General features: G+C 41.6%; 3 protein-coding genes across 4 annotated transcripts; 1 reads left to right on the top strand and 2 right to left on the bottom strand.

Annotated features, from left to right (window-relative positions):
* Positions 1 to 2,666: 2,666 nt before the first annotated feature.
* On the bottom strand, positions 2,667 to 18,769 carry HEATR3 (HEAT repeat containing 3). Its single transcript, XM_081922821.1, has 15 exons — positions 18,539 to 18,769; positions 17,058 to 17,230; positions 15,768 to 15,855; positions 15,080 to 15,192; positions 14,419 to 14,528; positions 13,391 to 13,531; positions 12,487 to 12,767; positions 10,985 to 11,075; positions 10,636 to 10,787; positions 9,369 to 9,451; positions 8,228 to 8,364; positions 6,985 to 7,073; positions 6,517 to 6,660; positions 6,235 to 6,411; positions 2,667 to 3,518 (listed from the first exon to the last, which is right to left on the bottom strand). The coding sequence occupies exons 1-15, from the start codon at positions 18,653 to 18,655 to the stop codon at positions 3,405 to 3,407; spliced, it is 2,010 nt and encodes a 669-aa protein (XP_081778947.1). The 5' UTR covers positions 18,656 to 18,769; the 3' UTR covers positions 2,667 to 3,404.
* Positions 18,770 to 22,051: 3,282 nt separating this feature from the next.
* CNEP1R1 (CTD nuclear envelope phosphatase 1 regulatory subunit 1) lies at positions 22,052 to 29,462 on the bottom strand. Its single transcript, XM_081924145.1, has 6 exons — positions 29,307 to 29,462; positions 27,170 to 27,241; positions 25,877 to 25,950; positions 25,105 to 25,214; positions 24,549 to 24,603; positions 22,052 to 23,869 (listed from the first exon to the last, which is right to left on the bottom strand). The coding sequence occupies exons 1-6, from the start codon at positions 29,329 to 29,331 to the stop codon at positions 23,828 to 23,830; spliced, it is 378 nt and encodes a 125-aa protein (XP_081780271.1). The 5' UTR covers positions 29,332 to 29,462; the 3' UTR covers positions 22,052 to 23,827.
* Positions 29,463 to 29,536: 74 nt separating this feature from the next.
* On the top strand, positions 29,537 to 48,667 carry LOC309377117 (uncharacterized protein). Of its 2 annotated transcripts, none has more exons than XM_081924077.1 (11): positions 29,537 to 29,615; positions 33,705 to 33,771; positions 36,741 to 36,773; positions 37,329 to 37,409; positions 38,665 to 38,747; positions 38,992 to 39,118; positions 42,456 to 42,655; positions 43,316 to 43,591; positions 44,588 to 44,809; positions 45,605 to 45,742; positions 48,339 to 48,667. In XM_081924077.1, the coding sequence occupies exons 1-11, from the start codon at positions 29,552 to 29,554 to the stop codon at positions 48,386 to 48,388; spliced, it is 1,341 nt and encodes a 446-aa protein (XP_081780203.1). In that variant the 5' UTR covers positions 29,537 to 29,551; the 3' UTR covers positions 48,389 to 48,667. The 2 variants fall into 2 exon arrangements, with proteins under 2 accessions (XP_081780203.1, XP_081780204.1); XM_081924078.1 differs by lacking the exon at positions 29,537 to 29,615 and adding an exon at positions 30,955 to 31,257.
* Positions 48,668 to 62,421: the final 13,754 nt, after the last annotated feature.

Here is a 62,421-nt window from a genome sequence, read left to right as displayed (position 1 = left end):
CAAAAGGTAGTGAAGCAATAAACACAGGTCTCAATTAACTGGGTAAGGGAGATTGCTTTGTTTTCATTCAGGTTTCCTCATTCCGATTGTATATAAAAAAAGGTTTTAATTGTTTCGCTTACCAAAGGCTCACAGAGATTTTCCATCTCTGAATGCATGATTAAAATTGCTTTGAGCAGATGGTGTGTAAAAATGTACTAAGTGGAAGCTTGATTTCTAAATGTGTAGCACCTCCCACCGAAACAATGCAGGAAATTAGCCAGCAGCAGGTACTGTTTATATTGTGTTTGTATTTAGCAACATGAAAGTGCTATCAGCCTGAACAATATGAAGAGACAGAGGCATGGCCTCTGTAAATCCTCAGCATGAGATTCTCTTACCCCAGAAAAGTTGATGCTGAGATTTTCAGAGCAAGAAGTTCCAGGTGGCGCCTTCACGCTACCTACAGCTCTGTCTGATATTGTCAACAGACACCGCTTGCAATTTCTCCTCCTTTCTCACACCATGGCAAAACCCAAAAGGTTTAAGAGAAGGAAAGCAGAGAAAGCAAACACTTAACAATCACCGCCAAGAATTTTCTCTCTGATTCCTGCCACCCTCATGCAGAACTAGCAATGTGTTTGTGGAGAGAAAATGTCCCTATGAAAGCGGGGCTAAGGTGGTCAGTTTATCGTGTCTTTAGAGGTACGGTTTATTTCCTAGATCTGGAGTCGTGTGATTATTGTCGTCAGCCAGGGATATAAGCACAAATCAGAAATTCCCCATTATTACAGGGCTTCAGTATTTCCAGTATTTTACGTATTTTGTGTGATTGCAATTCATGTCATGCCCTTCCACCCCCACAACTTAAGACAAATACTTAACAAACTGAATCACTTTTCAAATAAAATACTATTCAGTTAAAACTTGACTTACTAAACAGAATCCTTCCAACTTTCCAACTTGTAATCTCCACAATATATATTTTAGTAGAACTGCAAATACTTTAAACATATTTATTTATATGCATCCAAGTTTAGTGCAAAAACACTAAACTATGTGTGAACCACTATGAGCCACTATGATGTGGCTCATTTACCTGCCCATTTGAAACATCACCAGATTCTATGCAAGGTGGGGAGGAGACACTGATCAAATAGCCTTTTTTCTCTATCCAACAATACACAATTTAAAAAAAAGAAAAAACCTCATAGATTTTTAGGCAGGGCAGATATTAAGAAACAAAATGTAGCGTATTTTCTTGGCTTCCGTATATTACCCTAGTATACCGTATTTTTCCATGTCTAAGACTAGGTTCCCCCTTAAAAAATAATGTCCGAAATTTGGGGGCGTCTTATACACGGGGGCCATCTCCCCCCATTTTCTTAAATCAGAGTCCCCCAAAATAGGGGTTGTCTTATACATGGGGGCATCTTATACGGTATATAACAGTTTCAAGGTGATATGACAACAGTCTATGCTACAAATGGTAAAAGAATAATATGCTGAGGATTCCTCTGCTGTGTTGCTCAGGAAGCCTTCTGCAAGTTGACGCCTTAGAAGACCATATGTACAATCCTTTGCTGTATGGAGGGTGCAGTGCTGAGGATCCAGGTGACTGATACACCAGGGCACGGCCACCCAAAACCTCAATTCACCTGACCACATGTGGCATCCTGCTTGCAGACATCCCCATGGAACCTGGTTGGACATTGTACGAACAGGATCCTGGAGCAGATGGGCCTTTGGTCTGACCCAGCAGGGCTCTCCGGATGTTCACACATGCATGCTGCACACCTGTCAGGAGCCAGCAGAACTGAGTCACAGAATGAGACCTGTGCTAGTTGACGCCTTGGTAGAAGAGGCAGCTTTAAAGCTGGGCACCCTGTGAGCTGGGTAAGGCAGGAAGAATGCCAGCACAGGATATTCTCTTTCCTGGAGCTTCCATGCCCTCCCGTCCACAAACGGAGGCCAGAATTATATTCCAACTAATATATTGTTCTATGAACTTCTGAAGGAAATACCCTTTTTCAACTGATGCTGCTGGAAGTAGTCACTTGCCTACGAAAGCCGACATTCTACATACACATATTTATGGTAACAAAAGGTGCCGCACGACTCTATTGCTCAGCATGGCTAACCTGCTGCTTTCTGTTAATGCCTGCTTTCAATCCACTTAATCGACTCGAAGGAAATCTCGAGCTGGTTTTGCGCTATCTATATTTTCCCAACTGTTCAGCAAACACATTTCAAGGTGACAGGTGTGGGTGACTTTGCAGAGTGACAACAGTCACACCTGTTGTAGCTGCTCAACAGTAGCAGTCGATAGCAATCTATCATTTATATAGCCCAGGCTGGAAAAATCCCAAGCAAGGCGCTGCCTAGAAAAGGAGATGCTGGAAATATTTTTCCAACCTTGCGTACAGCTGGCACCTATAGGATCAAAACTGGTACTTAGGGAGGGCTCCCCCACCTGCTAGTCTGAGCCTGATACATATGGCAAAGAGTATATTCCAGGTTGAAAGAATCTTGGTATGTTTTTGCAGTGCAGTTAGCTAATATGTAGTTGGCACAAAGCCACCCCTAGGATAAAGCCACTTGGGTCTAATCCACAAGAATATTAAGTGTATTAAAGTAGATCAACTTAAAAGCAAATATTGGTTTTTCAGGGAATTATACCCTCAGAGCAGTCTATAAAAGCATACCTTTTAATAGTCTTCCAACATAAATTAAATTCACATTTCCTTTGCAGAACAATGCTTTTGTACATGGAAGGCATGTATATTTCCACACAATGAAAATAAAATCCAGAAATTTCAAGCCAGTACCAATGTAATAGTCTAGATTTTTTAACCTTGGTTAAGAGAGTATGAGTACTCCACAGGCTTGCATGCTCCCTCACTTCCCTTTTAATGTCTGCACCAATGTTAACATTAACCATGATTATATCAAATCAGAGCTGGCAGCCATGGTTAGAAGTTGGTGTGCAAACTCCGGTTTGAGCTAACCATGGCCCAACACTACCCTCCAATGCCATGTGCAGATGAAATAGGAAGAGTGGAAGGAAAGCAAGATCTTCCCAATCTTCTAATGATGGCTGGAAGATTAGGAATATTACATTAGGCCTTCAGCAGAGCTTACTCCTAAAATCTGATGCTGGTTCTTGAGAAACTGATGGGTGACATAAACTTTTTTCCAGTATTTAAGGGCACATTCTGGCTACTGTCAACACTGAATCAAAATCAAATGCTGCGGCACTTACAGATGCTGAATCCAGTTTTAACAGCTCCATAACTCCACAATTTCTTAACTCACCTCCTGCCACCAATCACTGCAAGGTGCTATAGAAAAATCCCAAGCTAAAGTATTTAACAAACGATAATAAAAATATAGCTTTACAGTCTTTTTTTCCTATTCAAAAATTATTATTTTCTCTCCAATTTCTCTTGATAGGCAATGAATCTTCTTAAGTTCAGTTTCACATTGTCAAGCACACATAATTGATCTGAGCTGTACTGTCCTTTCCCTTCTTTCCGCATCTGCAATTCAAAAGGGGGGAAAAAGACAAGTGTATTATGTTGATATTCTACAGGAGAGGAATCCCAAACCATCCAAAAACAAACAAGCAAACAAACAAACAAAAACCCACAGTCCTCCTCTGCAAAAGGAGATGTTGTATGCAGTCCTTTCAAAAGCAGGGCATTGATGTCTCTTGCCCAAAGTAACAAGTTAGAGTGGGTGGCAAGAATAACTAAATTATCTTCACTCAGATATCATAGTAGTTTAAGGGTCACAAGCTTAAAATGAGCAGTGCTCCACCAACAGGGATTTAGTTATTTATTAAAAATATTTCTATTCAGCTATTCATAAAAAAATCGGAGCAGTTTACAACAATAATACATAGAAGCATACAGTAAAAAGTTAAAAATCAGAAAGCAGCTATTATGGAAAGATGTATTCTCAATTGCCTGTATAAATCCGACAGAATAGAAACATTTCCAGCAGGCATTTAGAAGTCGGAAGAGAAGGCGTCTGCTGAATCTCTAGTGACAAAGTGTTCCACAGGACTGGGCTGATGACACTAAAGCAGAGCTTTCCAAACTTTCCACGTTGATGATATACTTTTTAGACATGTATCATTTCACAAGATGGTAATTCAGTTTTACTAGCAAACCAGAGGTTAAAATCAACCCTTTTCTAGTTCTGGGAGGAGCGCAGGGAGCATTTGTGTGACGTGCCAACACACTAACGTGTCGCGACACACAATTTAGTAAGCTCTGCACTAAAGGCTTGGTTTCTTGTTACGGTCAAATGAGCCTCACCAACACAGGGAATGTCCAACAGTGCTCCCCGCAGATGATCTCAGTGATCAAGGTGGGTTATAAAACCATGGAATAAATAATTATAATAATCCTGGTGAGCATTCCCTCCCTCTGATAATTCAACACTTTAGGTGGTATCCAATGCTAGTCCTACTCAGCAGAGACCTACTGAAGTTAACACACATGATTTATTTTCATTAGTTGAAGTTGGTCTAATCTCAGTACCTCTAAGGGGGCTACAACCCAAGCGGCAGACTCACATGTGTACAATGCTCAAATACCAGGACCAGCTCCAGGTTTGAGGAGGCCCATAGTAGAAGGCCCTCTGTTGGGTCCCCTCCTAATCAATGGAGCTCTTCTGTGTAGGTGAGTCTTAGTGGAATCATCTGATGTCATCAGCAGCAGACAGCACTGGGCAGCTGAAAGTCGCCTTTTAATTTTTTTCCATAATGCCCTAGTGTAGGCATTATGGGAAATTAAAACATCAGCTTTTAAACCAAGCTGGTCACTGCTGATTACAGTAGCTGATTGTGGGTGGGTTTTTGTTTCTGTTTCAAGAAGGGCTCAGGACAGGCACCAGAGTTGCGCCTACAGGGATGCTGAGGCCTCAACAGCTGTCGTGTGCTGATCCTAGGGCTTGCTTGCTACTTTTGTCATGGATAACTTGCAACCAAGGCCACAACCACACTCTTATACCACTTTAAACAGTCATGGTTTCCCTCAAAGAACCCTGGGAACTGTAGTTTGTTCAGGGTCTCCTAGCAACTCTCCATACCCTTAAACAAGCTACAATTTCCAGGAATCTTTGTGGGGGCTGATGGTTTGAATTGATATGTTGCTGCTTTGAATAGATGGTTTAGATGTGAACTGAATGTGTGAACTTCCACCACTGATTATGCCGGTGTCGATTGCTAGGAAAGGCTGGAAGTGCTGGCTGATGTGTGCTAGCTCATTCACACATGCGCAAGTCTTTACCTGACCTTAAGAACATAAGAAGAGCCTGCTGGATTAGGCCAATGGCTCATCTGGTCCAGAGTTCTGTTCTCACAATGGCCACCCAGATGCCTAAGGATAACTTGCCAGCAGGACCCGAGCACAAGAATACTTTCCCCTCCTGTTGCTCCCAGCAACTAGTATTCAGAAGCGACACCCCCCGCCCCAGTGATGAACACATAGGTGTGCACTCAACCCCTTAGTCCTTTCTCCTCCTTGGAGAACCCACACTAGTACACTTTGACTCGGCAAACTAGGAAATGACTAAGCAGCATCTGTCTCCCAGGCTGGCAGACAAGCTCCTTCCTTGTGTTCCAGAGCAACATGTTCTCTGGGGCTGGCAGGTACAGCACTGCAATTATTTCTCAGACGATGCCTTTGCATTAACCCCTCAAAACCTAAAATTTAATCCCCACAAAAAGCCAAATTCTCCGAGATTCCAAACAGCTAGCACTGGCCTGACCTAATAAAAACCATCTGGTCATATTTACTAAACTCTGTTCAGCTGTGACAGAAGCACACACATTATCTGAGCAAAGCTAGGCAAGCTTGTCTTAACAGCAACATGACACTGAAGAAGGACAGACCCAAAGAACGGCTCTCATGAGATGCCGACACCGAGCTGGGGTCATGTCTATGACGACAGACAGGGCTCAACAAAAAGAGAAGGGGGGAAACCAAACACCTTCCTTTCTCACCACTAGCATTCTAACATTCACTTGCCTCCATCTTTGGAGACATATTATTGAACCAATGAGGACTAGAAACTTGCTCTCCCCTTTTTTTCCCTCAACAAGAATTTTTTTTTTTAGGTATTCAATATGAATCTTGGATGCAACTGCGGTAAAGAAAAGTTTTCCCAACTGGTGGCATTAGTGAAGTCACAAACCCTATTAGTGTTTCAAGTACTTCCCTCTCACAGTGAATAAAATAGGCTTACCCGCGATTTGAAAACTGGCTGGAATTCCTTAAGTGCATATAACAACTTTATTTGCTCTCCTGCCTTTTCGGCTTCTTTACCGTCAGCGAACACATCAAAGAGGGCATCCAGAGCTTCCCCCACCACCACAAGGGAAGGATCCTTCGTTGCAACGTCAAGGAGGAATTTCCCAATCATCTGAAATGACACAGAAACAGGTACCCCAAAAATCACTACAGATCTTACAAGCAGTAATGTCATTGCCAGAAGTGAGAGATAGGTATTTCCATACAGAAGTTTTACCTTTAGTGTTTCTGCTGTGTCTTCCACCTTGGCCAGCACACTGCCAGCAATTCCTAGAATGCTAACCACGTTTACTCGGACACTAACATTGGTATTCTGAATACCGGCTTCACATAAAGTCATCAGCTGCTCAGGAGACATGCTCTGTTTAAAAGAATAAAAATTGGGACTGGTGAGGGGAAGAGATAAAACACTCAGCATCCAAGCTGTTTCAAAGCAAATGCCAAAGAACATTTTTTAATTCAAGTGTTTAAGGCATCAAACATATAAAAGTGGAGGGCTAGCACCTCAGGCTACTTACAAACAGGTTGCACAGAAGCAACAGATATAGACAAAAAGCACTCTGTACATGTTTGGAGACACTGGCTGCATGTTAGGAGAACAGCCTTTCCATACTTCTCCTTCACCCAGTTTTCTCAGTTTATCCCCCTTCTGGCACCTCCACCCCTGGGAAAAAAGCAGTCTCACCTGAGATATATTATTAGACGCCAGTGTTTGCAAAAGGGCTCGCAAGGCGCTGGTTACGGCTTCCAGGAACTCCATTTCCTTTGAAAATTCTGCACAAAAGGAAAAAAATCCCAATGAAGTTGTTCAGGGCTTGAAACCCAAGAAGTTACACACGCTTACATGGAGGCAAATTTCATTGAGATAAACACATACGGTATCTGGGGAAATGTTGGCGATTCTAAACACTCTTTAATTATTTTGAGTAGCGCCCCACACTACAGAGGTTTAGCATTTGTCTACACACTTTTGCCATCCCCACCTCATCGCAATCTCGTCCCCAAATTACCCACCAGCTCTACTTCAAAGGACAACCATTTGCCAAGGTCTTCAAGAAACTATGCCTAATCAACATTGGCTATAGTTATCAATGACTCATTGATAAAAGACTTTCAGCTGGGTTTGTGGTGCTCTAAGGCAGCCAGCTAGTTTTTTAAGTTTACACTCCACAAGTTTAAATAAGGAGGTTTTGTTGATGTTGTTGTTTAGTCGTGTCCGACTCTTCGTGACCCCATGGACCAGAGAATGCCAGGCACAGGAGGCTTAGAACACCTCAAATATGGGTGTTGATGGAGAATGTCAGTAAGAGAGATCCACTGCCCCATGTCCTGCTCATGGCCTTGCCACTGTGGGAAACAAGAGTTGGGCCTTTGGACTCCTGTAGGGGTCTTCTTCTGTTCTGTTGTCCCAAGGCTGCGTAACTCCCTGCCCCAGGACATCTGTGTGGCTTCCTCCTTGATAGTGTCCAGACTTCCACAGGACTCTGATCTGGCTGCCATCCAGTATGTCCTCGCTCTCAGTTTTCCTCCAGAATTGTTTGCCTACTGTGTTATGCTGTTTTTAGGGTGTGTGTCTATGATTCTTAATTGTACTTTTCTTGCTTCTTTCACTTCTCATATTCATTTTATTGTACAGCCATTTTAATTCCAGTTTTAAGTGTTCTTCACAGATACATCATGGACTGCTACAATGAAGCTTCACAGACCACAGTTTGAGAAACCCTGCTGTCAATAAATAAATAAAAACCCATACTGCCCACATGTAAACCAGAACGATGTAAGGAAATACAATAAAAGTGGGATGCTGGTAGCAACTGTGAACAGCAGTGGGATGTGGGGTGGGGGAAGGAGAAGCAAAAGGAGAGAAATATGAAGGGAAAGGGCAGAGATTTGCTGAGGTAGCCATGACCGTAGCACATGAAACATACCTGGCTGAGAAAATATTAACTGGGACAGGTGCTGGGAGAGCGACTGAAGCACTGAAGCACCCCCAAGACATTCCACATCAGACACCAACAAAATGCTGTGGAGACAGGTCAGGGCTCTATACTGGACCATGTTCAACCTGTAAGAAAATGGAACATTCAGCACAGCCCCTAATCAAGAGCCATAAAGCAGAGAAGAGGAACACCAACAATACAACCCCCCCATCAAAAGAATGGATCTTCCAGCCCCCATTTTCTTAGGGGTCATATGGCTATGTGCTCCATCATGGATTGCCAGCCTTTTTGAGCCAGTGGAATTTTGTGGGTGTTAGCCACAAAATGGTTCCTGTAGAGGTATGGGAAATGACAAAATGGCTGCCGGGGGGAGCCATGTCCTAACACAAAATGGCTGCCATTGAGGTATGGCATAATGGGTGCCACATCTAAAATAGAAGAGCAAGAGAGAGACATGCCTGTCCCTTCAGGGAAAATGCTGTACTCAAATCACAGGGGGCTCTGGAAACCCCTCCTCTATTCAGAACAGATGGGAGGAAGGGTGCCCAACCCCAGCCTCCACTGAAACGTGGGCATGCTTAAAGGGATGTGTTCAAAGTAGTAAAGGGTGAGACAGTGCAAATAAGAAATGAGCAAAAGAGCAGCCCCTTATATATTGCCAATGTCCTGCATTCTGTGCAGCGGAACCAAGTCTGTGGAACTCCATCCCAATTGAGATTAGACAGGCACCTTTCTTGTTGAACTTTCTTGCTGAACATAACTAAGACTTTCTTGTTCCAAAAAAACACCTCAAATGTTTTCAAAGGGCTGTGAGGTGGGGGGGAGGGGAGGAAAAATTAACTGAAGTGCAGCAATACAGATCACTGAAACAGACTGCTTTATTAGTATGTCCTTGTATATATAAAAACGTGATAATCATGAACTAGGCAAGTGCTCAGATGTTCAAGTGACAGTTCTTAAATAACAAAAGTGCTCTTGTCTTAATGGAAAAGAATAAAGCCCCGTTTAGTCCAAGTTCTTTTTTCAATAGCAGTGAGCCTGGATCCCATTGGAAACCCCACAAATGAGGAGACACATTGCTTTCCTAATAATATGACTGGAAACATAACGAAAGTGAATTAACTCCTACTTTTTAATAAGTGGCTTCCAAGCTGGACTGTGCATGCAGACATCAATAGCAACACTGTTGGGAAACCCAGTTTTTTCAAGTATCTAGGAAAAGAAAAAACCTGTTATGCTTCACTACCACCAAGTACAAAATTCAAATTCCTAAGAACACTAGTTTTCCTTAAAAAACAAATGATGTTTCTAGTCCTTATGGCTGCATAGAAGTGCATGGGCAACAGTTTTAAAGGCAGGATAAATTATGCAAAATATGCAATTTTTCTTGCTTTGCATAATTTGCAATTCATACAGGTTGTGGAATTGAGCATTTCTTGCTTTGACGCAGAATTTCAGTGCTTTACTGCACAAAGCCTTGATAATCTTCACAACAGTTATGTTAGCATCCTTGACTTCAGGAAGGAATATTCAGGACAGGGGAAAGAAAGTTTTTTTTTTTTGCACAGCACATAGTTAAACAACAGAACACCTGCAGGAAGCAGTAATGGCTACCAATTTTGATAGCTCTAAAAGGCAAATTCATGGAGGAAAAGGCTATGCTCTGCCTCTACAGATGGAAGCAGTAATGCTTCTGAACACCAGTTGCTGGAAACCACCAGAGGAGAGAGTGCTCTTGTGCTCATATTCTGTTTGTAGGTTTCCCACAGGTATCTGGTTGGCCACTGTGCGAACAAGATGATGAACTACAATCATATAACTGTAGTTGGAAGGGACCCCAACTGTCATCTGGTCCAACTCCCCGCATTGCAGGAATCAAAACTAAAGAATGCCTGGCAGATGACCAGCCAACCTCTGCTTAAAAACCTCCAGTGAAAAGTACACAAATGAAGGTGAGTTTTACCACCAGAAAGTCCTTCCTCATGTTTAGTCAGAATCTCCTTCCTTGTAATTCAAATTCTTTGGTGTGGGCATTACCCTGTGGAACTGCAGAAAACCGGCCATGCCTCCGATCCAGGATACTTCCTTGCATTTCCCTTCCAACAGCCAGCCACTATTTTGCAGCCACCATTGGGTTTTCTTTTTTTTTTTTTTTGAGGCAGGAAGTCCCACCCCAAAAGGGATTTTGTCTTCCTAATACCTACTTTACCAAAAGATACATAGGTAGATTTCTTTCTATGAAAAGTGAACCACAACTCCACATCCCAGTATCACAAAAGCACTTTTCCAGAAATGCAATTCAAAAGCCGTATCTGGAAACACAGAACTGGTCACGTGATCATCTGGACCCTGGCACACAGGTGTTGGGGGGACGGGAGGGAAGAGGAGGACTCTACCTTCTTGGGAACAAGGTGGTTCCGAAGTGCTGTGTGCAGCTCAGCCGAAAGGCACAGGGGTGACAGAAGCTTCCCACCTTCGTTGTAGTTGTCCATAAAGGCATCGCTTTCATCGCTACTGGATAACTCTTCCCATTCGTCATCGGAGGGGTCTGAAAACATGCAGTTCTGGCATTTAAAAAAATCTCAACGGGATGTTCAATAACTTTTTAAAGTGGTATGATACTGCTTTAAATGTATAGTGCAGCCAGGGCCAAAGATCCGGGGGGGGGGGGGGGTGTTGTTGTTTCTACATGAGGAAGGAAACACAAGCCCAGATACCACCTGAGCAAGAGGGCAACAGAAATACCTTCATTGCAGCACATGTTAACAATGATTTCCAGGGCTGTCTGCTGAGCTAAGAGTAAAGCTGCCACCTGCTTCACCTCCTGCTTACTGCCCTACAAAGCAAAAAACACAATAAATATTTGATATACCAGGTCATGCTATTTGTCCATTTGTTTTATTTATTTAAAGGCATTTCTAAACAACTTTCTGTAAAAAAATTAATAAATCTCTACATGGTGTACGCTGTGTACAGTATAAAAATGATATCCATTAGCACAAAAATGCCACCTAAAACCAATAAAAATAGCATAAAAACAAATAAAACAGCCTGATTCAGAGGTAACTGAGAAATAAGAGCCTCAAATCGCTGGATGGTTGCTTCCAGTGGCCCTGTGTGTGTGTGTGTGTGTGTGTGTGTGTTTGCGTTTGTATTAAACAACACTCAGGATAGAATAATGCCTAGCACCACTCCATAGTACGACTGCCAAGGGGCGGACACATAATCCCCTCAATGCTAAGCCACACCACACCACACATTTAAAGTGTCATGATACCACTTTAAACAGTCATAGTTTCCCTTCAAAGAATTCTGGGAGCTGTAGTTTAATGGGACCCCTCCCATTTCCATCCCAGAGCTACAATTCCCAGAGTTCCCTGTGAAGAGGGACTGAATGTTAAACAATTCCGTGAATTGCAGCTCTGGAAGGGGAATAGAGGCCACCCAACAACCATCAACACTCGTACCATACTACATCTCCCATAATTCTTTGGAGGAAGCCATGACTATTTAAAGTGGCACTTTAAATGTATGGTGTGCATATGGCCCTAATCTTAGAACCCAGACCTGTAGGAAGGAGCGATACCAGTGCAACACAGTGCCACCAACTCACATGTCTCAAAGACAATGACCCTATCTGGCACTGGGTTGCCTACCTCCAAGGTTAGCCAACATGGGGCCTATCAGATGCAGTTAGACTACAGCTCCCATCAGCCCCAGGCAGTATGGCCAATTTACATATTTTATGTGCTCCTTCATATTTCCTTAAGCAGTTTACAAATTCTACCCCCCAAAAAAGAACCAATATAAGAAACACAATACAAATCCCACATTCAGCAGCAAACTGTACTACCAATCACCATCATCTTAACAATTAGCCTGCATTTTAAGTGATGTGAATAAATAAACCTTTCAACAATGAACACAAAGAACTGCCAGAAAAGCAAACTGTGTACAAATGATACATAGAAATGATATATAATTACAATTTACAAATTTCAGAAATATTACCCAAAAAGCATGTAATATTACCAAAAAAAAAGCACTTAATAGAATCACCAAATTGGCTGAGGTTGATGATGCTTTTAAAAAATTTATTACCATCCTTCACCCTACACTCAGTTCCTTTAGAAAAGTGAAACACCCCCACCCCCAGATCATGTAAACAGTACTGGTTTTGTATGTGTTTTTTTCCGGCAGAAAAAGTCTGGCTTGCAACATCTAGGGCTAAGATCAACCACACTTACCGGAAGTAGATCTGAAATGTCACTTTCTTGTTTGGTGGCTCCCTTAGGAGTTTCCTCCATCTCCTCATCATTATTAAGTATTGAGAGGTCCCCATCGCCCAGATTTCCCTCAGCCTCTGGTTCAGCTGAGCTTTTCAACCTTTCCACTTCCGCTTCCTTCATCTGAATAATCATCTCACCAGCATCAATGGCTAAGCACTCTGCGAAAATCTTCAGGATGGCATTCATGGTGCTTGCCTGGCTACCAGATGGCAGGGTGTTCCTTATATTCCAAGTGACACCTTAAACAAGAAAGAGATTAACATAGATAAAAGCCATAAACCCTGGTTATAGTATCTGCAGAGCAAATAAAGTGCAAGTGCTCCTCCATGAAAAACAACTCCTTGCATGTAGAAAATCACCCAGGAGAAGAGTACTAGGCTAGCTATCTCCCTGACATTCTAATTTTCTTGATGCGGGGAGTTCCCACATTGGAGAATATCCAAAACACTTGCAATTTCCCCACCTGCCAGAAGGCACTCAAGTCCACGAACAGCTGCTATCACATCATTCTGATGAATATGCAGATCAGGAAAGATAAAGATGAGGTACAAATATTGTATCTGCCCTTAGGTGAACTGGAACCCAAATCCTTGAAAGTGCCTCCACCCGTACCTTATGACCTGAAATCTGGGATAAGAGGCCCTGCTTGTGATCGCACTGGTAGGAATGGCTCCAAGACAGGGCCTTCTTTGTGGTGGGACCCCAGCTATGGAACTCCCAGGGAAAATCAGGCAGTCCTCCTCTTTAATGGCATTCAGGAGAAGGGAGAGCAGATGTGACTATCATGAAGGGACCCTGCACTTCTGAATTTCCCATTACGCTACTGCTACAACACAGTACTCATTACCCAGTTGAAACCTACCTGCCACCAGAGTCCGTAAAAGAATGTCCTCCATGCCTTTCTCTGATGATAATAAGATCATTTCCAGAACTTGGTGTGCAGAAGAATCAAAGGATGGCAGCAGGTCTGGATTATCTTCTGTCACAGCCTGTAAACATGATGCTGTGGAGATAGAAGAAAGCATTTAAACTGAGACTGCAATTCCAAGATGTCACTCATTAAAACACATCTGTCAAGATAACCTTACCCATATATGCCCACTCAACCAATTCAATCTGTGGAGCTGTCACTTTTACAAGTGCCATACAGCATTCTTTCTGCAAATAATTCTGTAAAGAAATTGATCCTTCAGTGAGGCAGCAGCTACACTCCCTGCCCAATGACATAAGGCAGCTGCTTTCTCTGTACTGTTTCTGGAGCATCCTAAAATATTTTGTTTGTTTGTTTGTTTGTCTGTTTAGGTAAGACTTACATGTATTTTAATATACCATGTTATTTCATAATGTATATTTTTAAGCTGTTGATTTTATTTATATTGGGGGGAATTAGCTTAACTTGTTTTTGCCTTTCGAGTTCCATCAGTAATTTTAATATTTGCATTTTATATTTCATGTCTACTGCTTAAAGGTGTGTAACAATTAAGCAGTATACAAATGCTGCTAAAGAAGAAATAAAACAGTATGAGTTTCTTCAGCTGCAACAGGTTTCTGCCAACCACAGCTCTACCTGTGGAACTGGAATTCAATACAGTGGTACCTTGGATTAAGAACTTAATTCATTCTGGAGGTCTGTTCTTAACCTGAAACTGTTCTTAACCTGAGGTACCACTTTAGCTAATGGGGACTCCCGCTGCCGCTGTGCCGCCGGTGTGCAATTTCTGTTCTCATCCTGAGGTAAAGTTCTTAACCCGAGGTACTACTTCTGGGTTAGCAGAGTCTGTAATCCGAAGTGTTTGTAACCTGAGGTACCACTGTACCAACTTGCTGAGAGGCTCTGGAGGATGTGTTTGCCCAGAAACCCCAGAACCAGTGGACCTGAGATTTACTCACCCACTGCAATAGCCAAGTCCACGTTTTTGCGAAATCTCTTCAGATAGTGGAGCACAACATCCAAGCAACCTTGTTTGTTGAATATAGAGACCGCTGTACTGTTACATTCGCTAACAAAGACACAAAAGGATCTTTAGCAAACCAGCTTGGCAAGCACATTGAAAACTTAATTTTAAAAAATATATATGTTTCGTTGATCCTGGAACAAAGAAAGCAATGTAAGGCTAAACCACATTTTAGCATTGCAAGGAAATACCAGTGTGTACGCTCTCTCTTCACCTCATGACCTCTTTTAAAGCCATGTAGGTAGGTGGCCATCACTGCTTCCTGAGGGAGTTCCATAGCTCAACCACCATGTGCAGTCTGCCCCCCACCAACCAACCTTCCACCTGCCTTCTTATTTACAAAGAGTGGAGGGGAAGGCCATGCCTGACAGTTTCTCCTTGGTCTTGGCGTTGCGCTTTTGTAGTACTCAGCAGGGGAAAGGATGGATACAAAACTAGAATTAGCTGCCTCTGCCTCTCACTGGTTCTGGCTCTGCCTACTGTGGGTCTCCTTGCTTTCCACTGCACCAATCTCAGTGAGCAGCAGCCGTCACGGCCAGTGGGGCCATCAAAATTGGACCCAGCTCCGACACCAAGTATTTCAAGATGGCGCTCACCAGACATTCCAGAGGAGGTTCACAGCCTCGTTGGCAATATCTTCCATACAGTTCTTGTGTGTATCTTTTATTTCCTTCAGAGAGCCGTTGCTCTCCTCAAGTCCTGCTCGACACTGCATTGCAAGATGGGTTACGAAGAGGAGGGTGTAAAAGCAGAACAAATCAGACCAAACAGCTGGTGGCAAGAAGGCATTTGAGCCATGTTCACACCACACATTTAAAAACACTATAGTACCACATTCCTGAGGTAGTTTAACAGCCAATCCTGGGCACCCTGGAAAGTATAGCTCCGGGAGGGGAATAGGGGCTTCCTAACAACTCTCAGCACCCGTAACAAACTCCAGCTCCCAGAATCCTTTGGGGAAAGCCGTGACTGTTTAAAGTAGTATCACAGCACATGGTGTATATAATTTTAGATATATAATTTTGTGATGTTAAGTTGTTTTAAACCAGGGGTCAGCAACCTAAGGCCCACGGGTCATTTGACCGACCCATGAGCGGCGCCAGAATCGAGTTGCCTGCTCGCGCGCTGTGCTAAACTGGATGCTGGACTAGATGGGCACTCCTTGGTCAGTGCCATATGAAAGCAGCCTAAGGCTGCCTAGTGAGTTAATGGCGGAGGTAGGATTTGAAATGGGAGCTTTCTGGCTCACTGCTCAGTTCTTTCACCACCATGCTGGCTACATACCTCTTTCAACAAAGCTACAAGAGGAGTCATGATATCTTTAGTGACCATGTCGTCGCAGACGTCGAATCCTCCACAAGCACTGAGATTTCTGTAACACAGCCAAAAACTTTGGGTTCAGATTCTTGTTAAAATAAGTTATAACAGATTAAGGTTTATCATCATCATCATCATCATCATCATCATCTGTAGCAACAACAATAGATAATCAGAGAAATTTCACCTAAAACAAGAACCAAAAGTTTTGAATAACAGATGCATACATTGTCACTTGGGTGGTACAAAACATTTGGAAATAAAATAGTATTCTAATAATTAAACTTCGGCAAACTATGCTGCTGCTGTTAGTCTCTTGGACCTCTGCAAAGTAACAGAAAAGTTGGTTCTCGCTATCAGGCAAGTGGGATCTGCAACAAAATACTGCAGTTTATTCAGGGTACCTGCCCCTCCATTACATCCCTGCCCCCCATATTGTCGGCGTTCTGTCCACAATGCACTCAGTCTCACTGGGTCATTTTGGGAAGTTTTTTTCTGAGGTTCTCTGCCCAAAAAGTTTATTTTGCTCTTCTACAAAAACCTAGGGCTTCCTCCTACATTGCTTGCACCTCCCCTTTATCCACGAATGCTACTCTTTTAGTTACAGTGCTCGTAGTCTGTATATTTGAAACAGAATGATAATAAACAGGGGAGGATAAGGAACAGGGAAGCGAGATGGGGAAAGGATGGGCTTATGAGCTTGTCACTGGGCATGGAGACTATTTGCCTCAAAGCAACAACTGCTGTGATCTGGTAGTCTATCTACCACAGACTACAATGGTTTCTGTCCGGGGGTCATATTGGTATAACTAGGCCAATCAGTGCAAGCAATACTGAGCTAGATGGACCAATGGTCTGACTCAGCAGAAGGCATATTCTATGTTCCTAAGGGGTGTACTCTTTACACTTGGTGGAATTTGCCTATGAAATGTATCGCCACTTAGATGGCTTAAAAAAAAAGGATTATACAGATTCATCAACCGCTAACAGCCATCACTAAATGGAGCCTCATTGTTCAGGGATAGTATATCTCAAAATATCATGTGCTGAGGACAATAGGAGGGAAAGGCTCATTATCTCCATTCCCTGATTTGGCTGCTTTCTGTAGCGTGACTGAAAAAGACATGGTCTTATGCATTTAAGTGTGTGTGGGGGGGAACAGATGCTCATAAATTCTCAGCACCCACCACCCACACGCCCTCCTGAGCATGCTTCAAAACACTGCTTTCTTCCAGCTTGCCACCATTTGTAACTCACCGAAGAGCTCCTGCCGCTGTCTCTCGAACTGCCAAACTCTTATCGAGCAGCATGGGACCCAAACACCGGACAACATCCCTCTGCAGAAAAGCTGGGATTGTTTGTTTCTGCTGCAATAGTTTGGAGATGCTGGCACAAGCAAATTCTCGCATGTCAGCACTGGGGTGTTGAAGCTAGAAAGAGGCACACAGAGGGAGGTTAGAGAGACGCCGACAGATTTATTTATTTATTTTCTATACTGTCCTTCATTCAAGGATCCCAGGGCAGTTTACAATATAAAAGCTCAAAAATACACACCATAGTGACAAACAAAAACAATAACCCCACACACAGAGCGTTTAAAAAGCCATGAATTATTTCATTAGCCAAAGGCCTGGGAGAAGAGGAATATTTTTGCCTGGTGCCTAAGGATATGGAAGGAAGGCAAAAGGCGAGCCTCCCTGGGGAGAGCATTCCACAAATGGGGAGCCACAGCAGAAAAGGCCCGTTCTCATGTTGCTGCCCTCCAGACCCATCATGGAGGAGACACATGAAGAAGGGCCTTAGATGAGGATCGCAGGGTCTGGGTCAGTTCATGAGAAGAGGTGGACATTGACGAATTGCAGCCCTGAGGCGTTTAAGGCTTCATAGGTCAAAATCAGCAATTTGAATTGGGTCTGGAAACTTATTGACAGCCTGTGCAGTCGGGCCAGGATTGGTGTTATATGTTCAAACCATCTTGCTCTGGTGAGCAACCTGGCTGTTGAATTCTACACCAGCAGAAGCATCTTTAGAGGCAGCTCTACCTATAATGCTTTGCAGTAATATAACCTCATGAGAAGAGAAGACTACCTGAAAAAGACCCTGGTGCTGGGAAAGATTGAGGGCACAAGGAGAAGGGGATGAAAGAGGAGAAGATGGTTGGACAGCCTAACATGAATTTGACCAATTTGACTGTGGGAGGCAGTGGAAGACAGGAGTGCCTGGCCTGCTCTGGTCCATGGGGTCACAAAGAGTCAGACACAACTAAACAACAACAATAACATAACCTAGAGGTTAACAGAGCATAGACAACAGAAGAAAGCACTTATTCATTGCAGTAACAACAAGCACCCTAAGAAAAGGTAGGTGGAAGACCGATCTGTCTTGTTCCTCGTGGATCGTAGTTGAACCCTGTATCTGCCTTTATCAAGAGCTTGCTCTCTTATAGAGCACGAGCAAGCGATCACATTTCAGCTTCACGCCCTTTATCAGAAGCTTCACTCGCTGATTTCTCGGGGGGGGGGGGGAGGGAGCAGGCCAGGTCAGTTAGCAACCTCCATTCAGGCTCCCTTGGAGCGCGCGCAGGAGCAGACCAGGTCGAATCTTTCCTGGTAAGTTGGCAACCCGAGTTGAAACCCCTTGGCGGGCGATTATGCATGCAGGCGGTTTGCTTTCGCTTTCGGGCTCGGAGAGGGAAGGAGGCGGAAACCGGTTTCTCCCTCCTCCCTCCCCGCTCTTACTTTTTCCAGCAGCTCCGCGGCCGGGGATCCTGCTCCGGCCTCCCCGTCTTGCACGCTCAGGGTCCCCGCTGGAGAAAACGGCTCGTGGCGGAACCGCTTGGTCTTGCTTTTGCCCATGATCTTTGCAAACCCTGGACGCTTCCACGGCAAGGAAAGCGAGGAGAGGAACCGGGGCGTGTTGGCCTGGCCTTCACCCCCACGTGTGCGGCTTCGGCGCAGGCGCCGCTGCTGCTGCTTCCCCGGGAAACGTCCGCCCCGGATGCGCTTGTACTTGGGGGCCGGGCTGCAGCCAGAAGCAGCTGGGAGACGGAGGGAGAAGCATCTCAGCTAGAATAAGCTGGGAAAAGCCTTTTCCGCCAGCTCATCCAGCTGTGTGCTTAACTCCGCAGCACGCTGGTTGGAGTTGAGGGGGCTTGCTCCCAAGTAAGTACTGTACTGATTGCACGGACTTGCAAATAGATAGCACCAGCCGCTTCTACGTAATCATTTCAGGGGTGTTGGAATATTATGTCACACTTCAAGGTGGCTTTATTATTATTATTATTATTATTATTATTAATTGTTACTACTATTACTTAATTACTTTAATTAATTAATAATTACGTTTGTATACTGTCCTTCGCCTGAAGATCGCAGGGCTGTTCACAACATAAAAACGAGAACACAAAATACATAACAAAAACCAAAGCAATAACCCTGAGCTCAATGCCTGGTTGAAGAGAAGCGTTTTCGCCTGGCGCCTTAATCACAGGATCCTAGAATGGCAAAGTTGGAAGGCACCGCAGGGCCCACCCTACCCCAGAGAGGTGCCTCCTCCCACTGCCCCACAAGGGCCTGGGAAGCGCCCTCTGGCCAGCCCTAGAGGCACCATTCACTTGGGGAGCTGCTGTGCAAGCCTTTGCGAGGCAGAGATGTGAGAGGGCTTCAGAGATGTGAGGGAAGGAAAGAGGGACAGAGGCCAGTGTTGCCAAACAGCACCCTTGACCATCATTCAATGTGCCCCAGCACATTGGTTGAAAACCACTGCCTTCTTATAATAATATAATAATAATTTATTATTTGTACCCCGTCCATCTGGCTGGGTCTCCCCAGCCACTATGGGCGGCTTCCAACAAAGATTAAAAATACATTAAAATGTCACATATTAAAAACTTAAGACTCATACTGACTGTCCTAAGCAATGGAAAGAAAAAAGAGAGGTTTGTGGACAGCAGCCATGGTTTAGCTTTCCGCAGTTTGAAAATGTTTGCAACTTAGGAAAGCCAGACTGCAAAGTTTTTCAGAACGAAGCTGGTGGCAACATGAACCCAAATGCAGAACACTGCTGCATAGGCTTAAAACTGAATAAAAACATTCGCGTTATTAAGGTTTTAGAAGCCCGTGAAACAACACGTGTTCCCCTCAAGCATATCTTACAGCACAGTGCTATGCACATTTCCTCGGAAGCAAGTTCACTGGGACTTGCTCCTAGGAAATCGAGCCCAGGACTGAAGCATTAGTTTCTATTTATGCAGTATGGCAAAGCGAACACTTAAATAATAAATGCAAGCTGCTCCCCACAGAAATTAATTAGAAAATGAAAGGTCTCTTATACCACATATTAGGTGATCCGCCAGTGTCAGTCTTGGAAAAATCGATGGAATTGTCAGGAAATTGCTTTGTTGCACAGAAGGGGGAGAAATGATACCCCAAGTTCTCCAGTATATTTGTCTTGATGAGAATCTTTCCCACATATTCCCTGCTGTGAAGTTTCCTCTTCCATTGTCTTGGTTCAAAATGTAAGACTGCAGCAAAGGCTGGGGATGACTGGCGGTTTCAGTTATCCGGAAGGGGAAGGGGAGTGTTCATTTACATGCTTACGGAAAATTAGACATGCCCAGACTAGCCCCTGGGGTTGGATGGGCCTGATTCTGATGTAGATCATTATATCATAACAGCCGTAAAATTCAAATAAGAATAAACACTTTGTAAAGCTAATATTTTGGTACTAATATATCAAATGTTACATTCCTCCCCTCCCAAGATTTCAGAAGTTTATTTTATTTATGATTTCACAATACTTATGTGGTGTTTGATTGTAATAAAACCTCTATGAGGTTTGTGAAAGATAAAATCAAAACAGTAAAATTACCAACAAAAGACTATTAAAAACAGCTATTTAAAAACGTTCAAAAATCAACAGTAAGCATGGAAAGATTAAATGGATGTTAGCATTCTACATTTCTGGATAGGCTTGCATAAACAAAAATGTTTTAAGCAGGTGCCGAAGAGTACAGCGAAGGCTTCTGTCTGATGTCAACAGGCAGGGAGTTCCAACGAGTAGGTGCTGATATCCTAAATGATTGATAGGGTCTCACCCATCAGCAGTTGTGTTGCAGCATTCTACATTAAGTACCATTTCCAGATCAAGTACAAGGGAAGCCCCAATCAAATATTGAAGTTACCAATATCTGAACTACTGTGGTCAAGCTGAGTAATTAAACCAGGGGGATCCCTTAGACTCATACTGACTGTCCTAAGCAATTGGGGGGGGGGTGGAGGCCATAGTTTGGATTTCTGCAGCTTGAAAGTTTCTGCAACTTAGGAAAGCCAGACTGCAGATTTTTTGGAATCAAGCTGGTGGCAACATGAACCCAAATATATAACATTGCTGTATAGACTTAAAACTAATTAAAAACAGAACCTATCATGATCTAGAAAAACAAAAATTGAGATTTATGCAATGTTCAAAGGTCTTACATCTTCACATGATCTGTAATTTAGATATTAAAAAGATTTTCAGTACTGTAATATTAAGCATCAAGTCCTCCTTTAGTTGCTTCGGTATCAAAGCATCTAATAACTGCCAATTTAGGTGATTGTTTTCTTGTATGAAGGGGTTGCATGCATGGCAAACAAACCAGAAAGTTTTCCCTTAACATTTATAGCTTACCAATTACACCAAACTGGGAAACTGCTTAGTAATGGCTTCAGAACAAGACAAGACATTAAACCAACTTCAAACCACAGTGGCTTGTTCTGAACCCCTTAGCCAGAGTTTCATGTTTCAGAAGCCACGGGAAACTATGGTTAATGGAAGACTTTCTGGTTTGTTCTCTTACTTGTTATGTCAGTGGGTCAGCATTTAGAACCAAATACTTGTTCTAATAAGCCCAAGATATTACTGAATACCATTAATGACAAAACTCATATGACTATATTTAGATAAAGTTCTCATCCAATTAAGTGATCCATCTCTAAGTTGCCCCAGACTGCTAAAGACTGTCATGGCTGTTTTGGATCTTGTCTGAAATTTTGCAGGAATACAACTACAGTACTGTATGAAATTCCACACCTGTCCTGTAGATGCAGAATTGCAGGAGCTGACCTACCCTATATATCTGAAGCAGTTTTTTAAAAAACTGAATTTTCAAAAGTTGGTAACATGAGATGCATTAAATGTGAAATTAATAGATTTCAGCACTCCTAACATTTATATACTTGCAATTTCAAATACAAAAGCCAGCAAACATATCATTATAAATAAAATGTTTATTTTGTACACATTTCCTACAAAAATTTACAGCACTTAAAAACACAGGTGGAGCAAGAAATGCAGAGAAGACTTCGAGAGCACAGGATTTAATTGCAGCATTCAAAGGAGAATTAAACATTGACACAAGTGTAGTTTTGGTTTCCTGTATGTACAAAATCTTCCTTGTGGTGCAGCATTTCCTACACTGCCAGTTGCTTTGTGCTCTTAAAGTTTTATACTCTTCTTAAAATAGCTTGAAACAGGTCTTGTAAAAAGGCACAGGAAGGATTTAAAATTAAATTGCTTTGTGTCAGTATTTCAAAGTCATACTATGTGTAACAGCCACTTTTAAGTTTTAACACTTTTCTGTACTAAAGGTAGATTCAGATGGCTGATTTTGCCCCATCACAAAGCTATTTCAATTGCCATCCCCTATCCACCAAGTTCCACGGGCATTTAAGGATAGAGAATTTGACTCAGTGGCTACTATGCATTTGTCATGCCTGATTAGGATGATCCAACTGGGCAAAGGGAGGGAAATAGATGGTCCTGCATTAAGTGTCATGCTGCCTGCTCATATAATCAGATAGCGTGCCACAGCTTCGCATACTCCTCCTCCGGGCATCTAACCCTCTTGCAATATCAATAATGCAGCTTATGCTCCACTGCATAGTGAATTAATGCATTATGCTAACATTTCTGCCAACCCTAGCTAATGTCAAACCACAGTTTGCAGCAGTGATTCGAAGCAGGCTTGCAAACTGGCTTGGCACCAAATGTGGTTAGCAAAAACGCTGGCACCAAGGAAGCAGTAACTTTCGCTAGCTCAGAAACTGAAAAGAAGTTTCACGTGAGAGGGAAAAGCACACACAGGTCTGCAGGTTGCCTAATGATGCTTAAGGAATCAGGCAGCATTATGCCAGACTGGGCCCAAAGGAAAGTCTGAATCTACCTTGAGCTTTGTTACATTTGTGGCACTTTCTTTTTATCAAGTAATCTGAATTTGAGCAATACTAGTTTCGTGGCAAAACTACCACAGTGTAAATTTCACGTACAATACATCATTACTGTATGTCCCAAACACACAGAGGTTTTAAAATATTAAAAGCCTAAACATAGAATTTGCTGAAAATAGGCTACTGCTAATGCAAGGAACTGAAGAACAGGAGCTTTTGTGACAAAATTCAAAGTAATACGCACCAAGAAGAGTTCTGCCAGAGGAATTTTTATATATAAAATGCAGCGTTGGATGGGGAGGGAGATAGCCATGATTAATGAACAAATGTAATGGTAAAACGCTGTGTGAATGGCAGGTTTAAGTATCTCTTCAAATACTGGTTCCATTTTCTATTTACACTGATTTGCACATCATAAAACCCATCGAGTCCTTTTCTAAATAGAGGCTCCCACCTTGCTGAAGATGAAACCCCAGAGACATACTAATACTGTGTGGTAGGGTTGGAGAACCTGTGTCCCTCCAGATGCTATTGGACTACACCTCCCATTATCCCTTACCCACAGTTCTGTTTGCTGGGGCTGATGGGAGTCAGAGTCCCCCAGCATTTGGAAGGGTACAGCTTACTGCTGCCAGAGAAGGAACTGAAAGCATAAAACAGACAAGAAAACGCAAGGAAATTATGAATAAATAAACCAGATGTTTTCACGCTTTTGCTGTCAACTCAACACCCCACAATCCTATTTGGCATCACTCTCTCAAACAAAGTTCTTTTCTTACATTTCCACAGCAGCGAGTAGAGTTGAAGGGAAATGATGGGTTACTGGACGTGAAGCCGGGGTTTCAATATTAGTTTTCCAGTCTGGGGAAGAAAGAAATCACTTTCACATTACAGAAACTCCTGCTATGTTGGGATTACTTCTCCGTCGTCTTGCTAAGCCTACGCCAACTTGCTGTCCAGATGTTTTGAACTACAACTCCCATCAGCCCCGTCAGCATGGCCATCTGGAGAGAGCCAAGTTAACAAAGGCTGATCTAGCTTAAAGAGTGGAAACTGAGAACAGAGTTTGTTTGCAAGGGTTATGAATCTAATTGATTAGTTATTAGAACAATTCTTTTCTTTTTTTTATATGCAAACTACAATCATAGGTTACCAGTCTCCTGTGCAATGAATCTACAGAATTTATAAAAAAATTTCATGCTACAGACCAAAGATAGCACAATATTCACCCTGATTGATTTTTCATTTCTTAATAATTTAAGGATTTCATGTCAGATAAGGAGGCCACTCAGGTTTGTCTACTAGCAACATTATAAGGAATATTTAGGCCACTTCTTATAGAAGGATATAGGGCAAAAAGATCCTTAATGTCTTAGTCCCAAGCAGAATAGACCACCTCGAGTCCACTGATGGGAGGAAGAAACTAGAAGCACATAGAGTAAACTGGGAACTTAAAGACAATAGAGGCTATAAGACAATGTGTATTGGAAGATTATTAGGGGAGGAGACACATTCAGCCAGGGAAACCAAAGCCACTTACATCATCACAGGACATGTTGTATTCTGCCAGGACTGTTCGACATCGCGCTGCTATGCTGAACAGAAAACATCAAAGAAACATACCAGTCTCTAGAGTCCGGGCAAAGCAAAGCAAAGTGATTGCACTAGAGAGAAGAGGCACTGAAGGTCAGATGGGGAGGTCTCGGGCTGCATTCAGCCCTTGGGTGGTGGTTTCCCACCCAAGTTGTATGCTCTCTGTATTTTATTTATCTGTAAAGTAATAGGTAGCAAAGTTCTGTGGCTATCTTTGCACTCCAGCTATATCCTGGGAACAATTACCATAGAGTCGTTTTGCAGAGTGGCTGTAGGGTCACACACAATGTTGTGGAAAGCGCCACCCTGAGAGATGATCTTATTCATATGTCACCACAAAGAAGGGAGTACAGGAGCTTAGGTCCATACTCCCCGTTCAAGAAAAGTGTTCAAACTCTCTCTGTTCTCAGAGAGAATAGAACAGTAGCTAAAAGTTTCTTCAGTTAAAATTATTGCCAGTGTGATCATGGTTAAATATATGCCAGGTACTGAATAAAGGATACATTGAGGGTGCCACCACTCTTTTATGTATTCCAGCAAAAAACAAACCTATAAGAGTAATACAGCTAACTGTGAAGAATGGATGATTCCATAGAGATGTGAAGAAAGAAACCTAGGAGAAAACCAAACAACACTTTATAAATACACGATTAGCTTGAAATTAATACAATTAATTTTAAAGGAAGCATATTGTACAGTCGAGAATGAGGAGCAAACAAGTTACTAATTTTAACACTAATATAAGGGGGGATTAAATTATTACCTTAATTTAGAAATTAATATATAAAGTAACAGATTTGATTTCCCTCTCATTCGCCACTGTGAAAACAGGATGCTGGACAAGGCAGAAATTTGGTCTGATCCAGCAGGGCTCTTCATAAGCTCTGACTGACATAAAGGCCCCAACTTCCTACCTTTGCAATTATGAAGGCTAGCAGTGTCCCAAAGAATAGGCACATAGATATGATCTTAAGAACATTCTAGCTACTAGATTAAGCTATAACCTAACAAGCCAAAAATCATGATGCAATCCCAGATCGCTGGTTGTAACACAAACATTGTTCTAGTCCACCCTGAAGGATAGAAATACTGAACTGACACTAAATACGATGTCTAGGTTTGGCTATAGGATACCATGGGGAACTTTCCAGCAGTCTATAAAACCTGTTAATACAGTATATGCATAGCATTATGCATGAATTTATGCCACAAATTCAAATAGATTAAATAGGAAAGCAACACAGTAGCAAGACATTTGAGAATGCTACTACCCACCTTCTGCGTTTCAGGATCTATTAACCAGTTCCAGGCACCAGTTGCTGTACAGACTGATACGACTATAAGTATTACTAATGGAAAAGGAAAATGTTAGAAGCAATATATTTGCACAACATATAAGGGATAACTTCTAAAAAAGGTCTGAGTTATTCTCAAAGAACATGACAGTCATACTAAATTGGGCGATTTACGTTCCACTGAAATAAGTGGAACCTGCAGTTCATTGAACAGCACTTCCTGTACCTTTAAAAAATATCTGCACAGGAACAGCCATCAATAGATAATTCTATGCAATTTCCAATAGGCACAAATAGTCGGAAGAACTGCCTTTTATTAGGTTAGCTAGTAATTTAAATGTGTTGCAAATTTACAAGTTCAATAAATACTTCTGAACACATGGGTATTCAGAGCAGAAGTAACCTCTCTTCCATAGGCAACAATTAACTATAGCAGTATTCAGGCATTCCTCACATGAAAAATAGAAGCACAGTAAAGGGGGCTGCAGTGTTGTGCATTTAGCCCCATCCCTAATGTATTGGGGCACAATTTCTATCACTGAGTGCTGCTCCATAGACGGAAGCATGCCTCCATTCAAAGAGCAGACTCCCCGCTACAGAAGTTACGCCCTAAAACAGTTTGCCCCTCTTCACGCAAGTAATGTCTGAAGAGGACTTCTGTTTTCATAGAATTAGCATGACTATTCATTAACTAGCAGCCTTGTACGTGGAATTCCAATAAATCAAAAAATCAATGCTGTTTTGAAAGGTTCAGTCTGCCATCTTGGTTCAAAATAGAATCCAATTGTATTCAAATATAGATGTTTGCTCCTTGATCTCAGGAATCATCATGTAAATTTTGGTGGCAATATCTTAAGAGATGTTCAAACGCATAATGAACATATAGTAGACACATAGGCAGATAGAGATCTTTCATGTGGGAAATCCAGAATAAAACCCTGCTCAGCTGTAAAGGAATCACAAGGGTCTTGAGTAAATATCTCTAAGCCTAACCTACTTTGTAGGATTGTTGGTATGCTAAAAAAAAAAAAAAGTTGCTGTCCTCATCTTAGTTCCAAAAATAATTGCTTTCAGAATTTCAGGACACCACTGTACTATAGTTCTCTTTGGCAGTAAGACAGTATTATTTATCATATTTTCTTTTCTTATGCAGAATTTTGCATCACAAATATATCATAAAAGCTACTGAAATGTTAATACTACACTATGTAGGTACAATTTGATCAAAGCATTTATAGGCAAATTTGTACTGCTCTTAGAGAGCTTGACTTACTTCTCCAGCGTCCAGTAGCTGGTTGTAAACAAGCTATATATTCAGTAAGCCTTCTTTCAAAAGCCTTGAGATCTGAAATAAAGAAAGGCAACCATCTAATTAGACTTATGCTGAAATACTGTACTGTTTTTAACAGTTGATTGGGAGCCGCCCAGAGTGGCTGGGGAAACTCAGCCAGATGGGCGGGGTATAAATAATAAATTCTTCTTCTTATAACAATCATAATACTATACTTACTGGAAGTAAGCATCATTGAACAAAATGGGGCTTACTTTTGAGTAGACAAGTGTTGGATTGTGGTGTTAGACCAGGGGTCTGCAACCTTTAAGAGAAAAAGAGCCACTTGGACCCGTTTCCGAAGGGAAAAAAAACCTGGGAGCCGCAAAACCATTGCGACATTTAAAACAAATATATCTCCGGAGCCGCAATCTGACAGTGGACGGGAAGGTGACGTCGGGACGGTGCGTGACTAACGCACGCACTGCCCCCATGTGACGTCACAGCCAGTACAGTGCCCGCCACAGTGGGGAGTGTCGGGGCGCACAGTGCGCCCCCTCCCCTCGCTAGTATCTGCCCTGGAGCCGCGGCAAAGGTGTAAAAGAGCCACATGCGGCTCCGGAGCCGCGGGTTGCTGACCCCTGTGTTAGACTGTTTTAAATTTACTTTACACTAGTGAAAAATATGAAGTAGGGCAGACTTTATCCCAGATTAGTTAATCAACAACACATTCACTAGGTTCGACCACCAGCATACAGCTCTCCACAGTTTACCCAAAGGGAATGTAGCACACAATTGAAAAAAGGTTTGACTATCCCCATCATGCACATTTTGCAGACATTAAGAGGCGGCTTTCAAAACACTCAGCATAGTTGCCTCTATAACAACAATAAACAGTACTAATAATAGGTCTAAAATAAGGTCATATTGCACCATCTGTGAAATATCCCCTAAACCCTGCCTTCAGTAATTTTGTTCTTTTTGACAAAAGTTCAGTTACTAGTGGCTTCAAAAAAACTCAACAGATTTGCTTGTGTTCCTTTTAACAACCACCTGATTTGCAGAAAGCAATTGAGGAGCAACTTGAAGGCATGGAGATAAAAAAAATACTGTCTTATACTGGTGTCTAAAAAGGAAAGTGTTTTGTAGCATTTATTTATGTTATCTATGTATCATTTTCCATGAAACCTCCGGATGTTATTTAACATTGGAATTGTATTTAAAAACAATTTAAATTCCACTACGGATACAGATTGGGATTTAAAAACAACAGCAAAACCCTCAATTCAAGAGGCTTGTTGGAAAAGGAAGATCATGAATTGGTGCCAAACAGATATTATTTATTTTATTTCACAAAATTTATACCACTTATTTATTTTTTTAAAAAATCAAATTAGTTTAGAATGAGAATAAAACAATAAATAAAATTATCAGTAGAAACAGTTAAAAACAACTATGCAAAATATTCCAAAATAAAATAAGCAAATAAACTAAAAACAGATTAAAACATACATCAACATTCTACATGTCTGGGTAGGGAAAGGCGCCTGCCTTATATCCAGAGGCAGGGAGTTCCAAAGTGTAGGTGCTGCTACACTAAAAAAATCTTATAAATGCAGAACGGGTATTATGTGGCACCTGCAACGGTGCCAGTTCCGCAGACTGGTGAAGTGGGCATATATGGGGGTGAGGCGCTCTCACAGGTAAACTGGCTGCAAGCTTCGATGGGTACAGCACTAACAAAATGTTATTGTGGTGTAAGCTTCCGCAGACCTGAATCCACTTCACAAAAGCTTATGCCACCGCAACAACATCTGTTAATCCTTACCCAGTGCCAACAAGACTGTCATGGTACGACTCGTCTCTCAAGGACCAGTCTGCTGTTTCAAGGCGCAACCACATGGGCCAGTTGGATAGTTGTCAGCCCTGCAGCGGGAGGACAATTTAATCGGGAAGACTAAGTTTTGCAGGTCCAGCCGCTTTCTTTCTCTTCCGCGGCGGCTCACTGCCTCAGAAACTCGTTTGGGGACACTGAGAGGAAGAAAAGGAGGATACAGGACAGGCAAAATGTCCTTTCCCTGGAGGGAGGCTGGTGCCTTTATGACGCCCCCCACCCCGCCTCAGGGGAACCCCGAATTACCTTCCGCCTGTTCCAGCGAGTTCATTGTGAGGGCCAGGGAATAAGGAGAACTCGCAGACTACCACCATTCACAGACGCAAAGTCTATGGTTTCCTTCCTCTTCCTCCACCTCCTCCCTTTCATGTAGCGCCGTAAGCTCTCGAATTTCCTTCAAATCAATGAAAGCGTCGCTTCTTTCTATTGGGCAGTTTCTCCCTCAAGCGCCCGCCGTCCAACAAACCTCATCTTCATTGGACAGGCTACGTATGGGCAAGAGGCTGAAGAAGGGAGGTGAAGGGAAAGGGCAAAGAAGAATACGCATGCGTAACGGTCAGTAGCGTTGTGCCGTCGACCACCCATCGTCTGGTCCCTAGAATTTGTTAAAAGTTGCTGCAAAAGATCCTTTCGTTCCTGCTGTGTCTTTGCAGAGGTTTCACTGACAGTTAATTGACCGATGAACGTTATATATTTGCACTTCCAGGGTGGTTCACAAAATAGTGCAAACAAATTCTAAAAGATCACATTAAACTTCTGTAAGGTATTATTACCACTATCAGACCACTACTATGCTTATTAGCCAGGTCTACTACTGTAAGAGACAGCAGGAACAACAATGCTTGGATTTCTTGGTGCTGCACATTATTTGCTGCCGTTGTTTATCCCACAGTGTTAAAGAAAAACCTAGGCACTATTTAAAAAATAAGAATTTAAGACAGTCCTTGCCAGTCTTCACTAAAAGCACTAAATGCCTTCACTATAAAATAAGTGATCTCTGATTTGACCTTTGTGAGGTTTGCTGTGTCACGCTGAATTATTTGATAGCTTAATTGTTATTTAACTTAATTTTTTTAAAAAAACAACCTAAGGCTAAAGTAAGTTCTAACTCAGGCTAAACCAACACTGAGTTACTTTTAACTCAGAAATAAACCTCACTGGAACTTATACCCCCAGGATGAAGCAAAAACAGGATTGGAGCCATGCAGCCATGTCCTCTAGTTGCTTATAATTTTGGACCAGTGCTTGAAACTCCCATTGTTCTAGGGGCATTTTGCGACAGGGAATTTCATTAGCGGGAGCAGCTTCTGAGTTCTGGGCGCAGTACTGCGCCTAAGATTTCAGATTAAAACTGCAGAGTGGAATGAAAGGGAGACCTTTTTCTGCCTCCCCACTTCCAGCTACTCTGAAGACTGGAGAAGAGACCCTCTTAAGAATATTAGGGGGCTGAGCAGGGGAAGGACTAGAGACCATGTGAAAAACGAACATAATATTTTAGGGGCAGTTCATTCATTTTCAGCTTTCTATTCTTGTTATGAAAAAAACACACCTAGACATTCCGTTGTTGCGCCCACACCCTAGGTTTAAGGTGTCATTTAGCCCCTAACTTTCATATATAAGTTTCTTAACACTGTTTTGGACTAGGACTGGGAAGAAGAGACAGGATCAGATCCTTTGTTGTTATTGTACTGTATTCGCACTCTTGACTGAATGACGTTCCTATCCTTTGTAAGCCCCCACTGGAAGAAAGGCGGCTGAGAAACATTTCGAATCAACAAGCCAGCTAAGCGTACATAGGGATGCATTTTGAGGCCGGGGAGTCGCCGCAGACTGCCGTGCCGTTGCCATGGAAACCAAGCAGGCCGGGGCCTAGCTCAGCCGCGGCGCCGGGGGCGCTGTGCGCGTGCGATGGCCGCCCTTCGCTTTCGGCCCTCGGGCTGGCAGGCAGGCAGGCGCACGAAGGATGCTCCGCCCCGCGGAAGAGGAGGAGCCGGGGATGGGCGGTAGCGTGTTTGTCTTTTGATTCACGCCGCCGCTGCCGCTGCCGCTGTTGTTGCCACCGCTGTTGTTATCGCCCCGGCCGCGCTCCCTCCCAGTTTCCTCCTGACTGTGTTTCATCTGCGGGAAGGGAGAGAAAAGGTTGAGGCCGTTTCGGGGGGCGGCGGCGGCGGAAGAAGATTCGTGAAGCCTTGAACGTGTGAGTTGGGACGGGGGGGGGGGCTCGACTGGGAAGAGGGTAGCAAGACGGCGATTCGAGGTGGGGAAGTGGATTGCATATTTGTTCCGGGTCTCTGGGTTGTTTATAATCACCATTGTGTTTTTCTTCATCCGTTCTTTATGCCAGGAACTCAGGGTGGCATAACATGGTCCTCCTCCTTCTCCCTTCCTCGCTACCATGTTACTCTCACAACAGTCCTACGAGGTAGTTGAATGCGACAGGCTCAAGCTCACCCAAAGAGCTTTTGCTTTTGGGGGGATGGGCTTGAGTAGAGATTTGAAGCTGGGTCTTCTTGTTCCTAGTCTCACATGCTTAACTGAAGTGGTGCATCGGCTCATTATTTGTTTTAGTCTTTATATCCAAGCTTTCCTCTAAGGAGCTCAAAATGGTGTACCTAGGCCTCCTCCTCCTCCCCTTTTTACCCCCATGAAGTAGGTTAGGTAGTTTAGGCTGAAAGGGAGTGACTGGCTGAGGTCACCCAGTGAGGATTGAAATCTTGGTCTCCCAGGTCCAGTGCTTTAACCATGCTGGCTCTCAATAACATTTGGTATTGGGGAGGCGCACAATCCACAGAAAAACTGTTAAGATGCTCTACCATTAAAAATCCAAAACAGAATGAGACTCTTGCAAATCTTTCCCAACTATGAGCCTTTGAAGAAACTCAACGTGAACCATTTCCTATTCCTCTCCTCCACACCCATACTGAATTTTTTTGGCTAAAAAATAAAAAATATTTTGGCAAAAAGACCCTTGTGGCTTTAGAGTGGGAAGCGCTCCACTCCTGCTCTCCCTCCCAACACCCATTGCTGTTTTTATTCTAAGCTGCCTTTTCTAGGTATTAGATTCAGGTAAGTAGCTGTGTTGTTCTGACATTGTTGAAATATATATAAAAAATTGTCCAGTTGCACCTTAGAGACCAGCTAAGTTTGTTCTTGGTATAAGCTTTCGTGTGCATGCACACTTCTTCAGATACAGTACACTGAAACAGAAGTCACCAGACCCTTATATATAGTGGGAGGGTGGGGTGGGATTTTTCTCAGGAGGGTAGTAAGAGATGGGTGATTGACTCAATGGGTATGGTAAACCTGTTGACGACTGTTAACAACTGAACAGGAATCCAAGGATAAATGGACATAAATCTGACATCAGGAATCACAAGACAGAGAAGCCAGTAGGAGACTACGTCACTCTCTCAGGACATTCAATACAGGATCTCGAAGCAGCTGTCTTATTACAAAAGAATTTCAGAAACAGACTTGAAAGAGAAGTTTATGAATGTCAACTTATCACTAAACTGAAAACTATGGGGAGACCTGGTCTCAATATAGATATTGGATTTCTGTCTCATTATATATGCTGATCATCTGCATACTATCCCTTGCTTTTTCCTGTAGGACTAATTGCAGTCGTTAACAGCAAATTCCTGGGCTGGCTTATGCAAACCTACTTGGCTAAGCTAAGGCTATCAAGAGAACAATAGAGGACATTAAAATATAATAGAGTTTCTTGCCCCAGGTGTGAGCCATGGGCTCTTCCCACCCATTGGCAGAGAGAGGGAGGCAGGCATCCAGCTTTTGTAACAATATTTATATATTTGGCAGAATTTGTATTACATGTCCTCTTCCTCTGCTTAATCAAAGAATTTCCAAATCCCTCCCTGCTATCTTAATCTATATTTGCGCTGCTTTGTGTTTTTTTTTTGCACAATGTATGTAATCGTGTTTGAACTGGTAGCCTGTAATTATATGCAGCGTTTTGTGGACTGAAGTTCCCCAGAGAGGGTAAGAGTGTGTTTTTTCTGCGCTCTTGTGATGGAAAAACATAAGGCATCATTCCTTATTGGAGAAGCAATTTTTTTTTTTTGAGTGGAAAAGAACAGAAAGTTCAGTCCACAACCTGTCTCTTCATTTAGGTGGGATCTGCCCACCCCCAAAGAATATCCCATGTAAGCTAGACTATCGTGGTACATAAACACATAAAAATATAGTTTCAAGAAGGTCACATACAATGGGGGAATTTCTAAATTCATAAACCTTTCAGTTAACCTGACTTGGGAAAAGACATTTATAATACTAAATATTAATAGACTTTGAATGTGAACCTGGAGACTCCCTCAAAATAAATGACATTAGAAAGCAAGTCTACTTGACCCAGTATCCTGGTAATATTTTTTGCAGTTCCTTCACTTTTTTGTGAGTGAAAAGGTGAATATAGTTAATGAACAAGTTAATTTGGAGTAAGAAAATGTCTTGAACATTTGGCCTTTGTTTCATTTCAGGAATGAAGTGATAGTCTGAAGGAAACATGTGGTTAACTGTGTCTTTATTGGTGTAATGGTTGTCATGTGAAGAGAAGGTCTGTGAAATATTTTTATTTTGGAAATAATTCACTCTGATGAAAATAATAGTTTCCCCCCCCTCATATAGAAACTGAAATGTCTTCGTGGGTCAAAGTAACTACAGATCAAGCACAAACACCTGTTCCAGAAAAGAGGTAAAATAAAATTGCATTATCTGTTTGTTCTTCTACAGTTAAAAATGATTGGTTGGAATTTAATAATCCCAGAAGCTGTAGTTAAATTGTTTTACTACTACTTCTACTTCAGAGTTAGTAAAATGCTCTTAATTATTTAGTCGACGGGTGGAAAATCTGTGGGACTCCAGATGTTATTGGATGCCAACTTCCATTAGCCCCAGCCTGCATGAGTAATATTCAGAGATGATGAGAGCTGGTCTAACAACATCTGGAGGGGCAGAACTTCCCTGCCCCTGCTTTACTCCCAATTTAATTATCATTTCCTTTTAAAAGTTGACATTTAATAATACAAGAGATAATCCCGTTGATGTCATTCAGAATTCTGCGCATAAATGTAAGTGCAATTATAAAACCTTTAGAAACTACAGGCGAAATTCACTTAAAGGGCTTCCACTTGCGCAACAGGTCTTTCTACCCCTCTCCTGCCTGCACCCGCCCAAAAAGTGGTTCTGGGGGTATCAGGAAAACCCCCAGATCAGGATGTAATGGGGGGAGCGTTCTGTCTGGCAATCTGAAATGATTGCGCAGTCCAAACATTTTTTACAGTCCACGTGGAATTCTACCCCATAAATATATTATGGTCACAGCCTATCACCCCCCTCCACCTCGTTAGTGACAGGTATTTGCCTTAGTTCAAGTCAGACATTTGGTCTCCAGCTCAGTGCTATCTACCGCTGTGCTGACTGACCACAGCTTTCCAGGGTTTCAGACAGAACTCTTTGCCAGGCCTTCCTGGAGATGCTCGAGACAGAAGCTTCTGCATTCAGAGCATGTGCCCCTCTACAATCTTGTTCTCATTTCTCATTTCAAGTCCTGTAGTGACTACCCACGCAGTGAAGAGGATGTTACCATGTGGCAGCATGGAAAATGCAGGGTGATGGGGGGCACTGTAATATTATTTAAGTACATTAAATAATAACAGCCTTTATCTCATGGCATGATCAGTTGCCATGATTACTGGTAACCACGCAGTGAGGTTATAAACAACCACCAAACAATGTTTGGCCTTCTGCAACTACTCTCTCTTCTAAAATTGAGTGAGATGAGGAAAGCAAGTGGAATTTTAAAAAATGAGACTCTTTCCTTAGTAAGAAACATTTGAGGCAGTTGAAATAAATTATTGGTGAGAAGAAAAAGCATTTGCTGTACTGGGTTTACTGAATAATATTACCAATCTCCCTTCTGTTTTAGAAGCTAATAATAGTTTTCTCAGCTCATTGCTAGCAACTGGTGCACTGATGAGATAACCTTGACATTTTAAGATGGAACCTCATAAGTAGTTACCTCAAGTATATTTCTTACGTGAAAAAGCAGCTCCCTGTTGCTGCTTTGCACCAGCAAATGGCTGTTATTATCACATATTCCCTGGCAACACTGCTTGTCCTGGGGGGTTTATCCCACCTTGTTTTCTAGTTGCTTCACTACACCAACTAGCGCATGCCAAATAAATGTCTTGCACAGTGGGACATTTCTGTACCAACAAGGATTACTTGAAGAGTAACTTTACTTGGAGTAAAAGATTGGAGTTGTGTGCTATATTTAGTACCATTACATTGTTGGGCAGTATAATGAACACTGAGTTTCTTGGCCTCTTGGGCTTTATATGTTTGTGTATTTAGATGGAAGCTCTGCTTAAAGGGTTCAGAACGATGCTTCTTATATTCGAAGTTAAGCTAGTTTCTTCATCAGAACTGAATTTGTTTTTATCTGTTCTTTACCTATAGTTAATATAGCAAATGAGGCAAGACCAAGCAGCTGTCATCCTTCTGCTGTCTCTGATACTTGACATAACTTTCCAGACTATACATCTGTTGTCCTTTTTTCTTTTGGATGGGTTTCTCCACCCAACCTGTGCAGACTTCAAATCCAGCAGCTTAAACAAATATGTGTAGCACAGCTGGATTGCTGAGTTCATCTGGAAGGGGGCAGGAAAGGGTGGTTGCACTATTTGTGTCATTCCCCGTGATATGGCTTCTCGACTTAAAATATAATACTACATTGTAGTGGTTCAAGGGAATCATTGACATAATTCATTGACATGAGTAGCATGCTGCAGCTTCCTTAAATCATCATATCTCTTACTTATTATTTTTCTTCTCTTAATGCTTTATGATGTTAAATAGTTTCTTCTTTACACTGTTGAAAGTCTATTATGTTTGAGTTGCTCTATAGCTATCCCTCTCTAGGTTCAGACAACCTCTTTCCCAAGAAATCAGATTGTTGAACATTATCCTTCCTGTTCAGAACCAGAATAAGCATTTCTTAAGATGCCTTGCTTCCGACTGGGTTTCTGATGCATCATGTTTTCACCTTTTTCTTTTAATAGATGATTCCATTGTAAAAAAAAATAAATGCACTTAAGTATTTCTTCATTTAAGAGATCAGAATTTAGTATGTTTTGGGTTGTAACTTTTTGTAAGATACCCTCAGACTTTTCATAGACCAATCTATTACACCTTTATTATCTTGTATATTTCATTCCTCCCATCCTCCAAGAGCATCAAAATATTTCATTGATAATTATTTGAGGGATTTTTTTTTCTTACATTTTACATTTATGATATATACTTCTAGGTGAATTTCTGTGCACTTCTATGTGTATGTGAGTCATGCACCTTATTTTTCTGATTTTAAGTTTTTAAAAATTGTTTTTAATGATTTTTTTAGGGTGAATGGTAGGTAATAATAAAAAAGAATATTAATACGGGCAATACTGGCTTCTGTTCTTCCCCCATTTTAAAAAAAGACATAATTTCATATTTTATCCTTTCAGCTTATCATTCTGTCTTAAAGCATTTGGGATTTATAAGGTCTTCATATTCTAAGACAATTTGCACCTTTTACTTCTACAGTGATGTAATTAATGACAGATGCTTGCAGCATATCTTCTGCATAAGTTAACCTACTTTTTTCCACTTTGGGTCTAGGCATAGACCTGGATGGATTCCACGACTTCTAGAGTAAGTAATCCTCAATGTTTTAATCATTTAAAATACTTTTTTTTAAAAAAAAACCCTTCAAATAGTTTGATGGTTGTCTTTTTACATTTAAATATAAAAAGGAGACATTGCTTGTGCTGTTGTTCTTTTGAATTAGCTTCTTCTCTGATTCCCCCTACTAGCATTTGTTATCCTAGGTCAGTTGTTTAACTTTGTGGTTCTGTTTTGAGGGGAAAGAGTACACAATTTCTCCGGCAGTTACATTTTTGGGTAGAAAAATAAGCATAGGAAGCCAATACCAGTTGTGCAAAGAGTCAGTACAGTGGAGCAGCTCATTATCCTATCACACTTTCTCTTTTCAGAGTGTGGTTGTATTTCCATGAGTATCCATAAGTGGCCAGCAGGCAAAGCTGGCTGAGGAATCAACCACCTAGTGGGATTTCTGGTAAATAACTGCACATAGATGAAGCTGGCAATCTTGTACTATATTGTAAAAGTAGAACTGAGCTTTGCAGAAGAGGTGCAAACAATGGCAATCCAGCATCTTAAATATGTTACAATTTTTGTGCCTTACAGCATAAATCCTTACAAAACCTTTCAGAAGAGCTCTTACTCGTCTCCAGAGGGTTATTCGAAGGACTATGAAGATGCTAACAGGTTAGAGGGGTTTTTCTCAGTACTTATTTGAATAATAACCTGACCCCATCCCCAAAGCTCAAAGAAGATGTGAAACCCAATGTTAAGAAATAAGCTCATGTCCTAAAATTTCTTCTTTTCATCAGATATATTGAGACATTTCAGGAAAACTGGGCTATATACTATTTTGAAATAGATACAGACCAATGGATTCAGCACGTAACAGTGTTTTGAAAGTTCAGTGTATTCAATTAGAACGTAGGATTTCAGTATGGTTTCTTTTTAATTGGCTCTTTATGAATTCACTTTAAGGGTATAACATCATATGAAGTTCATACATACACTTTTATTTTTAGCTTTTAGAAAAGGCTGAATTTCCATAATATATTTATTCCCAACACCTAGAAGTGGCTGATCTCAAGCTCTCTTTGAGCATAACTGCTAAAACCAGCCCATATGGCTCTTACATGGTGGCTTTAGGCAGGCGCTGATTCCATGCGAAGCTGTGGCCTTTGCATAGCATGCCCAGCACCACACTGACCAGACAGTTTCTCATGCCATGAGACTACCCTAAATTTGGGAGGACCACAGCTCCGTGGTAGAGCACATGCTCAGCATGCACAAGGTCACAGGTGCATTTCCTGACATCTCCAGTTAGAAAAGGAAGGATAGCAGTTGGTGTGTAAAACTGCTGTCTTGAGATGTTGGAAAGTGGCTGCCAATCAAAGTAGATGATGCCGACAAATAAGTACCTGAGTCTTGCCTGCTACAAGCGAATTTCCTGTGCTCTAAAATTGCACCTAGATATATGCTATATACTTTCAGTTTAGAAGGTGATTTACAATTCAGTTTGAAGCAAATACCAGCAGTTAATCTCCTAAACAAATTGAATCAAATGGGGGGGGGGACAGCAGCCCAAGAGCCACAGGTACACATAACATGCACACATGTTATATATATATAATGCCATGTGATTTATTTATTCTTCATTTTATACCTTCATATTATTAAACATTGATTCAAATATTCAATCACATGCCTCCCCCAACAATATTACCCGGACACCCCACTATGCCCTTGTTTTCTGGGGTCCCAATTAGCTGTATCACTGGTATAAGCATTGCACTAAGTGACCAGCAGCGTGCTTCATCAAGAAAAATGTTTATACATTAATCACACGCCCCAGTATGAGAAGGTAAAGAGAAAGAGTACTCTTCAAAAACAGGAAGTTTTATTTTAACTCTGTTTGATTCACTTTTGTGTCTTGTATGGTTAGCTTTGAAGAACTCTTTGGGCAGCAATATCATCCATCAACAGGGAATGAAGATAATTATGAGAGATACCAATATTCTCAAAAAGGTAAGAGAGAGTTTCTCTGGCGGCTTGCACCGATGATCAGTGATAGGCATGTCAAATATTGTTGGCTTCTGTTTCTCAGTCCTGTGGGCCAAGATGCCTGTTACGTATTCCTAAATTCTGACTGTTTACTTGGGAGCTATTAAAATGTGTTGACTTGCCTACCCTGAAATTGCAATTGTCTTAGCAAGGAGAGGGTGCAGTCCTTTAAGCAACTCCACTTCAGCCTGTCTGGGTATCTCTTTAGATGATGACTACACAAAGGACGTTCTTCGGGACAAGCTGTACTTGCAGTTTTACCAGCAGTTAAAGAAGGAGTACGACAAAGACAGACCTTCAGACTGTGTCATTGTTTCCATCAGCAAGGATCAAGCGTGAGTTTGTTTTTAAAGATGTACTTAAGGATTCGAGCTGAGCTGTGAGCTAACATCTTAATGTGTAATTTGGTTTTGAGCAAATACAGCTAATCTTTTTAGGATTTCTCTGCTTCCATACCAAAATTTTACCTGAAATGGTACCAGCTGTGACAGTTATGCAAGCCTAAAGTCTGTTTCACATGGGATAGCAGCAGGGGTGTGTCTTTAAAGTTGGACCTGCATTATTTGCATGTAAGGAGAGATATTAAAGGGATATGCCAAAACTTTCCCTCAGGTTCTTTTCTTCTTAGCTGTGTTGGTATTGTAGCTGCCCTGGGAAAAGTACTTAGTGGTATGGGCACTGGGGATAAAAGTAACGGGAGTCAGCTCCTACCACCCACACTCTTTGTGCCCTTTAAACAACCCCTCCCCCCAAAAACTGATTTGTATAGTGTGGCAGACTTTCATTTAAAGATGTGGGCCTGCCATGATCCAGTGCAGTTTGGGGCTTAATTTGTGTGCTTCTTGAAGCTGTTACTTTTGATTACCAGTTTATACTTAGCAGGAAGGTCGCTTTAAACAGTGTTGCACTGTTGTTAATTTGTATCACAGTACATACAGTCTTCATCCATCAACTAGCAGGTTGCATATATCTTGTATCTTTTTGTAAACCGCTTTGAGGCTTTTTTTGCTTTTTTACAGCCAAGCGGTCTATAAATTTTATGACATTAATTTTGAATCCAATTCTCCACGTATATCCCACCCCATACTCCTCTCTGAATCTTAAATGTACAATATGAACCAAGAGAAGTTTCTCTTTTTTTGTATATTAAATACTATAAGTGCTTACATTAAGAGATTATTCTGCAATCTTAAAAGTTTCCATTTATAAACCCACTTTTTCCTTGATTGCCCAAACAGAAATTTGATGTTCCCATAATGTAGTGCTGGTAATTAGACTTTAAAAAAACAGCAACACACTTTCTCAATATTTCAACACTTTTTAAGATTAATGTTTGAATGACAAACTAAGCTGAATGAATCTTGTTCACAAAGCATACTCTAGGTTTACAGGACTGTGGGTTTTCATAAAGTTGGTAGTCTGGCAGCCTGTAAGATTGTTTAATCAATTAGATTGTACTGTTATTGAGTACTGAGTGTTTACGTAAGCCGACTTGGAATGCTAGGAACTTCAATAAGCATATCAGCACCTGATATTTAACATTCTAGGTTGCTTCTTAAAATAGCTTTTACTTCTTTTATATTCTTCTTAAAACAAAATACATATTTATAGTCTTGTACTCGACTACTTGTTAATACCTTTCATTGTTTTTAACATTTTGGTGTGGCCCCTGCCCGGAATATTTTCTAATACAAAGGGTGTCTATCAGTTCAAAACAAATATGATGCTTCTGCTTCTAAGCAATGGAATTTCCATGATATTTCAACCAAGTCTTTCTCACTTTGTCATTCCAACCTGACTCTTCAGTCTGTTATAATATTAACTAGAGCTTCTTAATTTGCTCTGAAACCACCCCACTGAAAACTATTTTCTGATTCTCCACATAATGGTCAAGCATATTTTGAGTCAAAACAGTAACGGCCATCTCTTTTAAAGTGCCACAGTTAGCTGTAGGCTTTCACTGAAAAAGTTACCAGCATAATTTGAACATCTTATTCACTGAAAGTATATTGAATCTGTGTGATGATGTTTAAGCATGCCTTAAACATTCTTAACTTTCTCTTGGATATTATACTAATAAGAAAAATATAGGGTGGTTGTACTGTATTAGATTTTTTGCTTTGCTTTAGTAAGCGATTTCCATGACCTCTTCTAATTTCCCATCCAGTAGCACATGGAAATGTTGAATACATTTCTGCCTTTCATCCATTGGGCCGCTAATATCACTAGCAGATCTTGGGAGTCCATAGAGCGGGATATATTGGAGATATCAATAATTTGGGTCCCTCGTTAGACCTCTTCCTACAATCTTCAGAACACGAGCACCTTCCTTTCTGGTTGAATGACCGCCTCCCTTTTTAAATCCAGAAGAGTCATTGCAAAGTAACACTTACTAAAACGTTTGCCCAAATGTAATAAAATGTTAGTTAGCAACTGTTCATACTTTCTCAGGTAGCTGAGGTTAATGCATGTCTTTAAAGCTCTCTAATATTGTACTTTCTATTAATTTCAACATTGGCAATTCATTTTACACTTCATGGACACAGACTTTTAACATCACAGTGCGTGTTCTGTGCATAGTACCTATATTTTATATTGCTGAAGCAATATCATCCTGGCTGGCACTCAGTGCCATCTAACTGGATAAACTTGAGTGTTTTGCCCGCATGATTTTATCTTTTTATCTTGGTTGTAAAATTAAAGCCTTTGAAATTGATTTCCTGTCCATATTTAGCACAGAATGACCCAGATTGAAAACCTAGTTGCATTGCCATGATTTCATAACACGAAAGGTGTTTTTTGTTTATAAAGTGCTAGTAAAAGTCAAAGAATACATGTACTGCCATAACCAGGTGGTAATTTTCCTAATTACTTTGATATTTAATTCTTGCTGTCCTACCAATTTGGATTCAAAAATACATTTAAAATAACAGAATATAAAGTTGACATGTCTTCACATACGCATTATCAATTATGGTGCAATTAATCACACAGTGATAAACAAATTTCCATACACACCTGTTTCCAAACCCCACAAATTCCTATTTTACAGGTGTTCATGAGTCCACACTTAAGTGTATTTTGTCCAAATGTTCCTTGACGCCAAGCAGTTTTGCAGTAACTGGAAAATTGAACCCATGTATCCCAGTTCAGGACTCTATGCAGCCTTGCTTGAATGGATTCCTCAGGCAGCCAAAGGCTTTGCTATTCAGTTTGGTATGATAAAGAAATCTGTGTTTCCCAAAAGGGAAAACTAAATGAAAATAAGAAGTGTATTGCCTCACCAACAAGTGTGTGTCAGTATAGAGCATATAGTTAAAAAGTATAATTGAAAATCATAATATGTCAGACACTCTTAACATTCAATTATAGCTTCCAACCCTAAGCTCTGTATATACCCTGCAGTTGGGATAGGCCTTGTTCACAATGAAGCTTCCATTTGCATAAACAACTGCTCAGTTATTGTTTAAGTCCACCATCCAAACCAGATCTGCTCACTCTTCCCAGTTCCAGTGGGTTGCCTGAATCCCAAAGGAATACTGTTGACATAACAAGTCTGGTACTCTTGAGTCTTCTCCGTGCACACATAATGGCAGCGACTAGAACACTGGCACTAATATTTGGGGAGGAATTATTTGTAAAATAACCTGCTTCTTCTTTTTTTCCTTCAAGGGAATATTCAACAGCCATAGGCCATCGGTTGCAGGATCATGGCCTTGTTGTGGAAATGATATACCTTACATCTGAATCAGGTCTTACACGTGCCCTACAAGAAGTTAAAAATGATGGTTCCCCATTCTGTGTTCTTGTTGAACCATCTAACGTAACACTTTCCTCTTGCACCGTAATCATGCTTCATCAGTCTATCAAAAGTAAGTTTAGATTCATTCAGAAACGGTCCCCATTCATAATATGCTATCTAGATCTCCTCCTCAACACATATACAATATTAAAACATGTCACAAGTTGGAATAATACTTTTAACTGAAAATTAATACTGCTTCACAAAACTGCTGAATGTGCTGAGGAACATTTTTTACATTTATTAAATATTCATACAGTTGTAAACCCTTTCTACACTGAGCAAAATTTATTTCATCTTACTGGAGGGTGTTTTTGTACACTTCTTGGATTTCGCCTTCTGTCTGAAACAATAAAGTAAACCATTGGATTGGGTATTTTCTCTGGATCTTAAAAAGCAAACAAACGCACCTTCAACACTAATTTCTTAGAACTGTTCCTCTATTTAGAAAAGTTTTTGTAAAATTGTTCCAAGCATGAAATTAACTTACTTTAAATGAACACACAAATGAGATCTCAATAGTTAAATGTACACATTACACTTAATAGAACTGAGCATGTTTGTGTTGAATCATGAACATATAACATTCAGTTAAAAATATAAATTTGCTCGTATTGAAACAGACGTTGACTTTGAACTTCAGAATAATGGTTCAGGAACACAGCAGTTTTGTGTTTGGTTTTGTCTTGATGTAACCTTTTAAAAAGCAAGGTATCTCTCTTCTCTATAGTACACCGTAATATGCCCATGGAGGATGCATTGGCTCTGATAGCTAAGGCGTTTGAGAAAATTTGTGCTGAGCGCGAACAACAGGAACGCACAGAGATTTCACACAAAGCAGCTGATCTGGCGAATGACTACCTAGAGCGGGATCTCTATGACAGTTACCATGTGCCTCTAGGCATTAGACATCTCCTCTTTCTGTTAAGTGAGGGAAAACATTTGTATATGGAAGAATTGAACTCAATAAGTGACTTCCTGAAGACCAGGAGAAATAAGCTTGAAGGTATTCATTGCTTTCCCACCTGTTCCCCAAGAATGTCCCTATAAATCCCACTATTTTAAAACGGGCTCTTGGTTAAAACTTATATTAAAAATAATAATCAAAATATGGAATGTAAAGGTTAATCCTACCCCATCCCCAAGCCATAAAATCTTACTTCTTACTGGAATGTGAACACTTCTTAAAACTACCTTGCTCTTTTTTTGGCTTTGTAGACATAGTTTTATAATGTGGTATTGGTGGGTAACATTTCCAGCAGGTCTTGCCTGGGTGTGTGTTGGTGGTTAAAATGAATCCAGACTCTTACATGTACATCACACGACACGCATGCACACAGCTCTTCTTTACACAGTGACCCTTGTTTCCAGCTAGGCCTTCAAAGCATGTTGTTACTGCTGTGCAAGAAGACAGTTTTTAAAAGTCCCATTCATACACTAGCGGGGGGAAACTGCGTGTTTTTATCGTGTGGCAGGGCTTTTACTGTTGCTTGCTAAGCTCTTAATGATGGAAGGCAGGAATTAAGCTACTTAAGGAGCAGCAACCACATTATGGGGTGACAAGAAGTATTCCATGGAAGAGCCCCAGGCCAGTGTGGAAAAACAGTCTTAAAGAGCAAGCATTTCCATTGTTCGTTGCCACCCTCTGGTAACCATCACATTTCACGTGGCAAAAAGACATTACACTTATAACAAGTTATTAAATTAAAATATGAAACCTTAATATTCGTGAAAACAATGGCAGACCCCGACCCCTTTATTATGTTCTGCAAACTGAAGAGTTCAGAAGCTCAGTCCTTAAAATAAATTCAACTTACGTCTGTAAATCTAACTTGAGGCGTCTTTAAAAGATCTGAGGTATTTCCCTGAGGGGAAAAAGTAGGTAGTTAAAGAGTGTGTTATTCCCATAAATCAGAGGCAAACTACAGTATTTGCTTTTAATAAATCGGGTGTTCACTAATCATTGTGTGTTGCTTGCTAACTCTTGGTTCTCCTAAACCAGGCTTTGTTGCAGAAACAGACCCTTTAGCTGTTGCAGCTGAAGACACGGTGTATCCAGCAAGTGTCCGGCCAAGCACTAGTGCTCTCCCCCAGACTCTAAGCAAACCCCCGCCCCTTCTTCCAACTCCTGGCCGGAATTCTGTGTTAGGCCAGTCATCTGTATCTTCAGCTAAGCCAGCTTTGTTGGGTGAAAGACCATTGACAGGTCTTCTTCCCACACCAGGTTGGTAACCCTGTTAACTGTATTGATGTTTTATTAAAGATTTACAGTGAAGCAGGGAGAGGAAAGTGGAAACAGAAGGGTGGGTGTGGTTGATGGTTAACTCTGGAATAAGACCTGAGGTGATATGAGAAACCCAGGGTAACTAACAGTGAAACTTAATTGGTCCACCAGAAATGTTAAAATATGCATTGTACATACATACATGTTACATATGCAATGTAAAATCACTGTTGGAATCAATTTCTTTAAAAACAAAAAATCCTTTGGATAAGGCCTACTGGAAGATAACTATATGAAAAACTACCTCCTTCAATATGAGAATGCCCAGATATTGTAGGTAATCAGCAGAGGCTGTTCTCTGCATCTGCTAGCACCAGAGGCAAGTTGGGCAGCACACGAGAGAGGGCCTTTTCAGTGGTTGCACCTACACTGTGGAACTTCTTTCCTAGAGAACCTCGGTTGGTGCCTTTTCTGAAGCATTTATTAAGACAGGCCTACTGCTTGTTGAGTTGATTATGTTCTGCTGGTAGGTGATAGTAGGTGCTTTATACTCAGCTGCTGTTTCTATCTTACCCTGCTTCTTAGCTGCTAGTTGTGCAACTTCTTGGTATATTATTACATACTAATCATTGATATATGTTAGCAGCATGGGGTGCATATTTGTGGAAAGGCAGGATAGCAACCATAGTGAAATTAAACAATAATTTCTAGGGTATTGGTTGAATAACCAATTAATAAAGAAATGTTGGCCATTTCCCCCCATTCCATGCTTTCTTCTTCTCTCTTTCCAAATAGGGCTGGCTGGCCCAAAGGGCAACCCTCCACCACTTCTGATAAAGTCTGCTAAAAGACCAGTCCACCTACCTCCATCTCCACATCTGCCTGCAAAGCGGCCACTGCTTAGTGGCAGACCGGGCTTGCTGCCAACACCAGGTGAGAGCTGGGTAAGCTTGGTGCTGAATGCACAGGAATGAAAGGTGGTCATTTTGCACCTCCAATAAACATTTCCCCAATTCATGAAATGGGGTATGGAGTAGTGGGCAGCCTGGTGAACTTCACCAAGGGTTCAAATACCTCCTGGGTGACCCACATCTGGTACTGCAGGAAGGAGCCTTACCCTTGAGCATCCATTCTCTTCATCCACCCTGGCTCTTCGATTCAATTTGCTATTTTTTGTTGCATAAAAACTGGCAAATAACGGTTGTCACTTCCTTTCCAAGAGCTAGGATTGCAAGTCAAACTTGGCATTATGTGTGAACAAGTCATTAAAAATGTTCCATCCATTATACGAGGTGCATAATGTTATACACATGTTATAGCTTGTTATGTTGCTTTCCTTACTTCGGGGGGCGGGGGGAGATTGCTTTCCCTCCTTTGTCAGAGCTGAAGGACAGAAAGAAAGCTTCATTGTCATCCCACTACTCCCCAATGGAAGGGTGAGAAGGAAACGTGGGGTTCCCAAGTGCCTGATGCTGCTGTGTGAAGCTCTGGAAAGATTTTTTTCGTGCTCTTCACACAGCAGTAGTGCATGTTTGGGAACACCATAAGGGTGTTGACTGGTAGGCAGCCACACCCACTTGTCATATTTGGACTGAGGGCAATTCTGATAAAGAGCTGGCCCTTTATCTGAGCAAAAAAAAAAGCTTCCTTGCCCAATAGATTTGGAACAACTTCAGTAAGACTTCAAACGTAGATTTCTCATCTCTAGATGTTGATGAGACTGGCTGGGTTAATGGCAACCTTCTTTGCAGAAGATGTGTGCAAAATTTAAGTGTGCAAAATTCAGCAATTGCAAACATGATGCTCTAGGACAGTCTTCTGGTGCTTTCCAGATGTTTTGGACTATAATTAACATAATCTCTGTCCACTGATTGGGGTTGAAGGGAGTTCAGAGACCAGCAATATCTGGAGAGGCCCATGTTGGGGACGAAGGAGGGTGTTCCACTATTTTTGTGTGCGTTTAAAACCTTAAAGTCAAACTTCTGTACTACTTTCAGGATGGTATTATTAATTAAATTTATTGCTCATTTTTTTGCCAAGACAACTAAAAACCACTTGCAGTTCTTTTAAACATATACGTGCAAACACACATTAAAACTAGCATTGAAAAACAATCTAAAAGACAAGTCAGTTTTTAAAAACTAGATTAATACGACTACAGATAATTAAAAGCCAAAGGCCTGACGAAATATGAATGTTTTTGTCTGGCACTTAAGCTATGTAACAGTTGTGCTTGGGGATGGCATTCCACAATTGGGGAGGGGTACACAAAGAAGGGCCTCGGACGATGATTGCATGGTTCAGGGACTGGGGAGAGGTAGTGCTTGAGAAAGTAGACCTCTCTTTTTCCATTCATGCCTACTTCTTATAATGATTGGAATCTTAAGCTAGGGCTGTAAATCCTTGAATTTACAGGATAGAGAATTATGCTCACTTGGAAGCTGGAAGAAATTTTTATTCTGAAACTCAGTGGAGGGAGGCGCTAAACAAATAGTTTGCAATCCTTCTCACACTTTGGCACTTCTTTCAGAGTTCATGACTTTTGTCTAAGATTAATAAAATAAGGAGCTGCTATGGTATTCCTTTTATCCAGTTATACAGTTCCCTGGCTTGAGGAATATTATTCAGTCTTGTTATGGCTCTTGCTTCTCTAGATATTCTCCTGAGTCCAAAAGCTTTGCAAAGCTCTGAACTCTTAGTAATTGTCAACTGAAGCAGACTTCATTTATGAGCTAAGCTAGGAGCCAGTTCTCTTTGCATGCATATATTCTTTATACTGCACTAACAGCAGTTCATGTTTCATATCAAGTAGCGCATGAGAACACCAAGCTGTACAGTCCTGTGGATGTGGGCCAGGGCTGTGTGCAGTTCATGCCTGCAGCCTTCATGGCTGCCAAGAAACATCACGGCAGTGTCTGTTAAAGTTCAAAAGGTCAAACGGGGGAATTGCTGCTCTTGGAGCATATCTGCACCTCCCTCCCAAACGCTACCTTATTTTCCAAGAGATCCATTCAAAATTCTGTGAAGTGCCCCAAAATGACTTTTGGAGTAAATTGTGCAAATTTAAGTCCACATTGGCAACTTTTGTGAGATCCCAAGCCTTCACAATCCAGGCTGTTCTCAAGTGTGACTGAACCATAACTGTTCATTTGTCCTGGTTTTTCTATCTCTGAGTCCAAGCTAATATAAATGAGAGAAGTACACTGATTTAAATGAAGAAAATACATTGAATTTTCAGCACCCTTAGGATTCTGGGAGAGTTGAAGAGAGGCTTGTAGGAAAAACAAGTGCATGCAGAAAGTGACAGCTGCCGTATTCCGGTTTCAGTTTTCCAGTTTGCACTGATAAGTTCTGAAGTAAAGGAATGGTTGGGTTTTTTGTTTTTTGTATTGTATTGCATTGTATTGTATTTTAGTCCAGACAAGAACCTATTTTCTCCCATGTAGAAGGCCACTTTGAACATTAAACATGTTCTATAAAAATTAAAGGCTAAGAGTGCTTCACCACTTAACTCTTCTTCATTTCACAGTTGCTAAGGCACAGCATCTTTGGGTACCCAAGCCAAAGTTCCTAGCTTGACTGGACACCTGGATTAAATGAAGTACACGGCAGTCCCTGCTTGCATCATCCCTCTTGCAAGACAGCAGCACCTGACAAATGTGTGTTAGTACACCAGACAAGCTTAAATGTGTATTGTTTTCTGTTGTACACTTTCCTGGGTATTTTCTTTCTTTTTTTTACTTAAGTGGCAGAGTGAAAATAGGTGTTTGTGGAACTATCGGTATTGTAGATTCCCAGTACTAACATTTTTTTAAAAAACCGATATCATCCCAGAATAAATGACTTATTTCCACAGTTTGTCATTTGATTTCTTTGTCACTTAAGCTCCACTTAGATAATTTGTCTGGTGATAAACCTGTTCCTCTATATATGTAAGCTCCTAGCTTACATGAACACTTTATGAATACTTCGCTAGCCTTTGGGCCACTCATTATGCTTTTCCAGGAGATCCAGATAAATTAGTTTCCACTGTGTCTGATGTGGTATTGTAAGATTCAGAAAAACTATGGAATAACTTGCCTCACAGACATTTAGCCATAGACTCTCAAAACTAAACATTGCCACAACTTGCTTTATATTACAATATATATATATATATATATATATATATATATATATATATATATATATATATATATATATATATATATATGCAGGTTTTGGTGTCCTCGGGTGTCTTCCCGTGTAAAAGTTGGGGTGTCTAGGCGACGTTTCGACGAGGTCTCACTCGTCATCTTCAGGCTGGTGCTTTCGGCTTCTTGTTACTGGAGCAGAGCAGGATCTCAGTGTTTGAGTTCCTATAAATACTGTTGAGGGGGTGTGGTGTATAGCCTCCAATGTTCTGGGCAGAGAGGAAGTTCCCAGGCTAGTGTGCCTTTTCTTCTTTTGTTTCTTAATTACTTGAGGGATATCTTGAGTGATTTCTTGAGTGATATCCTGAGTACCACTTAGGTGGGTCATTAGGTGTGGATTAGTTGCTAAAGTCTTTGTGTCTTGACCTCTTGAACTTTGTGAAGAGTTTTTCTGAGAAGATGGCTGTACTGCACTTAGTTGTGCTCTGGCTTGGCTTCGTGTATAGGGGCGAGCTGTGGTTTTGTGGCCTGTGTCAGCCAGATCTGTGTAGGGATTGCAGGGGGGTGCAGCATCCGGAGGTGCCACCATGGTTTGGCTACTGGATGGTGTCTGTAATTTATCTGTGGAGAGGGTCTGGGTTTGGGTCTGGTGTGGTTGATTGGTGATGGCGTTCTGTGTGCCTCTGGATCTGGTGTCAGTTTTTGTGGGGAGGGCTAATTTCCAGATGTCTGGCAAGCGGGATGTGTCGTCACGCTTGTTCATGTTGTGAGGCTGCACCCCCCTGCAATCCCTACACAGATCTGGCTGACACAGGCCACAAAACCACAGCTCGCCCCTATACACGAAGCCAAGCCAGAGCACAACTAAGTGCAGTACAGCCATCTTCTCAGAAAAACTCTTCACAAAGTTCAAGAGGTCAAGACACAAAGACTTTAGCAACTAATCCACACCTAATGACCCACCTAAGTGGTACTCAGGATATCACTCAAGAAATCACTCAAGATATCCCTCAAGTAATTAAGGAACAAAAGAAGAAAAGGCACACTAGCCTGGGAACTTCCTCTCTGCCCAGAACATTGGAGGCTATACACCACACCCCCTCAACAGTATTTATAGGAACTCAAACACTGAGATCCTGCTCTGTTCCAGTAACAAGAAGCCGAAAGCACCAGCCTGAAGATGACGAGTGAGACCTCGTCGAAACGTCGCCTAGACACCCCAACTTTTACACGGGAAGACACCCGAGGACACCAAAACCTGCATTCCTGTACCCGTGAAAATCTACGAAAGCATATATATATATATATATATATATATATATATATATATATATATATGCATGCATTACTGCTCTCTCAAGCATTGCAGGAAATAATATACTCTAATTCCACTTGCTATTTTGCCTTCTTTAAACACAAATCACATATTTGTGATCGGTAACAGTTGGAACAGTGGTTTTCCCCCCCTTTCTTTCTTAAGGCAGTGTTTGTTACAAACAAATACTTTAGGGCTGCTTTTGCAATATTCAAGGATGCATTCAGTGCTTAAAAACACAAGATAATAAAAAAATAAATTACAAAAACTGCTCCAAACCTCTACTCAACAAATTGAGGGCTGCTGATTCCTGATGCACTACTATTGATGTTAACTACCATTCAAAATGTACATTTTCACAGGACACTTGCAAGTGTCAACACTTTATTAGTTTTCTCTGTTTCATACTTAATTCCCAGCCCTACTGCATGTCATTCATCGTGATGTTTTAATGTCCTATAATGTACTTTCCAACCTGAATATAACCCCTGGATGTTGCACTGGCTTATTGGGGAAGACAGTGGTCTTGTTGAGCTCTCTGTGCATACAGTTGGGCACCAGGCACAGCATTAAGGTTAACACCTGGCTGCTTTTAAACTGGATTGTTGGCTACATACCCTTCCTCACTTGAAAGGACTGCTACATGTCCCCTTGCAATGGTAGCCACATACCTGGAAGTGAAGCAGGAAGTGCTTCCCAAAAGGTGCATCTGTTGCCATGGGGAGCAGGGGAGCTACCACCACTAATGTTCTGCATTGTTGCTACTGTTGTACACACACACACACACACACATCAGATGCATTCAGTCTGACATATGGCTTGCTGGTTTGTGATACATATGGAGGCGACTAGCACAATCGCTGTTGCTGATGCCTAGAAGAGATTAAGAATAAGGGTGCCACACTGCCCCGCCATTTTAATAAATGGCAAATCCCTAAGGGACTGGCAATTACATTTTACATATGATAACAATAGAAGAATCTCTGTCCACCCCCACCCACTTCTCATGAAATTCCCTTCCAACAGAACTTACAGCTCAGCCAATCTCCATTTTAAAGAATCACTGGCATTGTATTTTACAGTTTCCATTGTGCATAGTACAGCTTTGTCAAACTGTGCCAGTTTAGTTTGACAGAAGAGCTGTAGTTCATACAAGTAGTCATCCTGAAGATTAATCACAAACAAGGTATGTTCTCTTCCTCTTGCATTTCTGAGCTTACTGGGTCACTTCGTTTTTCTCCAGAAGGGGGCATCCTTTAACTGGAAGAAATAAAAAACTATTTTCCCCGAATTTGCCAAAGTAGTAGGCATGAGAGGAAAAGGTGACATTTCTGTTCCAGCAACCATCATACAAATAATCTTGCACTTACAAGTAACAACAAAGATACAGGATTTGTATATAAAATCAGGTGTCTTAAACTGACCAATTATGCTTTTTCTGCCTTTATTCATGCTATTTATAAACTGCTTTTCAGCAGAAAACTCTTGAGAGATGGTTCGCAAGAGTCTTAAAATACAAACAATACATATTTCTCACTGCTTCACAAGAACATTAAAAAAACCCCATACAAAATGGAAAAGAAACCCAGCTGAAGTAATAGAAATAAACATGTGGAACTATACAGCACATAGAGTCTCTGCTAATCTCTAAGCAGCTGTCTTAAGTATTTTCAACTATCTATGAAAGGAGTCTATGGAAAAACTGGCTGATGGGCCAGAGGAGAGTCATCAGGTAAAAGGCCTTTCTCTTCCTTTGCCCTAGATTGTAAATTGCTCCTCTCTCACATTGTTCTAGGGCCTAGAATAATATTGTGGGGAGCTATACCTTACACCGAGCTAGCTTACTTGAGATTCTTCCAACTCCTTTTATTAATGTGTCCTCATCTGTATATTGTCCTTTACCTGGGGAAGATAAGGCAGGAACCTGCCCAAAAAGCCAGTTTAGCCCAGGATCCTTCACTCCACCCCAGGGTATTTTCCAACCCCATGCAATGCAGGAATCGCACATGAAGAAATCACAGCAGGTGGCCATCCAACCTCTGCTTTAAAATCTCCAGCGAAGGAGAGTCCACCAACTTCCAAGGGAGTCCATTCCACTGCCAAACGGCTTTTACCATCAGAACATTCTTCCTGATGTTTTGTCAAAAATCACCTTTCTTGCAGTTTGAATCCATTGGTTTGGGTTCTACCCTCTGGAGCAGGAGAAAACATCTTCCATGTGACAGCCCTTCAGATACTTGAAGATGGCTATGTTCAAATCTCTGCTGGTCCTCCTTGGTAACAGGTACTGTGGCATGCTGCCTCTGAAGCTGGAGGTTCTATATAACCATCATTGGCCATAAACTGGTAAAGCACATGCTTTCCGTGCAAAAGTTTCAGGTTCAGTCTCCAGGTAGGACTCTGAAAGATCCCTCACCTAAATGTTGCAGAACTGCTGCTTGTTGTTACAGACAATACTGGGTGAGATGGACCATGAGCTGACTCAGAATCAGAAAGTCAAAAGGTACTGTGTCATTTAGATCAACCCCCAACACTAGAGGCATCCCTGCTAGGTGGCCATCTGGTACCTACTTAAGAACCTCAAACAAATAAGTGTCCACCACCTTCTGACGCAATCAGTTCCAGACCATTCCTGATTTCCCCCCAAAATCTCATTGCTTGTCTTTTTCACTCGTTGGTTGGGACCCTACCCGGTGGAACAATTTTCCTCCATCATCCTTCGGTTACTTGAATATGCTTAGCATCACCTCTCCTATGCCTCATCTCCATGCAAAACATACCCAACTTTTTCAACCTTTCTTCATAGGACTTGGTCTCCCAGTCCTTCACCATATTTGTCATCTGTCAGGGAGCCAGTTAGCAACACAGGGTGAGTGAAGTTAACTCTTTATTAGAAGAAGCATGGCAGGCTCAGGAGTGCCAGGCCTAATGAGTACTGCAACTCTTCTTGGTTGGTCTTGCCTCTATGAGGCAGTTGTGGAGGCTGAAGGTCCACAGCTGACTAAATTTCCTCCCCGGCAAAGTGAAACTACGCTGGGGAGAAACCTGGCTTCTTCACCAGCCTGAACCAACTCTGCCTCTTGAGCTGTCTTCTACTTCTGCCTCTGATTCTGATGCTAGACTTATCTCTGCCACAGACTCTCCCTGCTCACTAAACCCTGTTACCTCTTCAGCTTCCAACACCTCCTCCAATTATAATGATTTATTTATATGCCTCCCATCTGACTGGGTTGCCTCAGCCACTCTGAGTGGCTACCAACAAATTAAACACATTAAGCACAGTAAAACACCTAACATTAAAAACCTCCCTACACAGGGTTGCCTTCAAATGTCTTCTAAAAGTCAGTTGTTTATTTTTTTGACACCTGACAGGATCTTTTCCCTCTTCTCCCTCTGACCACTTATTGTCGTCCCACAATCCCTGGGCTCTGAGCCTTCTTCCCCAGCTGGTTCCTCCCACCATTCCTCTGTGTCCAGCTAGTCCATGACATCATCCTTCCCTGGGCACATTCTAGTCTGTCCACATCCTACTTAAGGGCTCAGTATAAGACAGTTTTCTTCATTCCTAACTATGGCCAAGGTGCTTTTTTAAGAAGCTCACTTCATTCAGATGGTGGTCAATTAAAACTCTCACTTGTTTATAGGCTTCCAGTTGCTTCCTGCCAAATGGGCTTAGATGTTGTAGGAGTTGTGCATTGCAGATGGCCTCAGGCAGAGCCTTTTAGCAGTTTTGCATTGCATCTGCTCCTGGGAACCTGTCATAGATTCACCCTGATCTTACTGCTTTATTTCCCCGGGGTCTCAGATATGTTGCACAAATCCTCACATGAAGGAGGAGGATGCTTTGGGATGACTCAGTGTGCATCATGAGGACATAAGAGAGAATTAAATAGGCTATTCAGATGCAGATTTGTTCCAAAATTTAACCCTGAAACACACAAGCACGCATCTCTTCAATATATTGAGGTTTTTTGTTTTTAAATAGAAGATAGAATAAAAATGGACAACGCAGGTTACACCCTCCCTTCTGTTGTGTACGGATATGCAATCTGAAAAGGTATTTCATAAATAATCCATTTAGACATTAGGAGGAAATAAATCCATTTTGAGTACCAGCCTGAAATTTTGAAAAACAGCACATTGACAGTATTAATACTCTACACATGTTTACTCAGAAGAAAACATTGAGTTCAATGAAAGTTACTCCCAAGTAGATTGCAGGTGTAATATTCTAGAATTTAGACAAATAAAGGGTTTACAGTTCAGTTACAGCTGCAACTTGTGTTCATTTAAACTTGTGTGGGAATGGACCACAGCTCAATGGTCCTTGTTTAATCTCCAGCATCTTCATGTAGGGCTGGGAGAGGCCCCAGGCTGTAACCCTGGAAAGATGCTACCAATTTGTGTGGACAGTACTGAATTTGATCAGGGGCCAGCACCCTAAGGCCCATGGGCCGGAAGCGGCCCACAGAGGTTGTTTGACCGGCCCCCTGACCGAGCTGCCTGCTTGCATGCTGCACTAAACCGGCATGCACAGACACCGAAAATCGCAGGCATGTGCGCTCACACGTGCATGTAATATGGCCCATGGAGGGATCTACACGGGACTGATCCAGCCCAGGCAAGATAAACCTTGCTGACCCCTGAACTAGATGGACCAATGGCCTGACTCAGTATAAGTCAGATTCCTATATTCCTGTGGAAACGTGCGGGTGATGCTGTAAATGCAAATGGAAGACCCAATTTATTTATTTTTAAAAAATGACCACTATTTTAAGGAGCGTTTTGAGTTTCTCTTAAAAGCTGACACAATTAAATGTTAGGACGTCCCTATGAAAACATTTCCTAATGCCTGCAGGACAGCATCACGGTCAATGTATTTGTTAACGGACTGAATATCACTAGCCAAAAGTTATCAGAAGTCCGTAGTTAAGACACAAATGCAGTTGCATTTGCCAACCCTGGGTGGGGCTGCTGATAGGCAAGTGCTGCTGGAGAAAATATATAAAAAGGAGAAAAGAAGCTGTCTCCTGTCTGTTTTCCTCTTTAATGAAAATCCAAGCAGGAGTGGGTGAGAAAAGGGGAATGGAAAATATCACTTTTTGAGTTTTGAGAAGTTGAACCCTTCTTTGGGGGCATCTTGCAGCTGTTGCAGAGAGAGCCTCATTTAGAGTCGGGTTGTCCATGAGCGACATCTTCCTTCGAGACGACCCTGTGGTCATGGAAGAGACGACCATCAGTTCTCTCCTTCAGCACTCACAGCTGTCTGAAACTCCTTCTGTATTCAGTGGGGATCACTTCTCCCAGAATACTCCTTCCCTCCAGAGCAGGAGTTCCTTCATTATAACTTACTCTGTCTCCTCTTAGGCTGCCCTTGGAAACCTCTCTTTCCTAGACCAAAGCCTGCTAAGATCTTACTAGAATCACCTTCTGCTATGCTTCAAAGCATCTGCCTGGCGGAGACGCCATCACTTAGACAATTTGAGGCATCGCTGGGATGCAAGCGATTACGGTGTCTCGGTACAAGAAAAACTCGTACCCATCCCAAGTGTAAGTTCCTCATCCATTTGTAGCTGCAAATTGAGCCACATGAAAACATTACTAAGCTATGGCGGTAAGGAGGAAATTGTGGTTTCCGGAGATCTTTCTAGGATGAGAGGATGTTGTTATTTCATGGAGCGATAACTTGGGGGGGGGGTGAATGGCTGTGGGTGAATTTAATCCAATGGTTGACGATGGCAAAAATGCTGCCAACAGATGAGCAGTCTTACAGGGGGTGAGAGAATTGTGCCACCATGATACTAGTGCAACAGCCCAAGTCTATCCAGCAGAGAGAGCCAGCTGTTGCTGGACATCTGACTCCCATAACAATAGGGATGGAACGATATGTCCATTTTGGTTCTCTCAGTTTATTATTTTTCCAGTCTTAAATTTAGTTATTCACATTTTGCAGCAATTTTCTTTTCTTTTTTCTTTTTAAATAAACTCCTTGTGAAAATTAATTCTTGCTCCTAAACAAACACGTTTTTCAATGCAGTTTTGACTAATGTGCATATTTTTGCAAGCAATTTAATGCATTTTTTTGCACATTGCTTTCAACAATACCTTCATTTTTATGCATACTGCCCCCTGCTATATGCATTTTTTTGTAATCATTGATGGGAGAAGCAATATTCAGATCAAGGCAAATTTCAGGGGCTGTTGTGGTGTGGTGACAACATCCACATGCCACCAACAGAGAGAGGGAGCCAATGAGCTCACAATAATAGGGGCATACCCTCACCCAGGACGGCCTCATGTCTCCTCCCAACAAAACACATCAATGGACACTGCAGCACCTCTACTCAATGAGTTCCCATCCAGACCCCACTGTTAACAAATAGCCAGGCCTTTCTGAAAACAGTGCTTCAAGTGTCCTCATGCCACACACAGCTCACAGGCATGGGTTTTGAGCATAATGCAGAAAGGGATGGTAATTGATGCTGCAGAACTTACAGCTATTTGAAAGATAAGTTGTGATTTAGTTCACATATAGTTTTGGGAAGCACGAATGAAGTAGGTTTGCATTAAAATGCAGATGGAACCAGATTTCTCTCTCGTCCCTAATCAGAAGCAAGAAAGCAATACAGTGGTACATCAGGTTAAGTACTTAAGGTCCGTTCTTAACCTGAAACTGTTCTTAACCTGAAGCACCACTTTAGCTAATGGGCCTCCTGCTGCCCCCGTGCTGCCGGAGCTCGATTTCTGTTCTTATCCTGAAGCAAAGTTCTTAACCTGAAGCACTATTTCTGGGTTAGCAGAGTCTGTAACCTGAAGTGTATGTAACCTGAAGCATATGTAACCTGAGGTACCACTGTATAATTAAACAATCAGTTACATAATAGTTATATACTGTTACGTCTTCCCATTTTCCTGCAAATTCTAGAACCAGCACTCAGCAGGAGTTGGCTTCCTTCATGAGAGACACACCAGTCTTTTACAGTATTTTATTTATTCATAAATATACAAGCAGAGCTTAGCTCAGGGGCGAAGGCACCACTTTAGCTGGAGGGCCACATTTCCTTCTGAGCAACCTTCCAAGAGCCATATACCAGTGGTGGGTGGAGGCAGAAGAAAAACTGGGTAAAACAACACTTGTAAATTTTACTTTTCTACAGTAAGCTAGTTTCTACATATCACTCTCTAGCCTCCATCGAGACAAGCGAGAGGAATGATCAGAGTCCAATGACACACTACCAGTTTATAATTTTTCCACCCTTGAGTTTAGTTCTCCACATTTCTGCAGCAGTTTATGAATTTGGGTTTTTTTTTAAGTCCTTTTGAAATTTTTTCAGCCATTTAGTGCAAAATTCTCCTAATATGCAACATTTTTGCATTCACTTCTGCCCTATATATGATTCTTTGATATGACTTTTAATTAATATAGTTTATTTTATGAATTATTTTTATGTACGTTTTCCTCTAATATACAATTTTTTGTGCATTTTTTAAAGGGGGGAGCTGCATTACAAAATTCAGAGAAGTGCTGATTTTGAAGGATAGCTGTGTTTTTGGTTTGTGTATTGTTTCAGGAAGTGTGAATTAGGTAGGTTCACGTTAAAAACCAAACCAAACAGAATTTCCCCACCATCTCTAGTATTAACTAGTCCAAAGGCGTTGCGGCCTCTTTAAGAACTGCATTCATGCAGTACTGTTATACACTCCTAGGAAATGATCTGAAAATACTTTGTGTTTTAATCCTCCTGGAAATCAAACACATTAAACTCCAAAATTATCTGGCTTTCCACTAGCCAACAGACTGGGAATTTCAAGGTCATCCCCTGAACTCAGGTCTCTGAGCATAACCGTTCAATAAACGGTTATGGCTTAGCTGTGCAAGCTAATTTTGCCTAATTGATTTTCTTGTTCCACTGAGTTTGTGTGTAAAAGTAAACAAAAAGGAGCAAGCAAGCTGGAGAAAGGTTTATTAAAGGCATTTTTTCCCCATTTCTAAAATTTCCTTTCTGTATAGTGCCCAAAACTGCACCACAAAGTAAAGAAACTTTGGGTTGAGTGGGGAGCAGCTGAATTTCATAAATTTATTACATACATAGAATCATAGAATTGTAGAGTTGGAAGGAACCATGAGGGTCATCTAGTCCAACTCCCTGCAAGGCAGGAATCTCTTAATGCTGCTGTGTGTTGTTTTACTTTAGTACACAAACTCCACTGCGATGGGAAAATCTATTACACATATTTCAATGGCAATATTAGAAAGCGCGCACACAGGGCACCAACCATCATTGCCCACTCCCAGACTTACTGTTTTCTACTCCCAGATTTACTGTTTCCACCCATGGTAGTCTAGTCACAAAACAAGATGGTGCCAAAGTGTGGCAAATCACACTTAACAAAAAACCTCCCTCAATCATTCCATTCTTAAAAGGAAAGAAACATACAGATTCTCTGTGGACTGGCACAACTCTATTTTGTACGCCGGCAAGTCAAGCGACAACCAGTGAGCCAGTGTGGTTTAATGGATAGAGTGTTGAACCTGGGGGAGATGGTGGTTCAAATCCCCACTCAGACATGATGCTGTCTGGATCACTTGCCTCTCAGCCTAACCAGCTCCTCAGGTTTGTTGTGAGGATAAAATGAGGAGGGGGCGTAATGTGTACGGGTCCTTGAGCTCATTTGATGAAAAGGTGGTGTATTAAAGAGGTAAATGAGAAAGGAAGGAAGAGGAAGTTTAAGGAGAATAAACAAGGATTTGCAATCTAGGGTTGTAAGTGGACTGAATGTAATACACCTATCTCTACAACATCCATCTAGAAGAAACAACAACAACAAAACCACTGATAATGCATTACTAAAGCCAATAATACCTGACAACTTTGTTTATGATTGTATTTTAGCTCTGGATTGAGTTACGTTCTGAAAATATAAATACCGGTACATGATAAGAGAGGAGGAGAGAGTGGACAATTCAAGCCAAGAGGCAAATGGAAACAAACATGTACACAAGCAATTCTCTCCCCCGCCCCCCACAATTATCCTGGAAGTTTGAACCCCTAAATTCTGAAGAAAGAACAACGCTAGAATAATTGACACCAATTGTTTTCTTGGCAGCTCCTAGCCTGGATCACCTGCTGGGATGCAGTTCAGTGGGTGAGAATGACAATAGTCTGGTCTTAGGTGTTTTTGGTGTGTGTTTTTTAAAGGGAGGTCCCAGCAGAATATATGACAGATAATGGTTTTGCTTTGTACAGCTGTCAAATAATGCTTAACTAATACTGAATTACTGTCAAGGCTCTCAGGGTGTTCACTTAAATTCTCACCTGAATATCCAATGATGGCATGGCAGTGAATTCTTAATAAATGTGTGGTGGGTGGATGTTTAGAACATTGGGGGGGTGTTATAAAGGCCTTTGATTTGTTTAACAGCTTTCTTGTCAAATGAAGCTTACGAGAACTTGGCCGCCTGTGTGAAGTGGAACTGGTTGCTGTCAGTCATCATTATTACTGAACTACTGACGTCCAAGTGGCAGCATTTGCTAGGAAGCTCCCAGACTGGCATAATTAATATACGTAGCTGACAAATATGGCAGATGAACTGTAGGAGGGGAAGGAATATCAAAGGTCATTAGGGTTTGCTATGCCTGTGAGAGAAGAGACTGAGATCCCTTAAGTTCAAATTCCTGCTCAGCTGTGACTCAGAAGTTAGTTTAAAAAAACCAGAATGCAAACATGGTCAGGAACCAGAGCTGGATCCTGATGTGCTATCACCAGCTACAGCAAAGCTAGACCAGTGTTTCCCAACCTTGGGCCTCCAGCTGTTTTTGAACTACAATTCCCATCATCCCTGACCACTGGTCTTGCTAGCTAGGGATGATGGGAGTTGTAGGCCATAAACATCTGAAGGCCCAAGGTTGGGAAACACTGAGCTAGACAACATGGTGCCCTCCAGATATGATGGACTCCAATTCCCATCAGCCTCTTTGAGCATGGCCAAAGGTCAGGGATGATGGGAGTTGTAACTCCTCAGCAGCTGGAGAATTAGAGCTTAACCTGTGGTCCTTCAGATATTTTTGGATTACAGCTCTCATAATCCTCAGCCATTCTGGCTAGGGCATGGAGTCCAGCAACATCTGGAGGGCCACTGATTCCCCACCTTTGGGCTAAATTTAACTAAATCACAATTCCCTGAACTGAGATGTAACAAGCAGCTGTGCCTTGTTTAAAACAGAACCGGGAAGATTCCAATCTCCTCTGGCACATGAAAGATAATGAGAAGGGGGGGGCACATGCTCTTAAGGATCATTGCATTGTTTGCATTGTAGGAGACTGACTCACTGTTATGTGTGAACTGGGCTGGTGTATGCCTTGCCGTTACTGAGACAGAAAGTAACAGGAGGAATCCTGGCCACCTGCCCCAACCTGAACAAATCTAAACACCTCTGTTGCTGTCCGTGTTAGGCCATGGGGGCAACGCTCTATCTTTTGTAGGTTTTTGGCTCTATCTAACATTCTTCCAGTGCAATCGTGTTGATGCTTTTGGACAGGAGCAGAAGTGCAAGAGGGACTCAGATTCTTGGAGGCAGAGGAAGGTGCTTGTGATGATCCTGGTTCCAGTTCTGCACAGTCTCAATCACCAGCCTTAGGTTCAGTATCAGGAGCCTGGTCCATTTCCCCAGTCAGTAGCATGGCAGACTTGAGTCCTATCTCCACTATGCATTTTAAAGCAGTATCTTTTGTAAATCACTATAAAATTTAATACCATGTAGGTAGGGGTACAAAAGAAAGAAGAAAATTAATTAAGGGAAACTTGGCTCTGATAATAGAGGGAAAAGGGCGGAAATCAGATTAACTCAGAAAAAGGAAAAGGGAAAGGGGAAAAAAATAAGATAACAAAATAATTAGAAAAATGGTTTGGAAATTTGAAGAGGGCTATGATTGATGCTGCAATACTAACCTTCCCAGGAGGTTGTCTAAAGAGATTTCGAAAACTCTGCAAGTGCTGTTTTGCCCTCATTGGGGGAGGTCAGTTGGTGGAATGACAAGCTACAGAAATAAGGACTCAGATCCGTCAATTTAATTTTTTCATTTTTCTAGTCTTAATAAGAGTTTGGCACATTTCTGCATCAGTTTGCTTTAATTGGAAAAAAGTCATCATGAAAATTCATCAGTATATTCTGTGCATTTCTCCTGATACGGATTTCCATACACAATTTTTGCCTAATACACACATATTTGTGATAGCAATTTCTGCTAAGATAATGCATTTGTGTAGTATATGCATTTGTGTGCATATTTTCCTCTAATACACACACATTCCTAAACATCTTTTGATTGGAGAACTGCACTGCAAAATCTGAACTTCAAAGGATAGTGCTGTTTCACGTCACATGTTGTGTAATGAATTGTGAATTACAGTTGATGTGCAACTTATGTGCATTTAACTTTTGCGATTTCAACTTTATGCGCTTGGTGACTGGCCAGTTGAAATTGTAGAAATTAAGCTCTTGGTTTTCCCAGCACAAAAAGAGCTTTTAAGCTCTCTGCTTAGCTCACCAGGCTCTGATCTCATGGGAGCCTCCCAGAGCCTGGTAGGCAAGGCAGAGAGCTTAAAAGCTCTGGAAGGTAAGATTGGTCATGTGGGGTCAGTTTTGACTAAACGTGAGTTTGGCTATATGTACCATCCCCAGAACATAAACACCACATAAGTTGCAAATCTACTATAGTTAGTTTCATATTAAAATGTCATGTCCAGCCCTGACCTGGTACCAGACTTAAGAGTCCTCACAGGATGAACCAGATACGCCACAGGTCAAAGGGCACCCTGGATCAAACCCTGAGGATCCCTTTGAGGGGCCTTCTAGATTGTTATCAATGAAGAATTCCTGGAACTGTCATAGGAAGAGGTGGAGCATCTCCATGCCCAGCCCTTCTGAGCACAGGTATCAAAAGCTTCTACATCAAGCCAAAGAGTGATGGCACAGTATGCATTCGTGAACCCAGAGCTGTCAGTCTATTCATGAGTAAGCAATCCCATCACTGTCGTGAGCAAGGTACTCCTTCACGGCCAGCAGCTGTGATTAGGGTGTGGTTTAGGAGGCTTGAGTATATGAAGCCTCTTCTTTGAACCTTCCAGTTGTTGAAAGCAACAATAACTGTGGGTTCTAATG

This window comes from Podarcis melisellensis (assembly GCF_964234715.1).
Source record: "Podarcis melisellensis genome assembly, chromosome: 8".
Classification (NCBI taxonomy): Eukaryota; Metazoa; Chordata; class Lepidosauria; order Squamata; family Lacertidae; genus Podarcis; species Podarcis melisellensis.
The sequence above is the reverse complement of the archived record's forward strand: the minus strand, read 5'-3'. Positions and strand labels throughout refer to the sequence as shown.

Excerpts from the sequence above, each read along its gene's own strand:
- LOC309377117 (XM_081924077.1), top strand. The coding sequence starts at position 29,552 with ATGGGCAAGAGGCTGAAGAAGGGAGGTGAAGGGAAAGGGCAAAGAAGA. Across the intron at positions 43,592-44,587 it reads CAGGAGAAATAAGCTTGAAG|GCTTTGTTGCAGAAACAGAC; the intron begins GTATTCATTGCT and ends CTCCTAAACCAG. Across the intron at positions 44,810-45,604 it reads AGGTCTTCTTCCCACACCAG|GGCTGGCTGGCCCAAAGGGC; the intron begins GTTGGTAACCCT and ends CTTTCCAAATAG.
- HEATR3 (XM_081922821.1), bottom strand. The coding sequence starts at position 18,655 with ATGGGCAAAAGCAAGACCAAGCGGTTCCGCCACGAGCCGTTTTCTCCA. Across the intron at positions 7,074-8,227 it reads GTTAATATTTTCTCAGCCAG|AATTTTCAAAGGAAATGGAG; the intron begins GTATGTTTCATG and ends CCTTTTGTGCAG. Across the intron at positions 6,661-6,984 it reads CGTCTAATAATATATCTCAG|AGCATGTCTCCTGAGCAGCT; the intron begins GTGAGACTGCTT and ends TCTTTTAAACAG.
- CNEP1R1 (XM_081924145.1), bottom strand. The coding sequence starts at position 29,331 with ATGAACTCGCTGGAACAGGCGGAAG. Across the intron at positions 25,951-27,169 it reads AGCTACTGGACGCTGGAGAA|TAATACTTATAGTCGTATCA; the intron begins GTAAGTCAAGCT and ends CTTTTCCATTAG. Across the intron at positions 25,215-25,876 it reads TAGATCCTGAAACGCAGAAG|GTTTCTTTCTTCACATCTCT; the intron begins GTGGGTAGTAGC and ends GTTTTCTCCTAG.